This window comes from Lepidochelys kempii, chromosome 24, assembly GCF_965140265.1.
Source record: "Lepidochelys kempii isolate rLepKem1 chromosome 24, rLepKem1.hap2, whole genome shotgun sequence".
Lineage (NCBI taxonomy): Eukaryota > Metazoa > Chordata > Testudines > Cheloniidae > Lepidochelys > Lepidochelys kempii.
The window spans coordinates 18519341-18588180 of NC_133279.1; the positions used below are offsets into that span (position 1 = coordinate 18519341).

Consider the following 68840-nt stretch of genomic DNA (forward strand, 5'->3'; position numbering starts at 1 on the left):
CAGGTGAAGCTGGGTGTGCAGCTGGCATCGGTGAGCGCTGCCTCACTGACGGCTTTGTGCTGGCCGCAGCAGGGGGACAACTGCCCGTGGGGAGGGGGAGCTGGGCACAGAACGGTCAGCATGGGACACAGGGCCAGGGGATGCCGCACAGCTCAGAGACACAGATGCCAAGGGGAGCTGGGCCTAGTGGTTAGAGCGGGAGGGTTGGGAGCCAGGACTCCTGGGTTCTCTCCCTGGCTATATGAGTGGGGAGGAAGCCCAGCCCAGGTGGCGCTGGCTGGCTGTCAACTGATCTGGGCCCTGCATGTAGCTGCGGAGCTTTCCATAGCATGGGCTCCCCAAGGACAGGGGTGGGGGAGGAAATGCCTTTTCCAGCCCCTCTGCCAGGAAAACAGGGACTTGTGCATGACAAAATCCCAGAGACACCTCTTAGCCAACCTCCTTCCATGATGTCCTGGAGCCAGATTGGAGCCAGTGCGCCCACCCGTGAGGTGGAAAGCCTCCAGCCCACTCCACACTCCTCGCCCAGATTAGCGGGCGTCTCCTTGGCTTTGGCCACAGCCCAACCTGCAGCCTTGTGTCCTGGCTCTATCGGCAACGCTCAGCCCTCAGGGGCCCCAATTACCAGGGTGGGGTGGGGGGTGGCAAACCTGCCCAGCAGGGCTCCAAGAAGGGGCCACGTCCCCTCTGCCTACAGCCATCGACACCCCACTCAGAGGCTCATGCTGGTTGGCGCTGGTGAAAACGATGGGCGAAAGTCTACATGCACCCTGCACCGGGGCAGAAGTTAGCACAAGGTGTCTACTGGTCTGTGTATTGGCCTTTCCTTGCGCCCCCCTCGCCCCGCTCCTGCTCCCCTGGCGCCCTCCTCGCCCTGTTCCCGTGGCGCCCCCCTCGCCCCGTTCCCGCTCTCACTTCCCTGGCGCCCCCCTCTCCCTGTTCCCACACCCGGTCCCCTGACGCCCGCCTCGCCCTGTTCCCGTTCCTGTTCCCCGGCGCCCGCCTCGCCCCGTTCCCACTCCCCTGGCGCCCGCCTCGCCTCGTCCCGTTCCCGCTCCCCTGGCGCCCCCCACGCCTCTCCTCGCCCGGTTCCCGTTCCCGCTCCCCTGGCGCCCGCCCCGCCCCGCTCCCCCTCCCCTGGCGCCCGCCCCGCCTCGCCCCGTTCCCGCTCCCCTGGCGCCCGCCCCGCCTCGCCCCGTTCCCGCTCCCCTGGCGCCCCCCTTGCCTCTCCTCGCCCGGTTCCCGTTCCCGCTCCCCTGGCGCCCGCCCCACCCCGCTCCCCCTCCCCTGGCGCCCGCCCCGCCTCGCGCCGTTCCCGCTCCCCTGGCACCCGCCTTGCCTCGCCCCATTCCCGCTCCCCTGGCGCCCCCCTTGCCTCGCCCCGTTCCCGCTCCCCTGGCACCCCCCTTGCCTCATCCCGTTCCCGCTCCCCTGGTGCCCCCCTCGCCCGGTTCCCGTTCCCGCTCCCCTGGCGCCCGCCTCGCCTCGCCCCGTTCCCGCTCCCCTGGCACCCCCCTCACCTCTCCTCGCCCGGTTCCTGTTCCCGCTCCCCTGGCGCCTGCCTCGCCTCGCCCCGTTCCCGCTCCCCTGGCGCCCGCCTTGCCTGGTCCCGTTCCCGCTCCCCTGGCGCCCCCCTCGCCCGGTTCCCGTTCCCGCTCCCCTGGCGCCCGCCTCGCCCCATTCCCGCTCCCCTGGCACCCCCCTCACCTCTCCTCGCCCGGTTCCCGTTCCCGCTCCCCTGGCGCCTGCCTCGCCTCGCCCCGTTCCCGCTCCCCTGGCGCCCCCCTCGCCTCTCCTTGCCCGGTTCCCATTCCCGCTCCCCTGGTGCCCGCCTCACCTCGCCCCGTTCCCGCTCCCCTGGTGCCCGCCTCGCCTCGTCCCGTTCCCCTGGTGCCCCCCTCGCCTCTCCTCGCCCGGTTCCCGTTCCCGCTCCCCTGGCGCCCGCCCCACCCTGCTCCCCCTCCCCTGGCGCCCGCCCCGCCTCGCGCCGTTCCCGCTCCCCTGGCGCCCCCCTCTCCCCGTTCCCGCTCCCCTGGCGCCCGCCTCGCCTCGTCCCGTTCCCGCTCCCCTGGCGCCCCCCACGCCTCTCCTCGCCCGGTTCCCGTTCCCGCTCCCCTGGCGCCCGCCCCGCCCCGCTCCCCCTCCCCTGGCGCCCGCCCCGCCTCGCCCCGTTCCCGCTCCCCTGGCGCCCGCCCCGCCTCGCCCCGTTCCCACTCCCCTGGTGCCCCCCTTGCCTCTCCTCGCCCGGTTCCCGTTCCCGCTCCCCTGGCGCCCGCCCCACCCCGCTCCCCCTCCCCTGGCGCCCGCCCCGCCTCGCGCCGTTCCCGCTCCCCTGGCACCCGCCTTGCCTCGCCCCGTTCCCGCTCCCCTGGCACCCCCCTTGCCTCATCCCGTTCCCGCTCCCCTGGTGCCCCCCTCGCCCGGTTCCCGTTCCCGCTCCCCTGGCGCCCGCCTCGCCTCGCCCCGTTCCCGCTCCCCTGGCACCCCCCTCACCTCTCCTCGCCCGGTTCCCGTTCCCGCTCCCCTGGCGCCTGCCTCGCCTCGCCCCGTTCCCGCTCCCCTGGCGCCCCCCTCGCCTCGCCCCGTTCCCGCTCCCCTGGCGCCCGCCTTGCCTGGTCCCGTTCCCGCTCCCCTGGTGCCCCCCTCGCCCGGTTCCCGTTCCCGCTCCCCTGGCGCCCGCCTCGCCCCATTCCCGCTCCCCTGGCACCCCCCTCACCTCTCCTCGCCCGGTTCCCGTTCCCGCTCCCCTGGCGCCTGCCTCGCCTCGCCCCGTTCCCGCTCCCCTGGCGCCCCCCTCGCCTCTCCTTGCCCGGTTCCCGTTCCCGCTCCCCTGGTGCCCGCCTCACCTCGCCCCGTTCCCGCTCCCCTGGTGCCCGCCTCGCCTCGTCCCGTTCCCCTGGTGCCCCCCTCGCCTCTCCTCGCCCGGTTCCCATTCCCGCTCCCCTGGCGCCTGCCCCACCCTGCTCCCCCTCCCCTGGCGCCCGCCCCGCCTCGCGCCGTTCCCACTCCCCTGGCGCCCCCCTCGCCTCTCCTCGCCCGGTTCCCGTTCCCGCTCCCCTGGCGCCCGCCCTGCCTCGTGCCGTTCCCGCTCCCCTGGCGCCCCCCTCTCCCCGTTCCCACTCCCGCTCCCCTGGTGCCTGCTTTGCCTCTCCCTGTTCCCGCTCCCCTGGCGCCCACCTCTCCCTGTTCCCGCTCCCCTGGCGCCCGCCTCGCCTCGTGCCTTTCCCACTCCCCTGGCGCCCGCCTCGCCCCGTTCCCACTCCCCTGGCGCTGGTTTTAAGGGCCTTGCTTTTCACCATCTCTGCAACTGCAAACAAACCCCCAGCGCCAATGAGGCCCAGAGCCTAAAATCCCCCACCCCATTTGCCCTCCCTGAGAAATCCCCAAGGGACTTGCCCCACCCAGGAGCAGCTTCCCAGCAGGAGCTGGGCGAAGGGGGAGGGGGGCAGAGGCATCCTCTGTTTACACAACCCCCCCAGCATCCCGCCCTGCAGGCAGGGAGTTCAAAGGGGCCCAGGGCCAGGCCAGGGGGGCAGGAAATGCCTCTCGGAGCAGCAGAGGACCCGCTGTACAGACCGGGAGCCAGGTGGGGGAGACGTTACAATCTTTAATACTTAGCCTCAGTGTAAAGTAGAAGGGGGGGCAGCAGGCAACAGGCAGAATAATGGGGGGGACCCCCACTGGAGCTGAAGGGGGGGGTGACCAGATGTCCTGATATTCAGGGCTTCATCTTACCTATGACCCCCTCCCCCCAGCTAGCTGGTTCCCCTATGTGGGGGGCTTGTGGACTAGACTGACCAGCCACTGGGGATGGGGGGGAAATTCACCCCGGCTGGAGCCCCCTCCCCCAAGGCTCTTCCCAAGGGGGTGGTGGCCCATGCCGGGGGAGGGTTGCTCGGGGGTTGCTGCCCCCTGCTGGCTGGCTGGCTGGGAAAAGGGGGGCCTAGGGTCCTAGCCCCATCCCCTTCTGGTGGAGCTGGGGGATGCCAATGAGACGGGGGACAAGGGTGCTGGGAATGATGGGGCCTCATCAGGCCTGGAATGATGGTGGGGATGGATAATTCTGGTGGGGGGTGGGGACCGTGCTCCCTCCCCCCGCCCCTCCGTGGTGGCCCCTGAGCTGGGGGGCAGGAGAGAGCCATAAATAGCCCCATTTGGGCTCAAGGGGGGGAGGGGTCAGCACTTGGCGAAGGACTGCAGCTCCCCAGGGTGGGAGGATGGGGCATGGCCCCTGTGGCTGGAGCAGGGGCCCAGGTCTTTCACTGGGGGAGGGCCCCAGGCTCTTGGCACCTCGGAGCAGGAAGGTGGAGGTCTGGGGGATCCCATGGAGGGGTTAGTAGAGCTGCCAGAACAGGGCTCCTGTGGGGGGCCTGCCCCATCTCAGGGATCCCCCAGGTTCCCCCCCGCATCTCAGCTCCAGTACCCCCAACAGACATTGCAGTAAAATAAACACCCACATCCCAAGCCAGTGTCACGACTAGAGAAGGCCCCGGGGATGGGGGCACAGATAGGAATAGACCCCTTGGGGGGGCAGCAGAACCATCCCCAAAATGCTGGGAAACAAACAGGTCTCGTAAAAAAACATTCACAACGAGAGACAAATACAGTACCGGGCGGGGGGCCACCTGGTCATACAGCCCAGTGGGGGGGGGGGAACAGGCTGTAGGTGTTGGGGGACACAGGGAAGGGCAGAGGGGGGGAGGGGTGTGTGTTCTGGGGGTACCAATGCTGGAGGTGGTGGAGGGAAGGTGATGGGGGGCTGCTACCATGAGCAGTTAGACCCTGAGGGGCATGTGCTGTGGGTAAGGGGGGACCCTGGCGCTAGGGCAGGATAGATCCTGAGGTTACCAGAGCTGGGGGGCTGCTGGGGGTGTAGTGGATGTGGGTCAGGGGGGTGCTGTGGGAGGGTTGGGCATGGATGGAACATGCCCACCTGGCCCTGACCCCCATAACTGGGGACAGGTGGGGGTCTCCCCTTTCTCCAGATGCTGAGGGGAGCAGGGAATCCATGGGGATGGAACTCATAGGGGGACAGTGTGTGCTGGGGGGCTGGGGAGTCCATGGGGGGCTCAAGGGGAGCCCCCCGGGCATCTGAAAAAGTCTCTTGATATAAACGAGGCATTGACACAAAAAGAACTGGGGGTGAAGGAGTAAATGCTCCCCCAGCTCCCTGGGGGGGAAACGGAGGACAAAGCCCATCTTCTCCCGGCCGCAGTCCCAGCCTCCTCTGCCTCTGGGGGGGTTCCCGGTTCAGCCGTCCGCTGGGGGCAGGGCTCAGCACTGGGAGGGGTGTGGGGAGGGTAGAATCACACACTGACCCCATGTCCCCAATCCATCCCCCACCAGCAGCCTCCACCCCACCCCAGCGGGTGACAACCCAGGGTCCAAGCAGCAGCTGCTGCCCCACTCTCCTTCTCCCCCCTCCCGCCATGACTCCCTGGCTTAGAGGACAGTGTCCCCCCAACTCTGCCAGGGTCTCAACCCCCACCCCCCAAGGGAGGGTCTCCCCCATCCTCCCCTCCATCTCCAAAGCCACAGCCCCCTCACTTCAGGCCTCCCGTTCCCTCCTGCTGCCCACCCAGGGCCCTCCACCCGTCTCATCTCATGCTGCCCCCAGCAGCGCCCCATGGCTCACCTCGTGGCCCCCATCGCCCCCGCCCCCACTTGGGCTCAGCAGCCCCGTCTGCTCGTTCCGTTTGTCCGTCTTCATCTCCACAGCCGGGTCCTCCGCGCCGCCCTCCTTGGGTGTCCTGCGGGATGGAGGGAGGAGTGAGCGCCATGGGGAGCAGACAGACAGACGGGGGACAAGGGAAACAGAGGGGGTGGGCGTGGGGGGCTCACACAGGGATTTCTGCCACCTGGCCCAGGCAGGGAGAGGGGGAGGGGGAGGGGGAGGGGGTTCTTGACAATCTCTCCCCCGCCTCAGGGCAGGTGTCCCCGGTGCTGCATTCAGTCAAGGGGGGAGGGGTGTTCTGGTTGGGGGGGGCTGTGGGAATTGGGGGTCACTCACAGTGATCTCTTCTCCCCCGCCCCGCAGGACAGATGTCCCCGGCGCTGCATGCAGTAGAAGAAGCCGACGATGAGCAGGAGCAGCAGGACACAGACCACGACAGCCACAACCGCAGCACCGCTGCCTCCCTGGGGCTCAGAGCCCCCCACTGCGGGGAGAGAGGGGTGGTGAGCACGGACGTCTGGGTCCCCTACGTTCCCCCCCAAACCACTGCTGCTCCCTGGGGCTCAGAGCCCCCCACTGCGGGGAGAGAGGGGTGGTGAGCACGGACGTCTGGGTCCCCTACGTTCCCCCCCAAACCACTGCTGCTCCCTGGGGCTCAGAGCCCCTGACTGCGGGGAGAGAGGGGTGGTGAGCACGGACGTCTGGGTCCCCTACATTCCCCCCCAAACCACTGCTGCTCCCTGGGGCTCAGAGCCCCCCACTGCGGGGAGAGAGGGGTGGTGAGCACAGACATCTGGGTCCCCTACGTTCCCCCCCAAACCACTGCTGCTCCCTGGGGCTCAAAGCCCCCCACTGCGGGGAGAGAGGGGTGGTGAGCACGGACGTCTGGGTCCCCTACGTTCCCCCCCAAACCACTGCTGCTCCCTGGGGCTCAGAGCCCCTGACTGCGGGGAGAGAGGGGTGGTGAGCACAGACATCTGGGTCCCCTACGTTCCCCCCCAAACCACTGCTGCTCCCTGGGGCTCAGAGCCCCCCACTGCGGGGAGAGAGGGGTGGTGAGCACGGACGTCTGGGTTCCCTACGTTCCCCCCCAAACCACTGCTGCTCCCTGGGGCTCAGAGCCCCTGACTGCGGGGAGAGAGGGGTGGTGAGCACGGACGTCTGGGTCCCCTACGTTCCCCCCCAAACCACTGCTGCTCCCTGGGGCTCAGAGCCCCCCACTGCGGGGAGAGAGGGGTGGTGAGCACGGACGTCTGGGTCCCCTATGTTCCCCCCCAAACCACTGCTGCTCCCTGGGGCTCAAAGCCCCTGACTGCGGGGAGAGAGGGGTGGTGAGCACGGACGTCTGGGTCCCCTACGTTCCCCCCCAAACCACTGCTGCTCCCTGGGGCTCAGAGCCCCCCACTGCGGGGAGAGAGGGGTGGTGAGCACGGACATCTGGGTCCCCTACGTTCCCCCCCAAACCACTGCTGCTCCCTGGGGCTCAGAGCCCCCCACTGTGGGAAAGCGGGTGAGCCTGGACACCTGGGTCCCTGCGATGGGGTATCTAACTCCAAACTGGCAATGACAGGGGAGCCTAATTAGCCCATTCTGACATCAGGAAGGAGACTTGTGACTACGGATCAGACCCAGCTGGGGAGAAGCAGGCCAAGGAGGTTCCTATAGCAGGAAGGTCTGAAGGCAGTGAGCAGGGGGCTGAAGGGTCCAGGCAGCCCCATGTGCGGCTGACCCCGAGAGAGGCCAGGAGAGCGCAGGCTGCGACGGACGCTGGGACCGGGCCAAGGTAGGAGCCGCAGGGGGATCTGACAGGCTGTGGCTGGAACACAAGCGCCGAGAGGGCCTGGGGCTCCTGACCACGGGCGTGAGGACGGTGGAAGCCTCGGGAATAAAGGGACGGAAGCTGATGATCCCAGATCGGGGTCACAGACTTGGTCCTCGGGCCCCACAACTTTGGGGTTTTGTTTGGACTCTGTTCCTGGGGAAGGAGCAAGGCGCCAAGTGCCCCGGCTGGAGGGGGGTGGCGGAGACGGAACAGGACACCCAGTGCACACCATGGACTAAACCATCTAGAGCCCCCTATGCATTCTCTCCCCCCCCCCGCAGGGCTCAGAGACCCCCACGCCCACCTGGGCAGTTCTGGGCTTGGCACCCAATAGGGTTAATCCCCCACCCGCATCCCGCCAACACCCACCTGTCCGGAGCACGGGGTCCCCTGGCAGCATGAACAAGAGGGAGAAGGAGGTTAGTGGGGGCACGACCCCCAGAGCCCCCTGGGGCTCCAGCACTGGTGCCAGTCACTGCCTGGGGGGCACAGCTGCTCTAGGCATCACCCCCCCACCCAGCCCCATGGGAAAGGGGCACTCACCTGCTGGGGGGGAAGAGGAGGGGGTAGCTGCTGGGGGTTCTGCCACGGGAGGGAAAGACAGACACACAGGTCAGTGCCCAGATGGAGAGATGCCCCCCCACCTCCCAATTACCTCCTGCTCTGTTTCCCTACTACCCCTTCCCGACCCCACCCTGACCATCCCTGTCCCCCCAGCTACCTGCCCCCACTCACCTCCCCAGGTCTCCCCCTGCAGCCCCGATCCCACCCCCCACTCACCGATCTCCAGGATGAAGTGCTGCGTGGCCTCCCCAAACCGGTTCCTGGCCCGGCACCAGATCCCAGACTTGGCCAGTGCCGCCGTCACCTCCACCATCACCTCGCTCGTCACTCGGCTCCCCGTGCTGCTCACCACCGGCTGAGTGGGGACACGAGGGGTAAGGGACCCTCTCCCAGCTCTGGACGTGGCCCTGTGGGGACCCTGCAACTCTGGGGACCCTGCCACTCTGGGGGTGTCTGTGCTGCTCGCTGGCACCGGGCTTGTGGACTCGCTATTTCAACGTCCCGAGCGTCCAGCTGCCCAGCCCTTCTGCCTCGGGGCTGCAGTGTAAGCTGCGTCCACACTACAGGGTTTGGACCCTCACAGCCTGCGACGGGGGCTCTCTCCCACTCTCAGGACCTGGGTCCCAAGCACTCGCTGACCCGAGTCAGACCAGGTTGTGTGGAGAGAAGCAGGGACTTGGGCTCAAACCTGAGTCACAGCCCGGGCTGCGAGCTGTGTAGACACACCTCCTGGGGGCAGGTACACATCCCAGCACCATGGGGCCCAGATCCTCCCTGCTGCCCCCCAGCTCTATGCGCCTCCCGCAACTGCTCTGCCCCCCAAGTGCCCCTCCCCTTTGGGGCTGTTCCTGCCCTGCCGCCCTGTCTGGCTGTTCGGGGGGGGAGGTGTCAAGGGCAATCACACTGGGACGGAGCAGCAAATCGAGTCCCAGCCTCCAGCACGTATGGCCGGGGGGACTTGAACCGTGCTGCCTCCCAGCACAGGGGGTGTCACCCCACACGTGCCCTCTGCACAAGGGCTCACACTGCAAAATGTTTTCCCCCGCAGCCGCCAGGCCGAGACCCACTTCACAAGGGCTCTGCAGAGCCAGCGGGGCGTGGGGGAGCTGCCCTGCTGCAGTGAGAGCCGGGTCCTGGGGGTGCGGGGGAAGATCATGACCCCCGTGTGGCCACCCAGTGCTGCCCCCCCGGTTCCCAGGCCCAGTTCAGTCACGAATGCCTGACTCCTCTGAAGCTGCCGACCATGCAGCTGTCACTGGAGCAGCTGGGCCTTGGGGGGAGAGAGGAGCTCCCTGCCAGGGGGGGGAGCAGCCCAGGCTGGGGGCGGAAGTGCAGTGGAGGCATGCGAGAGGGGGCTTCTCTACAGGGATTTCCCCATCCTGTGCCCCCACCCCCTCCCCACCACCCTGAGACACACCTCTGCCCTCCCTAGATACCAGCCCCCCTGAACCTCCCCCCACCGCTGCACCAGGTCCCCTCCCCCTGCCCCCTCACCTTCACCCCCGGCAGACTCCAGCTGAGCTCCGGCTCAGGGTGCCCCAGAGCAGAGCAGGTCAGCTGGATGCGCTGCCCCTCGGCCAGGAGCTGGTGCCGGGTCGGGCGCTCCTCCATCTCCGGCTTCCCTGGGGGAAGGGTAAAAGTCAGAGACGTAGACACCCCCTGGGCCCCATGTCGACTCTGCCTCCTCAGCTCCCTGCACCCAGGGACCCCCAGCTGGCCCCAGAGACACGCCCCCAGCTCCCCTGCCACTGCTCCTCCCTGGGTACCAGTCCCCAGCTGCCCTGGCATGGACCCCCTCCCATGCTGCCACGAGGTGTCCCCCTACCTCAGCTCCTGACCCCAGGGAGCCCCACCCTGCATCCCCAGGTTCCCGGACACCAAGCCCCCACCCTGACCCTCTTCCTGGGCATCACTGGCCCCTGCCCCAGAAAGGGACACCCCAGGACCCTGCGCCCCCTGAGCCTGGAACACTCCCCGTCACGGCACCCGGCCACTCCGGGACTCCCCAGGCACAGCCCCCTGTGGTATGGTTCTGAGCCAGAGCCTGTCCACCACCTCTGCCCTGCCACCCCCTGTGGGGATACAGGACAACCAGCTTCGTCTGGCCCAGCAGGGCAGGCCGGAGGCAAGGAAGGGCTAGAACTGACGGGTCTGAATGGATGAGTCTGCACCCACAATGCTCCATGGCTGGACATGGAGACTCGGGGTCCACACGGAGGCAGCGGAGATGCTGGAGCGCGTGTCTGGAGGGCGGATTCTCGGTCTGACGCTCCTGCCCACACGGGCTCTGCCAACGCTCGACGGTACCAGGCGAGCCTCCATGTGTGCTCTGATGCTCTCACCCCCTGGGCCCCATCCCATCCGTCAGGGGTGTGAAAAATCCAGCTCCTTCGCGCACGGCTTTGCTGGCAAAGGCCCCCATCCTCTGGTGTAGACACAGCATCGCTAACGTCCTTGCGGGAGGTGGTGCGGCTCTGCCGTCAGCCTTACGCTGCACCCACCCTGGGGGCTCTGCCCCGAGAGAGACGCGGGGCTAGCTGCTCTGCTGGAGACGCGGCCTTGGGAATTCGACATTGATCTGCCACCCCATGCCCTGTCCCAGCTGGGGGGCACGCCCCACGTCTGTGCACCGGGAGGGAGCTCCGTACCTTCCACGGTAACCTGGATGGTCTGGTCCCGCTGCAGCCCCGGGACGCTGGGCACAGAGGCCTCGCAGGTGTAAGTGCCGGCCATGTGGTACGAGACCGAGTGCAGGGTGTGGGTGTCACCATGAGCCACTCGCTCCTTGCCCTGCAATGAGAGAGGACGCCGGGGCACTGTGCTGCAAGGAGCAGGGTGGGGGCTCAGTAGGGGGTGCTCTGCCCTGGCCGTCAGCGCTGGCCCCAATGCCCCCACGTGGTACTGGGGGGGCTATGCTGCAGGGCGTGGGATGGGGGTTCAGTAGGAGCAGGTTCCCCAGAATCAGCTATTACCCAGATGTCCTCGAAAAATCACGGTTTGTGAGATTTCTGCCTCATTTCACCCCAGAGCGGCTGCATCTTAGTGCCAAGCGAGGGATCCCTATATAAACAGCCCCTGCACCCCACCCCAGAGGTGGCTGCATCTAAGCGCTGGGGGAGGGTCCTTGTATAAACAGGCCCCCCTGCAGGGCCTGCCGATACCTAGTCAAGCCCCGGTGGATCTCACCTTCCTCCACACCAGTTTGGGGGGCTGGGAGCCCTGGCCGGAGCAGGTGAGTGTGACATCTCCACCCAGGGGTACTGTCACTCGTCTGCCTGGGTGCAGGGTCAGGGGGTCCAGGTCTGTTGTGGGGGGAGAGAGGGGCAGGGATGGGCTAAGCTGTAATGCAGAAGGTTCCTCAAAACATACCCCCTCCCTTCCCGGTGTGAGCATCCCAAGCCAGCTCCCTGAGGCATTTATGCCACCCCTCCCCTCTCCACCCTGGGGCACTCCCCCCCACCCTCCCCCAACACGTCCTGGGGCACTCATGCCACCCCTCCCCCACTTCAATTGTATCTCCCAGCAGCCCCGGGGCACTCACAGTTGATGGGGGGGAGGAGGGGGGGGAATGGCGTATCTCCCAGCAGCCCCTGGGGCACTCACAGTGGATGTGTGTGTAGGGGTGATGGCATATTTCCCAGCAGCCTCTGGGGCACACACATTTGATGGGGGGGGGGGAATGGTGTATCTCCCAGCAGCCCCGGGGCACTCACAGTTGATGGGGGGGAGAAGGGGGGGAATGGCGTATCTCCCAGCAGCCCCTGGGGCACTCACAGTGGATGTGTGTGAGGGGGGGTGATGGCATATTTCCCAGCAGCCTCTGGGGCACGCACATTTGACTGGGGGGGGGGAAATGGCGTATCTCCCAGCAGCCCCTGGGGCACTCACAGTTGACGTGGATGATCACCTCCTTCTCCAGCTGCACCTCGGGCGGGCTGTCGAAGTCCAGCACCTGGCACCGGTAGGTCCCGCTGTTGGCCCTGGAAACGCTGGGCAGGGTCAGGACCCCGTCCTGCTTGGTGGCCAGTTCCACGGCCTGGGAGGCCTGGGGGGATGGGGAGGTGTTCAGGGCAGCCCAGTATCCCTCCCCGGGCTCAGCCCCACGGCGCCCGGACACCTCCTCCACCCCCCCAGGGCTCAGGTGCCCGGGGAAACCCGGGATGTCCCACCCCTGGGGCCTGGGCTGCCCGGTATCCCCCCATCCCAAGCCGGGTATCCACACCAATACCTGCACTCGGTAGAAGATGTACTCCGGCTCAGGCTGCCCATCCCCCTGGCACCGCAGCCTCACGTCGTCCCCCTCCTTGATCACCACGGGAGACTCCAGCGTGAACTCCACGTTCTCCGTGAAATCTGGGGGTGGGGTCAAAGGTCATGAGTTAACACCCCTACCCCAGCATGGGGGGAGGTTACGGAGCAGCACCAGGAGTGCGAGTGTGTGACTGGGGGTCTCTGTGCATGCAGTTGCCTAGTTCACACACCCCAAGGCCAGAAGGGGCCACTGTGACCATCTGGTCTGGCCCCCAGCATAGTGCGGGCCAGAGACCTGCCCCAAATCATTCCTGTGACGAAGTGGGACTGTTTCTTAATGTTTTCTTTGAATACTGTGTGGGTGCCTCAGTTTCCCCATGCAGTTCTTAAGTATTTAGGTGGTGGGATAAGGGGGTGTGATTGTTGCAGAGCCTTAGTGGGCCAGTGTGATGCTTTCTGCACAGAGAATGGCCGACACCCTGTCTCCTGGCAACTGATGGCTTGGGCCCCTCCTCTGCAAAGGTGCCAAGTGAAGGGGCTGGAGAACAAAGAGATCAGGTGGCCTCCTGGCCCGGGAAAGAGACAAAGGCCAGAGGAGGGGCTGGAGAGTTTCAGTTTAGAACTGGGAGGGAAAAGGGGGGAAGCCCAGAACCAGAGTCTGGGCTCCCTGCCCCCCAAGATGGACCTGACTGAGGGGTCCTGTTTTCTGTACCTACAAGCTCTGTCAGACCATGTTCCTGTCGTCTAATAAACCTTCTGTTTTCCTGGCTGGCTGAGAGTCACGTCTGACTGCGAAGTTGGGGGGCAGGACCCTCTGGCTTCCCCAGGACCCCGCCTGGGCGGACTCGGTGTGGGAAGCGCATGGTGGGGCAGAGGATGCTGAATGCTCCAAGGTCAAACCCAGGAAGGTGGAAGCTGCGTGAGCTTCTTGTCCTGGAGACAAGCTGCTCCCAGAGAGGAGTACTTTGGAGCAGTTCCAGAGCATTGCCCAGTGACTCTGTGACAACTGGTGGCAGCGGTGGAATCGACTGCACCCCGTGGACCGAGTGTCCAGCCAGGGCCGGCTCTAGGCACCCACAAACCAAGCACGTGCTTGGGGCAGCTCTTTTCAAGGGGTGGCACTCTGGTCCCCCCCACCCCTCCCTTTTTTTTTTTGGTTTTGGCAGCACTCCGCTTGGGGAGGCAAAAAAACCTACAGCTGAAGAGCAGAGTGATGGCCTGTCACCATCTCCTTAAGAAGGACGTTGTAACCCTGTGCAGAAAGAGAGGGTCGCACATTGGATAGTTCACCAAAGCAGTTAACCATGCAGCTGGAGGAGGATGACCGCTCTAAGGAGCAGATTTCTGACCCCAAATGGGGCTATAGCAGGATCTGGGAGCAGCTGGAGTGGGAGCCAGGCATCCCCGAGAGTCCTGTCCCCAACCAGATGGGGGTCTTCACGATCGTGTTCCCCATCTGGGGATCGGAGATGGATGGGAGATGTCAATGGGGAGACATTCCTGGGGTGGCGAGACCCTGGGACACAGCGAACTGTTGTCAGGCCCCGGATGGTGCAGCCTCACCAGATGCTGAGGGGCCATGTGAGGGTCCCAGGATGAAGCCCCTCGCCCTGCCTATGGCCCAGATCCCTGTGCAGACCCAGGACGGGTGGGGCTGGCTGGTCGTTGGGGTTCTCCAGGATACCAGCTGCGAGACCCTGCTGTGGGGTGACTGTCTCTCTTTGGGACAGGATCCAGGCCCTGCTCCTGTAATGGCCGAGGGTTTGAATTTGAATCCAGGGAACCAATCGGCAGAGAGGGAAATGGTCAGTGATGCATCCGATGAAGTGAGCTGTAGCTCACGAAAGCTCAAATAAATTGGTTAGTCTCTAAGGTGCCACAAGTACTCCTTTTCTTTTTGCGAATACAGACTAACCCAGCTGTTACTCTGAAACCAGTGAAAATACAGATGACCTGGCTGGCAGGGGGGAGGAGCTGCTAGGCTCAGGTTACCTGCCTGCCTGTAACCAGACCTCTGGGGCTGGGTGGGACAGAGAGATTCATAGATACTAACGTCAGAAGGGACCATTATGATCATCTAGTCTGACCTCCTGCACAACGCAGGCCACAGAATCTCACTCACCCACTCCTGTGAAAAACCTCACCTATGTCTGAGCTATTGAAGTCCTCAAATCGTGGTTTAAAGACTTCAAGGAGCAGAGAATCCTCCAGGAAGCGACCTGTGCCCCATGCTACAGAGGAAGGCGAAAAACCCCCAGGGCCTCTTCCAATCTGCCCTGGAGGAAAATTCCTTCCCGACCCCAAATATGGCTATCAGCTAAACCCTGAGCATATGGGCAAGATGTTCCCCGCCCCCTTACACACTGGAGAGGGGGCTCCCCGCCCCCTTACACACCGGAGAGGGGGCTCCCGCTGGCTCTGATGCAGTAAGGAGAGCAGCAAGCTCGCTGTCTGCTCCCACTGGGACAGCAAGGCCAGCGCTGAGCAAGGGAGGAGCTGAGACCCCAGCTGAATGGGGGGACCCACAGGCAGGGCAGGACGGCTGCCCACCAGGTTTGCCATGTCCAGAGGCGCTGCTGGGAAGTGATCCCATGGCAAGGAGGGAGCGACCAGGGACAGGGCTCAGTGGGGCTGTGACCCCAGGCCCAGCCCGCGAGAGGGAGCAGTTCCCACTCCCACCCCCAGCAGCTCAATTCCAGACCGAGCCACAGAAGGATCCCTCCTTGGAGGGGCTGAGGGGACTTGCTGGCCACAGGCTGCAAACCCCTGTGAGGAGGGCTACAGGGACAGATTCCTGTGGGAGAAGTGATTCCTGTACCGGGAAGGGGCTCTCCCAGGGGAAGTAGAACTGCGGGGGATCAGGAGGCCGCTGGGGGTGCCCCAGAAGTGTCGCCGCCGGCTGTCGTACCTGGCCCACGATGTCCCTCTCTCGGGACGCCAGGGGATCCAGGCCCCAGGCAGCACCGTGACTGGCCTGGAGTCTGGGATGCAGCCTGGGAGCACGGCAGGTCCTGTGACCCCAGCCAGAGGGGGGGGGAAGGCTGGGACAAGGGGGAAGCCCCCTTGAGACCCCGCCCAACATAGAGGAACCTTTCCAGAGGGGGGCTCTGGACATAGTGGGGCTCCTCAGCAAGGCGACCTGGGCAGGGAAGAAATACGTCCTGGGGGTGATGGATTTCGCCACCTGCTACCCAGGGGCAGGGGCTCTGTCCTCCACCGAGGCAGGCCCCAGGGCAGAGGCGCTGCTGACCATCTTCAGCAGAGGGGGGTCCCCTGTGGGGTCCTTACGGACCAGGGGTCCAATGTCCTGTCAGCCCTGCTCCAGGGCTGGTGGGAGAAATGGGGGGGGGGTCTAGCCCACCCGGGCCTCTGCAGGTCACCCTCCATCCCACGGGCTGGTGGAGAGAGTTTATGGGGCCCTGGGGATGATGCTGAGGACTTCTATGAATCAGCATCCGCAGGATGGGGACAAGGACCTGCCCCACCCATGGTATGGGGACATGCCCCAGGAATCCACAGGGTTCTTCCCTTTCGAGCTGCTGTGTGGGAGGAGAGTGAGGGGACCCCTGGACCTGGAAAGGGACAGTCGGGAGGAGAACAGGGAAGACCCCCTGGTGGATCTCTCCCCTGAGGTGGGGGCCAATCCTCCCATCAGGTGTCCCCTGTTCAGAGTCACTGGGAAAATAGCCCAGAACCTGGAGAGAGAGGTCAAGGACATGCTGGCTTTAGAGGTGATCCAGCCATTCAACAGCCCATGGGCCTCACCCATGGGGTTGTTCCCCAAGGAAGACGGGTCAATCTGGTTTTGTGGGGACTATCAGAAGCTTAATGCCATCACGGTGTCTGATGCCTACCCTTAGGGCCGCCGGGGGGAGGGGAGGGGCAAGTGGGGCAATTTGCCCTGGGCCCCGCAGGGGCCCCCAGGAGAGTTTTCAGCTGCACTTCAGCAGCGGGTTCTTCAATGCCGCCGAACACACCCGGAGTGAAGGACCCGCCCCCGAAGACCCACTGCCACTTCTTCCACTCCGGGTCTTTGGCGGCAATTCGGTGGCAGGGGTCCTTCCGCTCCATGTCTTCGGCCAAGTGCCCTGAAGATCCAGAGTGGAAGGACCCCCACCACCGAAGATCCCAGGCACCCTGAGTCCTCTGGGTGGCCCTGCCTACCCCATGCCTAAGCCTGATGAGATTCAAGACAAGCCGGGGGGGGGGGGGGGGGGGGCTCATTACCTCTCTACTAGGGATCTCACCAAGGGCGACTGGCAGGTGCCTTTGGACCCAGATGCCAGATTGAAATCTGCCTTCATCAGCCCTTTGGGGATCTCTGAGTTCCTGGTCCTGCCTTTCGACCTCGAGGGGGCATCGGCCGCCCCCAGCGCCGGGTGGATAGGCTACTGAGGGGGATGGAGAACTTGGCCCTGGCGTCCACTGATGACATGTGTGTCTTTAGCCAGACCTGGGAAGAACACGTGTTCCAGGTGAAGAGGGGGCTGGGTCACCCCAAGGAGGCAGGACTGACGGTAACAGCTGGAAGGCGTAAGGTGGGGATGGCAGAGGTGTTGTACCTGGGCCACAAGGTGGGGAGCGGCTGCCCAAGCCCAGAGCCGGCCAAAGCCAAGGTCAAGATGGGGGCTCTTAACCAAGAGAGGCACGGGCCGCATAAACTTTCCCACATGCAGCCTGCGAGTGCCATCAAGCACATCCGACCTAAGGGAGAGCGTGAAACTGGAAGGCCCTGGTGTAACTCCCACCAAGGAATGGGAGAGATGCTGGGGCATCCATGGGAACGTTGGTGGGTTCGACTTCCCCACGTCAACGGCTAAAGTGACCTCGCTCAGTTTGGTCTTGAAGTGGGGAGAGATGTCACGAAGTGGGAATGTTCATAATGTTTTCTCTGAATACTGTGTGGGTGCCTCAGTTTCCCCTATGCATTTAAGTATCTAGGTGGTGGGATAAGGGTGTGTGATTGTTGCAGAGCCCTAGAGGGCCAGTGTGATGCTGTCTGCACAGAGAATGACCCACACCCTGTCTCCTGGCAACTGATGGCTTGGGCCCCTCCTCTGCAAGGTGCCAACTGAAGGTGTTGGAGAACAAAGATCAGGTGGCCTCCTGGCCCAGGAAAGAGACAAAGGCCAGAGGAGGGGCTGGAGAGTTTCAGTTTGGAGCTGGCTGGGGAAATGGAGGGGGGCCCCAGATGGGGCTCTGGCCTCCTTGGCCCCAAGATGGACTTGACTGAAGTGTCCTGTTCTCTGTATCTACAAGCTCTGTGCCAGACCATGTTCCTGTCGTCTAATAAACCTTCTATTTTATGCTGGCTGAGAGACACATCTGACTGCAAAGTTGGGGTGCAGGACCCTCTGTCTTCCCCAGGACCCCGCCTTGGCGGACTCGCTGTGGGAAGAGCACAGTGTGGAAGGGGATGTTGAATGCTCCGAGGTCAGACCCAGGAAGGTCAAAGCCGTGTGAGCTTCTTGCCCTGCAGACAGGCTGCTCCCAGAAAGGAGGCTCCCCCAGAGTCTTGCCTGGCTTTGTAGGGAGTAGTTCCAGTCCAGGGGACTCTGTGAGAGTTCCTGTGGCTTATCTCCCTGGAAACAGCCTGTCTTGGTTTAAAAATCAGCTCTGACAGAGAATCCACCACGGCCCCTGGTAGGGTGTTCAATCCTGAACTCTGCAAATTTCTGTCTGCATTTGTCCAGCCGCTGGGGCATGTCAGACCTTCCCCTGCCCAACTAAGGAGCCTGCTAGCAAATATTTGTTCCCCAGGTAGAGACTTGGACTGGGATCACGTCACCCCTTCACCTTCTCTCTGTGAGACTAAATAGCCCTGAGTTCTGAGGCAATCACTACAAGGCAGGTTTTCTGACGCTTTCATCATTCTCTGGCTCTTCTCTGACCCCCTCCAATCGACCAGCATCCTCCTGGACCCAGGATTCCAGCAGCAGTCATGCCCATGCTAAATCCAGATGGAAAATAGCCTGTCTGCTCCTACTGGCAGTTCCCCCATTTACACCTCCAGGATCGCAGGAGCTCTTTCGGCCTCAGCTTCACGCCAGGAGCTCGCATTCAGTTGCTTATCTGCCCGCCCCCCAAATCTTTTCCAGAGTCGTTGCTTCCCAGCACCCTCCCGTAAGGGTGGCCGAGATTCCCAGATGTGTGATTGACATTTTGCCATAGTTAAATGCATATTGTGTGTTGATGCCCAGCTTACCGAGTGAGCCAGATTTCTCTAACTCAGTGGCCCGTCCTCTTCAGTATTTACCACTCCCCCAATTTTTGTGTTATCAGCAAACTTTATCTGGCAGGATTTTGTTTTCTTCCAGGTCACGGATAAAACTGTGAAAAGCGCATGGCCAAGAACAGACCTCTGCAGGCCTCACTGGAAAACCACCAGCTCGAGGACAATTCCCTGTTTAGTTACGTTTTGAGATCAATCAGTTAGTCAGTTTTTAATCCAGCTACTGTGCGCTATGTTCATTTTCTATCTTTCTAGATTTTTAATCAGAACGTCCTGTGGTACCAAGCCAAAACCTTACAGAAGTCTGTCGGTCATGTCAATACTGTTATCTTGAGCAATCAAACTTGTCATCTCATCAAAAACAGCTACCAAGTTAGCTTGACAGGATCTATATTCCTTAGACCCCTGATGATTCATATTAACTACATCACCCTTCTTTAATTCCTTCTTAGTTGAGGCCTCTATCGGCCACTCTGTTACCTTGCCCAGGCCCAGCTCAGGCTGACCTGCCTATAATTACCTGGATCACCCTGTTTTACCCCCTTAAAAACTGGCATCACCTTTTTTTCCTTCCAGTCTTTTGGAACTTCCCCAGGGCTCCAGACTTCCTGAAAATCAACATTAACAGCCAGCTCCATTAACCTCTGGGATAAGACTTATCTGGTTCTGCTGACTTAAAAGGTCTAACCTTAGTAGCTTTTGTTTAACATCCTTCAGAGATACTAGTGGAATGGAAAGAATGTTATTACCATGTGATAAGATATAATCAGTTTTATCCCCAAATACAGAGCAGAAATATCTACTGAGCACTTCTGCGTTTTCTGCCTTATTAGTGATAATTCTACCATAGCTGTATAATAATAGACCAATACCATTATCAGGATTAGTTTTGTTCCTAATACATTTTTTAAAGCTCATAATTGTCCTTAACTCTGCCGGCCATAGATGGCTCCTAGCATCCTTTTGCTTCCCTTATCAATTTTCTACAATTCCTAACTTCTGATTTATATTCATTCCTATCAACTTCCCCTTTCTTCCATATATATATACACACACACACACACACAAACACACTTTGTAGTTGCCTTTCACTTCCCTTCTAAACAAGGTTGGTTTTTTAACCAGCACAGTTTTCTTCCTCAGTTGTGGAATTGTGGTTTTTGGGCATCACGAAAGGTGTTCTTAAATTATTCCCCTGTTTCTGTGCAGCAGTTGCAAGATGCTTTTGCACAAGAGCCCCATCATGCACATACACCAGTAAGAACCAATGGCATGCCTGTGAGGGGAGAGACTGCAGGCCAGGGCAGAATTCACAGCACTGTATCAGGCTGAATGTCTCACAGACAGTACTGGCTGAACTGGTGCTACTGCGCACAAGCGTGTGCAAGCTCAGTCCCCCTGCACGTGTCTGTGCAAGGCAGGGGGAGGTTTCCAGTCTTGGTGCGTGTGTCAGGCTCAGTGCCGATGCAAGCCTAGTGTCCCGCGCATGCACACACACACACACTTGTGCAAGGCTCGCATCCTCGTGCATATGCCATACCTGTGCCGGCACACTCGTACTGCCAGTGTCCCGGGGGTTCGAGGTTACTCACAGTGCAGCATGAGGCTGAAGCGCTCTGAGGTGGTGTTGCCCACCTGCCCCCGGGGCAGTGGATACTGGACCAGGCACTGGAACTGGGCATCCTTATCGGCCTTGCTGGGGCGCAGATAGAGGGTGCTGGACACAGACTGCAGCCCTGAGGCCTCCTTCACAGAGCGAGACACCACGTAAAGGTCTGGGGGAAGAGCAGGAGGGTCAGCACCCGGGGGGGACGAGGACACAGGGGTCCGCGCAGGGGGAGGGGACGACGAGGACACAGGGGTCAGCGCGGGGGGAGGAGACGACGAGGACACAGGGGTCAGCGCGGGGGAGGGCACAGAGGTCAGGGCAGGGGGGCAGCGGGGAGTGCAGGGGGCACCACCAGTAGGAGGTCGGGGAACACGCTGTTGGGGAGGTGGGCGAGGGGCAGGCCGGGGGGTCCTGGCAGTCAGGCAGGGGAACTGGAGGGGCCCAGCAGCAGCACAGGTGTGGGGAGGGGGCGTTGTCTCTGTTACCGTCATTGCGTTCAGTGGGGGCTTCCAGGCGGGCCCCATCCTTGAACCAGCTGATGGTGGGGGCGGGATTGGCATTCCGGCTGCTGCAGGTGGCAATCTGGGCACAGGCACACGACATCACTCCCAGCACAGCCCCCCCTTACCCATCCCCCAACCCCCGACATAGATGTCCCCTCCCCCCTCACGCAGTGCAGGGACCCCTTGGTCAGAGGGAGGTGCCAGGGGCTGGGGACCCCAGTTCCAGAGTGCTGGGTCTGAGTGACCCTAATGAACTATGGGACCCGACCCCCACCCAGGGAAGGGCCCCCACTCCCGCAGCTTAGTGCCTCCCTGCCCCTGGGTCACCTCACCTCTGATGCCGACTGCTCCATCACGGACAGGATCCCGGGGTTAGCGGTGAGTGCCGGGGGCTCGGGCGGTTCTGCAGGGAGGAGAGCAAGCAAGCGTGAAAACCGAACCGAACCAGGCCAGGCCCGGCCCGGCTAGGCCCAGAGTGCCGGGGTTGGGGGGGGCAGTGACAGAGAACCCCGCCGGGGAGGGGTCTGCAGGACAAGGGTCAGTCAACTCCTGCCTCACAGAGGCACGAGCAGATGGGGCTGCAGGAGGTCACAAGCGCAAGAGGCCAGCGTGCGAGCGGCCAGCGTGCGAGGCCCATTCCCTGTAGCATCTGTGTCCCTGCACCCGGATATAAGTGAGTGGGATCCCTGGGCCTGCTTCAGCGAGCTTGGCCAGGGGCAGCTCCACCCATGGAGCCAGCCTCAACCTAGCAAGCAGGGGCCTCACGCAAGGGGAGGGCTCAGGGCTGGCTGGGCTGGAGTGGGGGGGGGGGGCTGAGGGAAGGGGGCACAGTCCCAAGGAAGGGGTAAGATTAGGGACATGGGGGCAGCGAAGGAGGTGCAGTGCCAGCTGCCGGAGGGTGTCTACCGCCAGCCTGGGAAGGGAAGCTGGGGGGTGCCAGGGCACCTGGGGGGTGTCTCTCACCGTACACCCGGAGCTGGGCCACCCCCTCGGCGCTGCCTGCGGTGCCCGCTGTCACCTGGCAGGAGAAGGCCCGCTCATCGCTCACGTCGGCCTTCGGCAGGACCAGGCTGAGATCGGGGTCCATGTGGACACGGCCTGAGTACTCGGTGCCCTGGTCCACCCCCCCACGGCCCCCCTCGCTGTAAGCCACACGGCGCCGCTCCCCATCCCGGTCCGTCTGGGGGGAGGGGAACAGAGTTAGTGACTGCCCCCTTGCACAAGCGGGATTCACCCACCAACACCCTTTTGCATACGCAAGTGTTGGATTCACCCCAGACACAGGATACAAGTGTTGCAGATACAAGAGAACTGGATAAATTCCAGGTTAGGTCCATGAATGGCTCTTAGCCAGGCTGGGTAAGGAATGGTGTCCCTAGCCTCTGTTCGTCAGAGGATGGAGATGGATGGCAGGAGAGAGATCACTCGATCATTACCTGGTGGGTTCTCCCCCTCTAGGGTACCTGGCCCTGGCCACTGTCTGCAGACAGGACACTGGGCTGGATGGACCTTTGGTCTGGCCATTCTTATGAGTGTGGGATTCACCCCAATGCCCCCTCCTTGCATACATGTGTGAGAGAGTTACCCTCAATGCTCTCCCTCGCACACACATGTGTGGGGTTCACCCTCAACACCTCCCTCGCACATGCATGTGTGGGGACACCCCCTTCACAGCCCCCTCTCTCACACAAACACAGGATGTCACATCCAGCTCCACCCATGGGATTCTGACACCCCCTTTGAGTACAATTGGATTCACACCCACAGCACCCCCAGGCAGTAACACAACCCCCACCATGTACAGTGAGACACATGCACCCCTCCCCCCACAGCCCCCAGGGACAGGATTCACACCAGCCCCCCCATGACACCCTCTCCCCGAGTCACACTCCCCAGCCGCTCGCACACACGTGCCAGGATACTCACGATGAACCATTCCACCAGGCGGGCGTCAGGCGACCCGGTGATACTGTGCGTACAGGGGATGGTGACCGGGGATCCCAGCAGCACCTCAACCTGCGCTGGTACTGAGATCTGCACCACGGCCAGGCAGCCTGGGGGGCAGGATGGGGGGGGGTGAGACAGGGCCCCATAGTTCCCACAGGGCCAAGAGCACCCCTGGATGCTCCCTATGGCCCACTATTGTCCCTCCGACCCAACACCCCCCCATGGCTCCATATCCTCCTCCTCCAGCCCCAGAGAACCAACAACCCCCCTATGGCTTGGTGTCTCCACGTCTCCCTCCATCCCTCACAGTCCTGCCCCCAGAGCTCTGCAGATCTCAGGAGCTGGGGGAAGGGTGAGGGGTAGGGGGAATGGGGTGAGAGGAAGGGCAGAGGAAGTGGGGGGTTGAGGCGAGAGAAGGGAGGTGTGTAGGGAGTGGGGGGGTAAAGAGGGGAAAAGCGAGGGGGCGAAGGGAGGTGTGTAGGGGAGTTAGGGGGAGAAGGGAGGTGTGTAGGGAGTGGGGAGGTTGAAGGGGGAGAAGGGAGGTGTGTAGGGTGGAGTTGGGGGAGAAGGGAGGTATGAAGGGAGTGGGGGGTGTGACGCATGGCCAAAAAGGGTTAAACATCCTGCAGAATAAACAACCCACAGAAGAATAACCCGCAGAATAAATAACCCACCTGTGGGGAGATACACAAACAATATTTACATATGTCTGAGTGGGGTCGACAATGTCATCAACAGTCCCTGTCTGTGCTGTATTCTGATATTCAGAGGTTAAAAGAAGATCCTAGCATTTAAATGAATTGTAAACATGGGATATCTCGGTGTTCATCTCTCTTTGAACTGTGCTGGGAATGGTGGAGGAAAAAGCAAATCATAGAATCATAGAACTGGAAGGGACCAGTCGAGAGGTCTCTAGTCCAGTCCCCTGCACTCATGGCAGGACTAAGTATTATCCAGACCATCCCTAACAAGGGTTTGTCCAACCTGCTCTGAAAAATCCCCAATGATGGAGATTCCACAACTGCCCTGGGCAATTTATTCCAGTGCTTAACCACCCTGACAGGTAGGAAGTTTTTCCTCATATCCAACCTAAACTACTCTCGCTGCAATTTAAGCCCATTGCTTCTTGTCCTGTCCTCAGAGGTTAAGGGGAACAATTTTTCTCCCTCCTCCTTGTAACAACCTTTTATGTACTTGAAAACTGTTATCGTGTCCCATCTAAGTCTTCTCTTTTCCAGACTAAACAAACCCAGTTTTTTCAATCTTCCCTCATTGGTCATGTTTTCTAGACCTTTAATCATTTTTGTTCCTCTTCTCTGGATTTTCTCCAATTTGTCCACATCTTTCCTGAAATGTGGTGCCCAGAACTGGACACAATACTCCAGTTGAGGCCTAATCAGTGCAGAGTAGAATGGAAGAATTACTGCTCGTGTCTTGCTTACAACACTCCTGCTAACACATCCCAGAATGTCTGCTTTTTTTGCAACAGTGTTACACTGTTGACTCATATTTAGCTTCTGATCCACTATGACCCCCAGCTCCCTTTCTGCAGTACTCCTTCCTAGGCTGTCATTTCCCATTTTGTATGCGTGCAACTGATTGATCCTTCCTAAGTGGAGTACTTTGCATTTGTTCTTATTGAATTTCATCCTATTTATTCAGACCATTTCTCCAGTTTGTCCAGATCATTTTGAATTTTAATCCTATCCTCAAAAGCACTTGCAACCCCTCCCAGCTTGGTATTGTCCGCAAACTTTATAAGTGTACTCTCTGTGTCATTGATGAAGATATTGAACAGAACCAGCCCCAGAACCAATCCCTGTGGGACCCCACTCGCTATGTCCTTCCAGCATGACTGCGAACCACTGATAACTACTCTCTGGGAACGATTTTCCAACCTGTTATGCACCCACCATATAGTAGCTCCATCTAGGTTGTATTTCCCTAGTTTGTTTATGAGAAGGTCATGCAAGACAGTATCAAAAGTCTTACTAAATTCAAGATATACCACATCTACCGCTTCCCCGTCCCTCGACAAGGCTTGTTACCCTGTCAAAGAAAGCTCTCGGGTTGGTTTGAAACGATTTGTTCTTGATAACTCTATGCTGACTGGTTTCAGAGTAACAGCCGTGTTAGTCTGTATTCGCAAAAAGAAAAGGAGTACGTGTGGCACCTTAGAGACATGCTAACCAATTTATTTGAGCATCGGCTATGCTGACTGTTATTTATCAACTTATTATCTTCTAGATGTTTGCAAATTGATTGCTTATTTGCTCCATTATCTTTCCGGGTACAGAAGTAAAGCTGACTGGTCTGTAATTCCCCGGGTTGTCCTTATGTCCCTTTTCATAGATGGGCACTAGATTTGCCCTTTTCCAGTCATCTGGAATGTCTCCCATCTTCCATGACTTCTCAAAGATAATCGCTGATGGCTCAGATATCTCCTCAGTCAGCTCCTTGAATATTCTAGGATGCATTTCATCAGGCCCTGGTGATTTGAAGACATCTAACTTGTCTAAGTAATTTTTGACTTGTTCTTTCTCTATTTTAGACTCTTTTGATCCTACCTCATTTTCACTGGCATTTGCTATGTTAGACGTCCAATCACCACCAACCTTCTTGGTGAAAACCGAAACAAAGTCATTAAGCACCTCTGCCATTTCCACATTTTCTGTTATGGTCTTTCCCCCCTCATTGAGTATCTGGCCTACTCTGTCCTTGGTCTTCCTCTTGCTTCTAATGTATTTGTAGAATGTTTTCTTGTTTCCTTTTATGTCTCTAGCTAGTTTGATCTCATTTTGTGCCTTGGCTTTTCTAATTTTGCCCCTGCATACTTGTGTTATTTGTTTATATTCATCCTTTGTAATTTGACCGAGTTTCCACTTTTTATAGAACTCTTTTTTTGAGTTTTAGATAATTGAAGATCTCCTGGTTAAGCCAGAGTGGTCTCTTGCCAGACTTCCCGTCTTTCCTATGCAGTGGGATAGTTTGCTCTTGTGCCCTTTATAATGTCTCTTTGAAAAACTGCCAACTGTTTTCAATGGTTTTTCCCCTTGGACTTGCTTCCCATAGGATCTGACCTACCAACACCCTGAGTTTGCTAAAGTCTGCCTTCTTGAAATCCATTGTCTTTATTGTGCTGTTCTCCCTCCTACCATTCCTTAGGATCATGAACTCTGCCATTTCATGATCACTTTCACCCCAGTTGCCTTCTACTTTCAAACTCTCAACCACTTCCTCCCTATTTGTCAAAATCAAATCTAGAACAGCCTCCCCCCCAGTAGCTTTCTCCACCTTCTGAAATATAGCCTTATGTGAACCCGTATAGCTAAGTACCGGTGATGGACCTCCTTCAAAGTCATCCTGATTACCTTTTGTTCTGCAAGGAAATCCCAGCTTGTCAAAGAGGACATGAAATTGTATAAAAGAGCCTTGGGTCCTGATTCTGTCATCTCAGATCTGCTTAAGCTTCATCAGGGGGAAGTTTGAATCGCAAGACTGAGGTCCCAGTTATGCTGGTATGCTCTGAATATGAGCTTTGGACATTGGACTATGAACTGAATTCTAAAGGAACTCTTTGCAACTACAAAGTTCACCATCTCTGCTATGAATCTGAACCTCAAGAATTGAGCTCATGTCTGTATGTATAATGAACTTTTAACCATTCTCTCTTGTTTTTTAATAAATTTTAGTTTGGTTAATAAGAATTGGCTGTAGGGTGTATTTGGGTAAGATGTGAAACGTTCATTAACCTGGGAGGTGATGTGCCCGATCCTTTGGGATTGGTAGAACCTTTTCCTTTATATGATGAAATAAGATTTATGGAAATTTTCATCATATTTGACGTGGGTACCTGGATGGAAGCCTGAGGCTGGATCACTTTAAGGGAACTGTGGTGTTAGGACTTCTGAGTGACCAGTAAGGTAATAAAAGGTGGTGTTTTATGCTGGCTTGGTGACTCTAAGTATTGGAATATCCACCAGCTTTTTGGGGTTTGTCTGCCCCATTCTTTGCAGTTCACCCTAATTGAGTGACCATAGCTGGCTCCCCACTAGGACCCTGGTCACAGAGGTGTAGTCATGCCTGCATACACATTACCACAGGTTAATTGGGTTTTTTTTATCAGAACCACACACTTGTCAACATTTAATTTTAATACTGGAGAGTTTAAGGGTTAAAAATCAGTTACAGTGAGTGACCCCTGATCAAGATCCTGACAGAAAAAGCCTGGAAGAATTGTGCTCACAGAGAGGGTTGTCTTTGAAGCAAAAAGCCCCAGAGCAGGAACTGAAAAATCTATTAATTGCCAGTGATAAGGAAGCAGACCCCGTGAAAATGCTTGCAGTGAGAAACCAGCACCTAGAACTTGAACAAAAGCAAAAAATAGCTGTTATTGAAGGAGAAGCTGCTGAAAGAGAATGCCTGTGTTTTGAACATGAACAAAGAATAGCATATATTCGATTGCAGGAACTAGAAGCTAAGGCAAAAGTGGACAGACTTACACTCCAACTCAAGAGAATAAAGGAACAGGAACTGTATCATACTGAAAAACCAGCTCCTCTCAACAGCAAAGATGGGGATAGAATCTATCCATTTTGTAACAATGTTGGTATGTTGTTTGACTCTAAGCAGTTGTTTTTGTGTAACCAAATTTACCCCAACACTGCCACCTTTTATGTAAATGCTTTTACTGTGAGCTCGGATGAAGGTAACCCCATAACTTGTGCAGAGAATGTAAAAGTCAATAGTAAAAGCTGTTCAGGGCAAATTACAGCTTCTAACATAACTCTTGTTAAAGCAGATCTTGTCAAAGAGGAAGATTACTTACCAAATAAGAGTGTGAATGTTGTAATCCTCTATGAATTTACTGTAAGTGTGCCTTTAGCCAGAACCCATCTTGAATGGAAAGGTGTTAAACATGAAGTTATAGCTGGTGTAAGGAAGCTATTGCCTAAGGATCTTTAGATTGGGGATAATATTAAAACTTTGTTCAGTCAAGTTGATGACATAAACCTGTCACAGGAAAGAAATAATTCTGAATCTGTGTCTACTAGGGGCAAGGATTTGCCTATGGAGGTTTCTCCAAATGTTTGTATGAGAAAGATAGCTGTTTATCTGTGAAGAGAAGCAGTGCATATGTGGAAGAAATTTCAGAATGTCTGTCTGGTATCTCAGAAGTGAATCTGGCATTAGATAGGGCTCAGGGAAATGTTTCTCTAGAGCAAATTAATGTTGGTGATCAGGTTAAAGCCCTAACTGAGGAAGGAAGGGGGACAGTCTTGGTGAGTGATACATTGGTGGCTGGTAAAGCTTGGGAAAGTTAAGCCTGACCCAGGTAAAAGGGATGTGCTTAAAGTAGCTCCGTGTAATAAGACACTATTTGTGGGGAACAGCAGTTTATCCGTTAAGGGAGGGGAAGGCAAAGAGAGCTTAGATGAGCCTAGGCAGCCTTCAAGGTTAGTGGAACATGAGTATCCCTATCCCTTACCTATTACCAGTGCGGAGAATTGTGTCAGTGAAGGAAATGTTCCTGTGTCTGTTAGGGGTATTATGAAGGGAGCTACCCCGGTCTCCAAGCAGTTGTCTGTGAACAGCCCTGTGTGCTGGGACAAGGGGAATGAGATCCCAAGCTGTCTGTCTGTTAAAAGGGAATGTTTCTCCATCTCTTTTCTGTTTGTAGACCATACAGAAGAAGCCTGTCAGCCTATGATGGTTGAAAATGCATCAGTTAACCCAGAGCTAATTCTGGATATAACTAAAGCCCAGGAAGGAAGTGGTCCTGAATTTGTGTCTGCTAGGGATGATGACATTGCAACTAGGTTGCATCCAGTTGATGTCATAAAAAGCTCTGAGAGACCAAGTGATTCTGGTGCTTCTATTTTGCCTGTTGCTAGTGTGTTGCTGGGTAAAGATATGACAACCTTGTCTGATCAGGGTGATGATATAGCATGGGCACAAGGAAAGCATGAAGGTGATTGGACTAGGTTACCCACTGACAGTGTGGAAACTTGTAACAAGGAAGAGGATGCTTCTAATCTTGTGACTATGAAGTCTAGCAATTTACCCAAAAGGGAGTTTTGTGAAAATCCTCCTGAGGGGCCAGAGGTGATTCTGAATCTCTGTGAAACTCAGAAGGAGTTTGGTGATCTGTCTGTTGTGCCAAAGTTGGGTCTGGACATAAATAAAGCTCAGAAAGAACCTGTTGCAGTGCAGGATATTGCAGAAGGAAGATTTCTGGGTGAAGTCTTTGATGTCTGTGAAAAGGAATTGTTTCCACTGACTCTTCATGGGCCATGGTGGATAGTAAACAGATTCTCTTCTGAGGAAAGTGTGTTGGTGCCTAGTGGACAAAGTCTTTCAAATGAAAATGAATCCACTGAATTTGCTTTGAAAAAAATCCATTGTGGATAGCTTTGAGGAGATTTCAGATGGAATAAAAATTGTTAGAGAGTTTAAACAGCCCTATAAGCTTAACCAGCTTGTCGGGGAGACAATGGTGTTGGGACATGACTGTCTCCATGTTGATTCTTTTGAGTAAAGAGTCTGTATCTCAGGTTCAGAGGGATGACTGGACAGCTGAATCTGTAGAGCAGGAGGACAGTGGTGCAGTTAATCTCCAAAGAACACAGGGGAGGGCAGGTAAACTCTCATCTCTACATATTTTGGATATGTCTTGTAATCTCTTAGTGGACTTGACATCTGACTCCATGTGGAAGCAGAGGTTGGTAAGGGAAGGACAAAATGAACCTTGAGTCTAACATGCTAGAGAAAATGGATGGTCTCTCTTTAAGAGTCCAGCTTTGGAACTGGTAACGGTTGAGGATCTGAAAACTGGTAAACAGGTTAGTGTCTGCATTGATGCAAATTACCTGAGTGGGGGGGAGAAAAACTTGCCTGTAGCTGTTAGAAAAAGGACGCACCCAGCTGGCCAATGGATTCTGTGAAGCAAAAGAGTTCCGATTTTGACCCTCCGGAACAGGGAGAAAGGGAAAAAGTTTATTATGCTAATGAAAGCCACAGGTTAACCCTAAAATGCTAAAACCCCAATGGTATTGAGCCAAAGGCGTGGCCTGACAGAAACGATTGGGACTGTACACCTGTAATACATTGGATGTTAATGCTGATGTTAACTTCTGTGACTGTGGTGCGGATACCAAGAACTGTAAAAATGTGCAATGTCCCTGGTCTCTTGAAAAACCCCTTGAACATGTTAAGAGTGGTGCATAATAGAAACCCTTGTGATTACGCTGTTTGGTTCAACAAGAACACACTTTGTACTAAAAAGCCTAATAAAGGTAAGGTTTCACAGCTAATGCATAGACACATTTATAAAACTTTCCACAGCAGAAAAACCACTACAAGCTTGAACTGCTGTGCACAAAGGGAAACTGAGGTACAACACCTCACAGCCGTCATGGCTGAATGTCAGAGTAAGTGCTCTTTGAAAAACATTAATGGCTATGTTAAATTAACACATCGACCAAATCCTGGAATCACTAAAATGTTTCACAAAGTACGGACTAAGTTTTTGGCTAGGGCCAAAGCATACATCAACAATTTGGCCTTACAAATAATTCAACGTAAACGCAGCTTATATCAATGTTGGAAGGTCCTTAAGGTGTATCTAGGAGCTGTAATTTTGCCCTTCCACACCAGTCTCACATTCGGGGTGTGATGCATGGCTAGAAAGGGTTAAACATCCTGCAAAATAAATAACCCACAGAAGACGTGGGGAGATTGTAGATAAATCTCTGCATTAAGCATCTTCGCATAACTGTGTATCATTTTCATAGGACTTTGTATTATGCCTCTTCATATAACCTTGTATTAAGTCTTTCCATATATACCTCTATCTTCATGCAACTTTGTATCAAATCCTTATATAGAAACTTTGTATTGAGCCTTGGTATAATGTGATAGCCCCTAAGGATAGTTAAGGTGGAAGAAAAATGTCTTTTCGCTAAGAGTAGAACAAGATTTCCCCCCTCTTAATCAATTGCCCTGTTGAATGAATGAGGTGTAAATGAGTGAGGCGTGGAAGGCAGCATCTCCCGATGGTTGCAACAGTTGGGGAGGGGATGGATGCCAGATTTAAGAACAATAAAACTTGTCAAGTGGGCTCATTAAAGAAGATCAGACATATTGATGGCCTTGGGGGTTAGAAGCTAGCACCTTCTTTTGAAAACACCCTCTTTGAAAATAAATGTGGCAGCATGAAGACAACACCCAGATGACCAACTGATACAAAAGACACAGATTTTGCATTTGCATGAGAGGGAAGCTGCTATAAATGTGAGGTGTCTTGCAGAGGGCCCTGGGTCTCGTCTTGTCAACATCGGAGCATCGATCCGGATCGACAGAAGCCCAGCTCCACCCCTCCCACATCTAACTCACCTGGCCAGTGAAGTTAAGGGGAGCAACTATTTGGTAACAACAACAAGCCGGAGTGTGAAGATGTGAGTGCAGGAGTGTAATATCTCTCATGTGCATATGAGACAGTGTTGAGGATACATGGATTACCAATAAACGTGGCACTTTGCCTTATCCCCCCGTAAAGATCCCGTGCAATACTTTAAGTACAAGATAATGTTTTGTGTTTTTGTATATTTATATATGTCTGAGTGGGGTCAACAATGTACTCATCAGTCCCTGTCTGTGCTGTATTCTGATAGATCAGAGGTCAAAAGAAGATCCTAACATTTAAATGAATTGTAAACACGGGATATCTCGGTATTCATCTCTCTTTGAACTGTGCTGGGAATGATGGAGGAAAAAGCAAATGGCCCTACGTTAATTCGTATAGCTAAGTACCGGTGACAGGATGACTTTGAAGGAGGTCCAATTACCTTTTGTTCTACAAGGAAATCCTACCTTGTCAACGAGGATATGAAATTGTAGAAAAGATCCTTGGGTCCTGATTTGTCATCTCAGGTCTGCTTAAGCTTCATCAGGGGAAGTTTGAGTCGCAAGACTGAGGTCCCAGTAGTTTGGTTAATAAGAATTGGCTGTAGGGTGTATTTGGGTAAGATGTGAAACGTTCATTAACCTGGGAGGTGATGTGCCCGATCCTTTGGGATTGGTAGAACCTTTTCCTTTATATGATGAAATAAGATTTATGGAAATTTTCATCATATTTGATGTGGGTACCTGGATGGAGGCCTGAGGCTGGATCACTTTAAGGGAACTGTGGTGTTAGGACTTCTGAGTGACCAGTAAGGTAATAAAGGTGGTGTTTTATGCTGGCTTGGTGACTCTAAGTATTGGAATATCCACCAGCTTTTTGGGGTTTGGCTGCCCCATTCTTTGCAGTTCACCCTAATTGAGTGACCACAGCTGGCTCCCCACTAGGACCCCGATCACAGGGTGGGTAAAGGGGGGAGAAGGGAGGCATGTAGGGAGTGGGGGGGAAGTGGGGAGAAGAGAGGCGTGTAGGGAGTGGGGGGGAAGTGGGGTGCAAAGGGAGTGGGGGGAATTGGGGGAGAAGGGAGGCGTGTATGGATTTGGGGGAGTAAAAGGGGAAGAAGGGCTGGTGCAAAGGGTGGGGGATGGGGGAGAAGCGAGGCATGTAGAGAGTGGAGGTGGTAAAGGGGGGAGAAGAGAGGCGTGTAGGGAGTGGGGGGGTAAAGGGGGAGAAGGAAGGCATGTAGGGAGTGGGGGTAAAGAGGGGAAAAGTGCGGGTGCAAAAGGAGTAGGGAGGGTTAGGAGGAGAAGCAAGGGGGTGAAGGGGGCAGTAGGAGGAGCTGGAGGAGGTGGGGAAGCAGCGTCAGCCAGCAGCAGCTGTTTGAGATTCCAGGCGGGTCCTGCTAAGCTGGGTCTTTGTTCCAGGATAAAACCCCTTGGTGGGAGCAGAGGGGACCCGGCACAGACAAGTGCCAGAAACACTCAGCGCCAGGGACATGCTGGGAGAGACAGACCCTGAGGGGTGGGAGGAGACAGAAAGACAGACCAGGAGAGATTATGGGCTAGAGAGGCAGGAAGCCCCCTTCTCCCCCCGGCACTGAGGTAGGGGGGGCATGGGCAGGCACTTGGCACAGACAGAGGGGGGGCCCTTGACTTGTTTTCCTGCCTGGAAGTGGCTGGGTGATGAGAGGCTTGCCTGGGGTAAAGGCCACATGACAATGGCCTCACATTGGTAGAGCGTGTAACACACATACAGAGGAACACTAACACACTTGGTTTGCAGACAGACACGCACGCTGGCCTGCACACCCCGTGCCCTCCTAACCCCGTCAGCCCCACTTTGCTGGCAGGACACACTAGCCAAGCGCCAGAGGACCAGCCCCCTGCATACCAGCCATTGCACACTCAAGCACTCACATGCCCACTCAAAGATTTGCACACACACACACACTTCCTTGCACACCCCTCCGGCTGTAGACTCCCAGGTGTGTTTGCATGCTCAGGCTTGCACAGGGAAACGCACCTGCAAGCACGCATTAAAACCACCCCTGCTCGGATACAATTGCATGCACTCTCCCCAACTCCTTCTAAGAGCCCCACTCTGCACCCCCATCTCCAGGGACTGCCCAGCTGGGACCCAGGCTCCCGGATCGGTGCTCGGACCCTGCCCCCAACGTACAGCTAGAACAGTGGTAAGAGCGAATCCCAGGGCATGGATCTATGGGGGGCACAGACCCCACGGCACTCGGGGCAGGGGGACAAGTCCTGGTTCTAGTGGCTAGGGGTATGAACCCATAGTACTTGGAGGAGGGGTGGGGGGCTGGGATGTAATTTTTGCTGTGCTTACAATAAATCTGCAGGGAAGCTGAGCTGAGCAGGGCAGGGCTGGGACTTCAGTGGTGTTGGTGAGAAATGGGGGTGGGTGTTTTCCAGACACTTTAGTCCTCTCCCCTTTGTTCCCCTCCCCTGTCTGTCTCCCCTTTATTCCTCTCCCCTTTGTTCCCCCCTCTCCCGCCAGCTGAGACCCTACCTCCATCCATCTGGGCTCAGGCCGGGCGACTGCTGGCGATGGGGGGCCAGTGACAGATTAGCCTCATTAGCAGAGCCCCCACTGGGGGACAGGGCGGTGGCAGCTGGTGCCACGGAGGCCATGAAGCAAAGGCCTTGGTCAAAGCCAGACCCGAGCCATGGGGTCAGAGGAGGGCTATGAGGTGGTGGCAGGGACACACACACACACCCCGCCCCTGCCCCTGCCCCACACAGTGAGGGGAGTCTGAATAAATCCCAAACTCTGCCTTCCCTATAACAAAAGGGATCAGGGATGGGAACCCAGGAGTCCTGGTTCCCAGCCTCTCCCCTCCCCTCCCCTCCCCCTCTAACCCACTAGACATCCCCCCCCCCCCAGCCCAGAAAGAACCCAAGAGTCCTGACTCCACCTCCCCAGCTCTCACCCACTAGGCCTCTGCTCTTATAGACACTTTCCCCAGCTGGTTTCAGAGCCCACCCCGGGGTGGGGTTCTTCCCTTTAATTCCCAGAGAAAGTGCTCCCCGTGTTCCATCTGGGCTCCAGACACTGGTGGATTAGGCCCCCTCCAAGGGGGACCACCCTGGGGCCCTGGTTGGGCTGAGGTGTTGGAGGGTCTATGGGCCCAGAGGAAGGGACTCCAGACAGCCCTGCCCGTGGGGGCTCCCGCGTCTCCAGAGCACTGGGGAGGAAGGGGTTACAGGCCGGGCAGGAAGGAGCTGGGAGCAGATTAAACAGTAACAGGTGCTGCTGACCCAGGGAGCAGCTGTCACTGCCTGAACCCGAGCTGGGCAGCAGGAGGTGAGGGTGGGGTGGGCAGCAGGAACTGGGACCCTCCTGCCCAGCGTGGGGCACATTCCCTCCACCACACACAGACAGGGGGCTGGGATGGGCGTCTGCTTCCACACATGCGCAAGGGGCTCAGCCAGCCTATCTGTGCACATGCAAAGGGGCACATTGGTGCATGTGTGTGCAAAGGGCCCAGCCAGCCTATGTGTGTGCAAAGGGGCGTGTGGCACATTGGTGCATGTGTGTGCAAGGGGCCCAGCCAGCCCTATCCAGACATGTGCCAAGGGGCACAGGACACGCCCAGTGGTGCATGCGTGTGCACAGGACCCAGGGTGCACTCGACCCATCCATGTGCGAGGTGAAGGCTCGGGACACACTCCTGTGCGTACATCCAGCCAAGGGCACAGCCTGCCCATCGGTGCGGCCTGCCCAGTGGCGCTGGCATCCTGGGAAGGATTCTCCGCTCCTTACTCTCCATGTTTGTTCATTGCACCCGCTCCACTCCCAGCCCAGGGTCTCCCCACTACCCTGACTCCCCCCCCCCCCACCCCCAGCCTGTGCCGTGAGAAAGTCCAGGTCCAAGGCCTGGCTATGAATAGCATCGCCCAGCCCCGAAGTCCCAGAGCAGCTAGAAATAACCCTGGCAAAGGACTTTCCTACTGTCTGTCAGGCGGCGGGGTGCAGAGCGGCCCTGTTAATCTGCTGCTCCCAGGACTACGGACTGCATGGCATGGCACACAGCCCTGCAGTCCCGCTGAGCTACCTTGGCTAGCTAACAGGGGGAGCCCCAGGCAGGCGCCTCTGCCAGACAGAGCCACAGACATCCAGACCCAGGGGGACAGAGGGAGGGGCTGGGGGCCAGGACTCCTGGGTTCTCTCCCCAGCTCAGGGAGGGGATTCAGGTCTGGTGGCTTAGTGAGGGGGGCAGGGCTGGGACTCCTGGGTTCTCTCCCCCACTGTTCTGAGGAGGGGCTATGCCCTGCACTGCAAGACAACAAGGGAAAGATGAGAGCTGGAGAGAGGGAGCCAGGCGGGTAGGGAGGCAGGTGCTGAGCAGCGAAGGGTATCCCTTGTACAACGGGACCATGCTGGCAGGCACCTGAAACCCTGTTGCCTACCCTCGCTCTCAGGGCACAGAGCAGGGCAGGGAGGATGACCCTGCGGGGCCTGCAGCTGTCCCTGGGCAGTGCAGAGGCAGGGGCGTGGAGGAGACCGGCCGGCTCCACTCAGACACACCTGGGCGATGTTATCAGGGCGCAGGCTGGAATGTGCCCGGCTGGGGGTGGGGAAGCCCCAGCAGAGACCGTCGTCGAGTGGAGCCGGTCTGCCCCCAGGCCAGGCTGATCTCGGTGCAGCCCCCCTGCGGACCCCAGTGCAACACTGGGCCATGCAGTGTCCCCCCTTCCCGGGCCAATCTCCAAGTGCACAGGCCCCCTCGCCCCACCGTGCTGCGCCATGCAGCCACCCTCCAACGCTTCCCCAGGCTTGGCCTGGCCAATCTCAGCATGCTTCCCGCCCGGCCCTGCCAAGGCAGCCTTCTCTCTCCCCCGCTCCCCACCCGAGAGGCCAGGTTGGGCTCCCTAGGCCACACTAAGTGTCCTTCTCCAGGGAGTGTCTCCCATTTGCTCAGCCCTGGGGCTGGGCTGGGACCCAGGTGCTCTGTGCTGGAGCCAGGCTGGGGGAGAGGGGACCCCGTTTGCGCTGCACCAGGGTGGGTGGGGTGGGGCTGCCAGATGCACAGAGCCCAGGAGGCTGGGAAAAGCTATGCAGAGGCCAGGAATGCAGGCAGCGGGAGCAGAGCAAACAACGGGCTGGGGCATGTTTGGGTAGAGGTGGGCGGGGGAGGCAGCTCCTGAACCCACCCCCCTCCAGGCATCCCTGCCTCATTCCAGCTCTCCCTCCCAGCATCCCACCCATCCACCTCCCTGACAGCTGCCAACGCTCAATTCTGCCCACCCGTGCCAGCCCCCAGCACTGCCAGCATCCACAGAGTGCTGAGCCAGGGCGCGCGACCTCCGGCATTCCAGAAACCAGGGGGAGCCGGGATCGCTGGGTTCAACCCCCTGCTCAGGGAGGGGAGTGGGGTCTCGGGGGTTAGAGGAGGCAGGGCTGGGAGCCAGGACTGCTGGGTTTTCTCCCCACTCTGGGACAGGAGTCATGGTGTACATGTAGAGGGGAGAGCAGTACCCCCGCCCTCCCCCCCCCACACACACACTAATCATTGTGGTAACTTTTCTCATATTGTCACCTTGCTGGTGAGTCACTAAACACAAAGTCATTGCCCCCCAGAAATGTGCCAGGGCAGGTGCTGGAGGGCAAATGTTAAAAGGCCAGCTGGGGAGAGGAGCGGGGAGGGGATGAGGAAGGTTTGCAGTGGGAGAGGGGATGGGGGGGATTTGTGAGGGGAAGGGGACGCAGGCTGAAGGGACACAAGGAGTGGGTGTGGGGGGGAAATCACACTAAATTCCCTTTCACCCTCCCAGACCCCTTTAAATTCCCCATGGCTTTCAAACCATTAATTAAAGCGGGGGGTCTCTCTAACAAAGGGCTCTGCCCCCCATCCAGAGCCAGCTCCAAAGATAATGGAGCGGGGAGGCTGAGCCATCAGCCCCCTAAACCCAGCCCCTCACCCTATACAGCTGTCACACACACAGCTCCCACCCACCCCTCCCCTGCCCTCCCCACCCCCCAGCCCCTCACCCTACACACCTACCCCTTCCCTGCCCTCCCCACCCCCCACTCCATACACCTACCACTACCCTCCCCACCCCCCAGACCTACCCCTCCCCCTGCCCTCCCCACCCCTCAGCCCCCCCTCACCCTACACACCTACCCCTCCCCCTGCCCTCCCCACCCCCCAGCCCCTCACCCTACACACCTACCCCTTCCCTGCCCTCCCCACCCCCACTCCATACACCTACCACTACCCTCCCCACCCCCCAGCCCCCCACACCTACCCCTCCCCCTGCCCTCCCCACCCCTCAGCCCCCCCGCACCCTACACACCTACCCCTCCCCCTGCCCTCCCCACCCCCCCACACCCTACACACCTACCCCTCCCCCTGCCCTCCCCACCCCTCAGCCCCCCCGCACCCTACACACCTACCCCTCCCCCTGCCCTCCCCACACCCCCGCACCCTACACACCTACCCCTCCCCCTGCCCTCCCCACACCCTACACACCTACCCCTCCCCCTGCCCTCCCCACACCCCCGCACCCTACACACCTACCCCTCCCCCTGCCCTCCCCACACCCTACACACCTACCCCTCCCCCGCCCTCCCCACACCCTACACACCTACCCCTCCCCCGCCCTCCCCACACCCCCGCACCCTACACACCTACCCCTCCCCCGCCCTCCCCACACCCCCGCACCCTACACACCTACCCCTCCCCCGCCCTCCCCACACCCTAAATAGCTACCTCTCCTCCTGCCCTCCCTACGACACCGGCCCCCCACCCCACTCAGCCACCCCCCCTGCGCCCCCCAACTCTGCAGCCAGCTGGAGAGACTGGAGGACCCCCGCTCCTCTTACCCGGCTAGGGGGAGAAGGGTCCTGCCAAGGGGGCTCAGCCTGGCCGGCGACTGTTACAGCAGGGATGGGGATGGGGCCCCCTGGCCCAGGCAGGGAGGGGCAGAGACGAGCCCCGGGGAGCCCCTGCCGGGTGAGGCGGGGGCAGCCCAGGGCCGGGGGGGGGCAGGCAGAGGGCCTCGCAGATGTCGCCCCCCCCAGTAATGCGAGACTAAAGTTCACACTGCGGGGGGGAGCGCTGGGCAGCGCCTGCCCTGGGGCTTAGGAGGGCTCCGGGGCGCACGGGCTGGACGGTGGGACGCAGGGCGAGAGCCCGGGCAGCGAAGGGGCCTGAGGGTCGGGCGGCCGGGGCGCACGGTGAGGGGCGCCCGGTGTCCAGGTCCGGTGCCTACCTGGGCGACCGATCAGAGCCAGAAGCAGGAGGCCCCGCAGCGGGCAGCCGGACTGGCCCATGGTGTCCGCGGCCGGGAGAAACTGTAACTAACTCCCGGAGCCCGGCTCGGACTCCAGCCCCCGAGCCCGGCTCGCCCCGCCCCCGAGCCCGGCTCGCTCCGCCCCCGACCCCCGGAGCGCGGCTCGCCCGGCCCCCAAACAGCCACCTGCTCCAGAGCGGGCGGGGCTCCTGGCTAGAGACATCCCCGGGACCCCCCCACCCAGGACCCCCCTCCCGAGCCCACAGCCAGCGCTGCCCCCTGCAGCCCTCGCCACAGCAGGGACCCCCTAAAGCACATTGGATCCCCTTCTCCCCAGCCAGCCCCACTCCCCGCCTTAGCCTGCCTCCCCCCTCGCCGCTGCAAGGCCCTGCCAGGCCTCCCCACCTCACCCTCCAGCACCTCCTGCTGAATCCCAGAGCCAAGGGTCCCTCCCGCTGTCACGGCCATAGCCTCGCGTCAGGGTCTGCACCAGGGCAATCGGAGCTGGCCCTGGAGCCAGGACTCCTGGGTTCATCTCAGGCCGGTTGGGATCCGTTTACCAGTCAGACAGGTCAAAGAGACTCTAAGAGGTCTGCTAGACCAATCCTGACAGGCCTGGGTAGAACCCAGGAGTCCTGGCTCCCAGGTCCCAGCTCCCCCCGTCCTCTAACCCAGTGAACCCCACTCCCCTCCCAGAGCCAGGGACAGAACCTAGGAGTCCTGGCTCCCAGCTCCCCCCTCCTCTAACCCACTGAACCCCACTCCCCTCCCAGAGCCAGGGACAGACCCAGGAGTCCTGGCTCCCAGGGCCCAGCTCCCCCCCCCGTCCTCTAACCCACTGAACCCCACTCCCCTCCCAGAGCCAGGGACAGACCCAGGAGTCCTGGCTCCCAGCTCCCCCCTCCTCTAACCCACTGAACCCCACTCCCCTCCCAGAGCCAGGGACAGAACCTAGGAGTCCTGGCTCCCAGCTCCCCCCTCCTCTAACCCACTGAACCCCACTCCCCTCCCAGAGCCAGGGACAGAACCTAGGAGTCCTGGCTCCCAGCTCCCCCCTCCTCTAACCCACTGAACCCCACTCCCCTCCCAGAGCCAGGGACAGAACCTAGGAGTCCTGGCTCCCAGCTCCCCCCTCCTCTAACCCACTGAACCCCACTCCCCTCCCAGAGCCAGGGACAGAACCTAGGAGTCCTGGCTCCCAGCTCCCCCCTCCTCTAACCCACTGAACCCCACTCCCCTCCCAGAGCCAGGGACAGAACCTAGGAGTCCTGGCTCCCAGCTCCCCCCTCCTCTAACCCACTGAACCCACTCCCCTCCCAGAGCCAGGGACAGACCCAGGAGTCCTGGCTCCCAGGGCCCAGCTCCCCCCCCCCGTCCTCTAACCCACTGAACCCCACTCCCCTCCCAGAGCCAGGGACAGACCCAGGAGTCCTGGCTCCCAGGGCCCAGCTCCCCCCCCCCCCGTCCTCTAACCCAGTGAACCCCACTCCCCTCCCAGAGCCAGAACCTAGGAGTCCTGGCTCCCAGCTCCCCCCTCCTCTAACCCACTGAACCCCACTCCCCTCCCAGAGCCAGGGACAGAACCTAGGAGTCCTGGCTCCCAGCTCCCCCCTCCTCTAACCCACTGAACCCACTCCCCTCCCAGAGCCAGGGACAGACCCAGGAGTCCTGGCTCCCAGGGCCCAGCTCCCCCCCCCCCTGTCCTCTAACCCACTGAACCCCACTCCCCTCCCAGAGCCAGGGACAGAACCTAGGAGTCCTGGCTCCCAGCTCCCCCCTCCTCTAACCCACTGAACCCCACTCCCCTCCCAGAGCCAGGGACAGAACCTAGGAGTCCTGGCTCCCAGCTCCCCCCTCCTCTAACCCACTGAACCCACTCCCCTCCCAGAGCCAGGGACAGACCCAGGAGTCCTGGCTCCCAGGGCCCAGCTCCCCCCCCGTCCTCTAACCCACTGAACCCCACTCCCCTCCCAGAGCCAGGGACAGACCCAGGAGTCCTGGCTCCCAGGGCCCAGATCCCCCCCCCCCCCGTCCTCTAACCCACTGAACCCCACTCCCCTCCCAGAGCCAGGGACAGACCCAGGAGTCCTGGCTCCCAGGGCCCAGCTCCCCCCCCCCGTCCTCTAACCCACTGAACCCCACTCCCCTCCCAGAGCCAGGGACAGAACCTAGGAGTCCTGGCTCCCAGCTCCCCCCTCCTCTAACCCACTGAACCCACTCCCCTCCCAGAGCCAGGGACAGACCCAGGAGTCCTGGCTCCCAGGGCCCAGCTCCCCCCCCGTCCTCTAACCCACTGAACCCCACTCCCCTCCCAGAGCCAGGGACAGAACCTAGGAGTCCTGGCTCCCAGCTCCCCCCTCCTCTAACCCACTGAACCCCACTCCCCTCCCAGAGCCAGGGACAGAACCTAGGAGTCCTGGCTCCCAGCTCCCCCCTCCTCTAACCCACTGAACCCCACTCCCCTCCCAGAGCCAGGGACAGACCCAGGAGTCCTGGCTCCCAGGGCCCAGCTCCCCCCCCCGTCCTCTAACCCACTGAACCCCACTCCCCTCCCAGAGCCAGGGACAGAACCCAGGAGTCCTGGCTCCCAGGTCCCAGCTCCCCCCGTCCTCTAACCCAGTGAACCCCACTCCCCTCCCACCGCCAGGGACAGAACCCTGGAGTCCTGGCTCCCCACTCCCATCCATCCAAGACCACTTCCATCCCAGGGCCTGACCTCTCTGCTCTCAACCTGCTACCACCTGTCCCTCACCTTCCCGTTTCAGAGGCTGCACATTCCACGTTCCTGTCTCAGGATCTGGGGGCAATCCCCAGACCTGGATCAAAGGTCACACCTGACTGGGGGGAAGGCCCTGCAGGATTGGTGGCAGTGAGTGTGTCATGCGTGCGCAAAAGGAGGGGACGGAGAATGGGATATGGGGCCTTGCTCATAGGGGTACCAGCGTCGATTTGGCCCCAGGATGCTGGGAGGATGGGGGCACTGGCTGGGCTGGGGAGCTGATGCCCTGGCTGGGCCCGGATGTGCGTTTCCACCTCTCTGCCTGCTCTCTGCAGTCCTGGGCCGGAGCCAGGGGGTGGGGGGGCTGGGCTGGGCTGCCAGCCCGGAGCTGGGAATTCATGTCAGCCTGGGCTGGCAGCAGCCCCAAGCTCACTGCAAATCACGAGTCTGCTGCATTAGAGACATCCCACCAGGCCCCCCAACCTGGAGCGGGGTGCTGAGCATCATGGGAGCAGCCCCCTAGGGTGCCCCAGCCCACCCTGCCCCCCTTCCCTGGATCCACTCCCTCTGGTCTGGGAGCCCTTTGTTTCAGGGAGGCTGTAATCTGAGCCGGCTGAACCTGGCGGTGAGTGCTTTGGCTTGTAGGCGTGTGCGCGTGTGTGATGGAGTGAGAGAGACACCAGGCAGGTAAACATGAGGGGTGGGTGAGTGTCTGTGCATTCACAAATCCATGTGTGCAGGATGCACACTCGTGTGTGTCCACAAACAAGTGTTCACAAGTGTGAATGAGTGTGTGAAAGTGTAGGGGCTAGTGTGAGTGCGTACATAAGCTGTTCTGCATGGGAGTGTTGTGGGTAGTTGTGTGTCCAGGAGGCTGTGGCCCTTGTGCAGCAGAGGGTGTGTTGTGTTGTGTAGCTGCGTGTCAGGACGTAGGCTGCAGGTCCAATGGTTAGGCTGGGCCTGAGGGATCGAGCCAGAGTTGGTCGGCAGGAACTGGTGGCCGGGGCCAGGACACAGGAATCAGGAACAAAGCGAGGAAACAGGAGCCAGGCACAGATGGGCCTCAGGCTCTCAGCAGGCTGAAAGGGGAAATGCTGACCCAGGGCCAACCAGCACTGGTGTGCCCATTAACACACACACACACACGTGTTAGATCCAGGGGCCCAGCAGCACCCGCTGCTCTTGCAGGGCCGAGCTGGGATGCTGCCCCTCCGTCCTTTCATCACAGGCGGCAGCGTCACCACGTGGCCAGTCCAAGAATTGCGCAGGGATGGAGCTGCCGGGAAAGTCCCCTTCGGGTCGTTTTCCCAAAGGGGTTGGTGGGGTCAGCAGGAGCCCAGCACCTCTGCAAGTTGCGCCCAGTATTGGGGTGAAGGCTCAGGACTAGGAGCCTCTAATCCTGAATTTTATCCCTGGTTCTGCCACTAAATCCGTGTGCATCCTGGTCGAGCTGCCTCTGTTAACCCAGTGGCAGCGTGTCTATGTTGCATTTGCTTTGAGACAGTGGCGGGTTCTGTGAGCGCTGATCCCAACATGGAAGCCGACCGGAGCAGCGGGTGCCAGGGATAATTACCCTGATGATGCAGGGGAAGACACTTGCCTGCAGCAGGAGCCCTTCTCTAACTGGTCCCAAAGCCCCAGCGTCTCCAGCACACCTGCTTCGTCTCTCCGCCAGCACTGGGCACTCTTGGTCTAGTGAGCTGGGGAGAGGCTCCTGGGTCTACCTATAAGGACCAACATGGGAGAGGTTTTGCAAACAGATGCTCTTGAATGTCACAGGGCAAGACAGAACTGGGAGCTGCAGCCAGAGAGTCTGGCTGGGAATAAGGGGCCACATCTCGGTGAGATGGGCAGAGCTTCCCTACGGAGCAGCTGCCCCCCCGGGAACCCCACTCCCTGTGGAGAAGGGTCCCCCAGTCTGCCTCTGTCTGCCTCTGTGTTGGCCTGTGATGCTAAAGAGACCCCAGCCCCTGTGACGAAGCGGGACTCTTCTTAATGTTTCCTCTGAATATTGTGGGGGTGCCTCAGTTTCCCCTAGGCAGTTCTTAAGTATCTAGGGGGTGGGGTAAGGGTGTGTGATCATTGCAGAACCCTAGAGGGCAGGTGTGTGCAGGGGTCTGGACACAGAGAATGGCCGACACCCTGTTTCCTGGCAACTGATGGCCTGGGCCCTTCCCCCCTGCAAGGTGAGAGCCAAAGGGTTGGAGAACAAAGGAATCAGGTGACCTCCTGGCTCCGGAAAGGGACAAAGCCCAGAGGAGGAGGGGCTGAAGAGAGTTTCAGTTTGGGGCTGGCTGGGGACGTGAAGTGCAGACGTGGTTGTCCGGCTCACTTCCCCCAAAATGGACCCAGCTGAGGGGTCCTGTTCTCTGCACCTACAAGCTCTGTGTTAGACCATGTTCCTAATAAACCTTCTGTTTTACTGTCTGGCTGAGAGTCACGTGTGACTTGCAAAAAGAAAAGGATTACTTGTGGCACCTTAGAGACTAACCAATTTATTTGAGCATAAGCTTTCGTGAGCTACAGCTCACTTCATTGGATGGATCTAAGTCTCTAAGGTGCCCTTCGTTTTGCGAATACAGACTAACACGATTGCTACTCTGAAACACGTCTGACTTGGTAAAGAAAGTTTGGATGAGCCTAGGCAGCCTTGTGAGGTGATGGCTTTGTCTCATCAGCAGGGTGGGAAGGCGAGGAGAGTGGAAGATGAGTGTCCCTGGACCTTACGTGTTACCTGTGTGGAGAAGTGTGACAGTGAAGGAAACGTGCCTGTGTCTGTCAGGGGTATTGACTTGCCTATGGAGGGAGCTACCCTGATCTCCAAGCAGTTGTCTGTGACCAGCCTTGTGTGCTGGGACCAGGGGAATGAGATCCCAAGCTGTGCGTCTGGGAAAGGAGAAAGTGTGTCCGGCTCTTCTTTGTCTGTGGAGCAGACAGAAGGGGCCTTTCAGCCTGTGATGGTTGAGGGTTGTGTAGTTGTCTCAGAGTTTGTTCTGGATTCAGCTAAAGCCCAGAAAGGGAAGGGTCCTAAGTTTGTGTCTGTTCGGGAGAATGGCCCTGTAACTAGGTTGCATCCAGTTAGGGTCTATGTAAAATCCCAGAGACCAGACAATTCTGGTGTTTGTATTTTGCCTGTTGCTAGTGTGTGGCTGGGAAAGGGTGCAGCAACTCTGACTAATCAGGGTGAGATCCTAGCCAGGGCACAAGGAGAACATGAAGGTGTGTGATTGTGTTACCTACTGAGGGTGTGGAAACCTGTAGCAAGAAGGAAAAGATTCCTGAACTTGTGTGTGGCAAAGGAAAGGAGAATGCTTCTAACCTTTTATCTAGGAAGTCTGTGAGTTTGCCTGAAAGGGGATTGTGTAGGAATCCACCGGATGGGCCAGAGGTAATTCTGGATGTAAGGGAGACCCAGAAAGAGTCTGTTGTTGCTCAGGAAAGTGTTCCTCTAGAGCAAGCCCTAGGTGAAGAGGCTAAGGGCAGAATTTCTGGGAGGGGTGAATTGTTGCATAGAAAAGCCCTAGGGAAAGGAATCCTCATGGAGTCTTTGCAAGCAGTTTACTGCAACTGAAGGGTGTGAAAGTGATTTAATCAAGAAAAAAGAAAAGGAGGACTTGTGGCACCTTAGAGACTAACCAATTTATTTGAGTATAAGCTTTCGTGAGGAACTTTCACCAAGGAACTAGCTGTAGCTCATGAAAGCTCATGCTCAAATAAATTGGTTAGTCTCTAAGGTGCCACAAGTACTCCTTTTCTTTTTGCGAATACAGACTAACACGGCTGTTCCTCTGAAACCTGCTCACAGAAAGGAGACTTCTCCAGTGTCCTGACTGGCTTCATAGGGAGCAGTTCCAGAGCAACACCCAGGGACTCCGTGACACCTGCCCCCTTTAAGGAGGAGGGAGGCCGGGGCCAGCCATCCCTTTAAGGAGCAGCTGTTCAAGGGAGCAGCTGCCCAGCTGGGGAATGGTGCCAGGTGTCAGTTAGGAGCTACCCCGGACAAAGTGAAAACCGTGCTTTAGGCCCCGCCTAGGGGATGAGCGCAGGCAGATAGCTGTGGAGGGACCCCAGCTGCATCATACCAAGCCCCATGGAGGAGGGCTGCGGTGCCCTGAACTGCAGGGTGGGGGTGCAAGTCCAAGGACGAGGCAGGAGGTTGGTAGGAAAATCTCTCCAGCGAGGTTGGGGGCTGTTTTGGGCTGGCTGAGCTCCCTGGAGCAGAGGGACCCAGGAGCTGGAAACCAGGGTGAAGTAGCAGCCCAAGAGGGTTGGGGCCTGACAGGCCGTGCTGGGCTGTACTGAGACAGAATAAATCCGCCCCCAAGAAGGGGGGATATTGTCCCAAGTGCTTCTGGCTGTCAGCGAGTTAGCGGGACAATCGGGAGGGAACTGACGGCAGGAGCCCTGCAGGGTCACCTTGTGCCACAAGGGGGCACGCCTAGGACAGTGCTGCCACCCCCCCACGGAGATGGGGGCCTGTGTTGTGCTGATCATTGCACAGACCCCCCCTGAGTTTGGGCCCCCCCTTGTGCTGGGGGTGGCACCTACCCCCTGAGAGGGGGGTCCCCAGGGTGCTCGGTGCTGCACAGACCCCAGCCGAGATCCGGTCCCCTGTCGCCCAGGGGCTGCAGACACACAGGGAGATGAGATGGGCTCACAGTCTAAAAGCCAAAGGCAGGATCGCTCTCCAGCTGGGAGCAGAGGCCCGGAGAGCAGCAGGGACTGGCCTACGGGCACCCAGGGAGTCACCAGCAGAGCTGGGAATCGAACCCAGAGGTCCAGGGTGCCAGCTTGGGGCCTGACCCATCAGGGCAGCCTTTCTGCTGAGGAGGTACAAAGCCCTGGCCCTGCCTCAGATCCAGCCCCAGGTGGGGCCTTTTCCCCAGGCGGCACTGACTCTGATCTGGCCTCAGGGCAGGACTGTTGGCTGGTTCAGGGGTGTGGGGAAGGGATGTGGGGCTTTTCTCTATCACCACCCTGTTCCCTAACAGCGGAGCAGGAATCGGGGATTGGGCAAGTTACCCTGAGACAGCTGCTGACTCAGCGGGCACCTGATCAAGGGGCAGGTGGGGGTCTGGGATATTGGGATGTAGGTCTCCCAAGAAAGGTAACCAATTGCATTCAGTGGGATGTGCAAGGAGAAGCCACGCTTCTCCAGTCTCTGCTAGGGTGGGCATCACTCCCCTGACCCCAGGACTCCTGGGTTCTTTCCCTGACTCTGGGAGGGGAGTGGGTATGGTGGGGGTGTCCGGGAGCCAGGACTCCTAGGCTCTATCCCCAGCTCTGGGAGGGACAGGGGGGGTCTAGTGGTTAGAGTGGGAGGGGTCTGGGAGCCAGGGCTCCTGGGTTCTTTCCTTTAGCCTGATAGAGCCCCTTCCTGCTCAGGCCAGGTGTGGGGTGCTGGGGCCTTGAGGAACCAGCCCCCCCTCTATAAACCCATCACCGCTGATCATTATCCCGGCCGCCGGGGGGCTCCTGGCCCTGCCGGACTTGCGGGGTCCACAGGGGGTGCAGGCAGGACATGGCTGCACCCCAGACCCTGTGGGGGGTCCGTTCTCGGCCCCTGCCGGGGGTCTGGGGTGCGGACACCCTGCTGTGCCCTGGACTGCGACTCCGCCGCGGCGGGCTTGGGTCCAGGTCTGACCGTGGAGGGGGCTTTAGGGGCCGGGAGGCGCCTGAGCCCCGAGGTGCCCCCGCCTGGGGATCCCCACCTGAGGGCTGGGGGGAGGGTCCGTGCCCGGGGGGGCTGAGGCGCTGAGTGCCGGGCTGGGGCAGGGGGGACTGAGCCCCGGTTGCTAAGGGCTGGGGGCGCGCGCGGGCCGGAGCCCCCCGAGTCCGCAGGCTGGGTGGGGGGAGCCGGCCCGGGGGCGGGGTGCCGGGTGGGGACGGGGCGGGGCGGGGCGGGGCTAGCGCTGGGGCCGGGCCGGGCCGGGCCGGGCGCATGACTGGGCTGGGCTGGGCTCTGGCAGGCGGGCGCCGAGGAGACCGGGGCAGCGGTGCGGGGCAGGACGGACACAGCGGCGCCGGCCGGACAGAGGGACGCGGCCGGACACCGAGCCGGGGTCGAGCCCAGCGGGGCCCCCTGCGTCCCATGGGCGCGCCCCGCAGCCTCGTCTTCTGGTGCCTGCTGAGCGGTAAGGGAGGCGTCCCCCCGATCCCTCCTGCGTCCCCCATCCCGCGTCAGACCCCTTCTGCGCCCTCCGGTCCCTCCAGACCCCCCGATCCTCCCCTGCGCCCCATCCCCCTCCAGACCTCGCCAGTCCCCCTGCGCCCCCCATCCTGTGTCCCCCCCCGATCCCCCCATAGCCCCCCGATCCCTCCAGACCCCCGATCTCCCCTGCGCCCCATCCCCCTCCAGACCTCCCCAATCCCCCCTGCGCCCCCAGTTCCCCTGGTCCCTCCTGCGTCCCCCCTCCCGATCCCTCCTAACCCCTTGCATCCCCATCCCGCCTTCGCCCCCCTCACTCGCCCCCGATGCCCCCCCAGTTCTGCCACCTCCCCCCTGTCCCGCGCCCCCTCGGTCTTGCCCCCACCCCCGAACTCCGGCCCTTGGCATCTGCCCTCTCCCTGGATAAACTTTCTCTGTTCCCAAGATGGCGAGGTTCAGGGAACCTGTTTCTCTGGCTGGGCGCCGGGAGGCGGGGGCGTAGCCTTCGGACTCTGCTCAGCTGAAGGGGGGGGTCAGTGCCTATTGCCCCCCCTCTGCCCGAAGGAATGTGGGGAATTTCAGCCCGCGGGGGGAACCTCTTTTACCCCGGCGGCTCCCCACACTGGAGCGAGCGGGTGGGGTCCCTGGCCCCCCATTGTCCCGGCGTGGGGCTGTTGGGACATCGCGTCCCGCCCCACGACCCTTGGGAGCTGTGAAAAGGGCTCGCAGCCCCGGGGCAGGACAGCGGCTGATGGCGCAGGGGGCCGGCTCTGCCTTGCGTCCGGAGCGTGGGGCCCGTGGGAACAGCTGTGTGAAGTCACCGGATCCCAGGAGAGCCTGGGGCGTTGGCGCAGGAGAAAGGTATCGCAGAAACTGTGGATCTCGGGGGAAAGTGAACTCCTACTCCGAGGTCTCTGAAACCGAGACTGGGAGCGACTCCGCTAAACTCACTCTGCTTTCAGCTCCGTGTAAACACTAGGCTAACTAGGCTAGCGGAAGGCCCCTAACCCTGACGCCGGCCCCTCCCCCATGCTCCAGCTGGTGCTCGGACACCTGGGTTCTGTTGTTCTGCCCCCTGTGACACAGGCCTTGTCCATACTAGAAGGTTTCGCCTCTGTCGCTAACATGGCACCAGGATCGGCGACTCCTTGGCCCAGTCCTGCTCTGGGTGGGCCCCACGTTCTGGGTAGAGCTTGGTCCCTGTCCCGCTGAGCAATGGGACCCTGCAGTCCAGCTGGCTAGGACCCCAGAACCAGTGCCCCACCCCTCTGGAGCCTGCAGCGCGAATGGGAGTTCAGTTATAGCGGGTATCACCACTTCCTGTTGTGCGAAGCAAAGTGAGCTCTGTGGGTGCCACCTTTATCCTGGTCTCACTGTCCTTGGTAGGCCTCACCCCCGTGTAACGATTCAGACTGGAAATAAGGTGAACCTGTTCATCTGGGGCAGGCAGAGAAGGAAACTAACCCTTGGCTGGAGCAATTCACCAAGAGGTATGGCGGGTTTTTAAATCAAGGTGGCAATTCTTAAATCTAGATGGGTTAAAAAATGCCTGGACTCCAATAGGAACGATTGTGGGGCAGGTCTCTGACCTGTGTCATCCAGGAGGTCAGGCCAGATGATCCCAAGGGCCCTTCTGGCCTTGGGATCTATCGCACTACTGGCTTCTAGCGGAGACCAGGTGTGCGTGTGTGTGTTTGCGAACACCACAGACATCTGCCAGCACAGCCGTGCCGCTCAGGGATGTGAAGGGGTCCCTGTCCTGGGTGTGATTGTACGCGGGGGTTTAGTCCGGGCTGCCGCTAGCTCAGGGCAAGCTATGCTGGTGTGTGCGGCAGTCACACCCAGTTGCTGTGTCGATGCACCCCACGCCCGGGTCTTGGTTCCCAACCTGCAACATGAGGAGGTGCTCTTGCCCCTAGCTCATAGGAGTGGGGGGTAGATGTTGTGGGAAGCTCTGCTAAGACAGCAAAGGAGGCCATATAATGGCCGAGCACAGCCCTGTCCTTATTTCCTATGGGCTGCTCTGCCATTTTAGCTACAAACAAATCTTGCCTCTGAAGTCTTTTTTTCTTAGTCTAATCAGCCCCCTGGCTTTTCAAGGGAAACGGGAACTCCTGGGAAAACTTCATTTTCTTTGTGGGTTTTTGACAAAATGGATTGAAAATTTTCATGTTTTGGATTTTTCTGGGTTGACCTGGAGGGAAAACAGCAAAACAACCCCCCCCCCCCAAAACCATACACCCCAGGAAACTGGAATTTTAGCTTGGTTGGAAAATGCTTTAGAACATAAGAACTGCTATAGTGGGTCAGATCAAAGGTCCATCCCATCCAGTATCCTGTCTTCAGACAGTGGCCAGTGCCAGGTGCCCCAGAGGGAATGAACAGAACAGGGAATCATCAAGTGATCCATCCCCCGTTGCCCATTCCTAGCTGCTGACAAACTGAGGCTAGGGACACCATCCTGGCTTTGTGGAATGAAAACTCCTGACTGTTCTCCAGCACCTCCAGTTCCAGCATCTGTGCATTGGTCTGACCCCGCTTGGCTGCTCTGAGCATCCCAGCTATTCTTGCGGGAGACATGCAGTGCAGCCGGTCCTGGCGTCAGTGTGACCTCTGCTCCCTCACTGCTGATGGAAATGACTTCAATCGTTGAAAGGGAGGGGAAGCCAAATTTGATGGACTCTGGGGCTGAAATGTGTGATGTCCCCATCACATGCACTGCCCCTGTGTATACAGGGGATGTTAAAATGGACCCTACACGCACGCGGCTCCTTTCTGCTGCACCTGCATGCGCTTGGCTTCAGCCCAGTGCGACTATTGCCCTAGGCGGGTATAGCGGAGAGAGGGCCCCCAGCTGGCTGCCTGTCTCCCTGGTCTGGTGGCAGGCTGCTGGGTTGGGGGCCTGTACGGGCCCTGTCTAGGGACATTAGGCATACCCTCTGTGAGGGGCGGTTCTGCAGGAGGGTGGGGGCCTTTCGCGGTACACCCAGGTGCTCTAGATGTAAAATATCCTGCTGAGAAAGGCAGAGTGCGTGCGGTGTGCTTAGGGAACATTCTGCGGGCACAGGTCCTACTGGCAACTTGCAGTCACTGCGTGTACAGCTTTGCTGTAGGGATACAGGTTGTGTCAGGAGGAGGGTGTGTAGGAATGTAGGGTGTGTATTGGGCACCCTGTGCTTAGGGAGTGCAGGTCTGCCTGCTTCAGGGGGGCCAAGTGCGCTCTAGCCCACAGGTTCCCAAACTGCTTTTGCTGCACTCTCCTTTGGAGTTTGGTGTCCCATGAAGGCCCCATCCCGTTGGGGAGGGAAACACGGCCCTTGTGTGGAGGGGAGAGCTGGAAAAGGAGGCCAGCCAGGTGGGATGGGGGGGGGTGCAAGAAAGAGTTCCCCCCACCCCTCCGCACCCACCAGGCAGCAGCTGCTCCAATGGCTCAGAGGGCTGGGCCCCACTGCCAGTCTGGGCTTTTGACCTGCTGGGCCTGGTTGCAGCACGGCACGGGTTTGGCACCATGATGGGGGCAGCTGGGCCAAACCTGAGCCACGCTGAGCCCTGTGTGCCAGCTTGTCATTGGGTGCCTCGGTCATTGAGAACCCCAGCAGCCCCACTCCCCTCCCCTGTCCACTCCCCTTGAGCCCAGCACACCCTGGCTGAGCCAGACACACAGAAAGGCAGGCTCAGGGCCCAGCCTGGGAGCATTAACCCCTTCCTCTCCTGCTGGCCACGTGGCCCTGGGAAACCCCCGGATGCTCCGATTCATCCTGCTCCATGAATCACACCCGTCCACCCCCTCTGTTCTGGGTGCGTGTGTCTGTCTGTCTGTCTGCACTGGTGCCAACACTAGAGCTCATCCCAAAAGTAGCTCTTTTCCTTGGGAAAGGCTTTGCGGGAGGGTTAAAGAGAATGGGGCTTTTTGAAAATCAGGTTTTTTAAATCTATTTTCACCAAAAGTCGAGAGGAATTGGTCAAACCCAGACATCGCACTGGGCAGCTTCTGGGTTTCGACAAAGTTGGGTTTGCAAAAATCCCATTTCAATGGGAGAAAACTTGCAGCTGGCCCTAGAGCTGCAGGAATGGCATGGCGACACCCCCGCTCCCAGTGCAGGCTGGGTCAGAGTCCCCATCAGGCCGAGGTCCCGGTTTCCCCCAGCACTGCACCTTTGCCTCCTCCTGCCTTGGTGACGGGGCAAACGTCTGTGGCATGTTCTGGCTGTACAGCAGCTCACCCCCATTTTGAGCTGGAGTGAATCCCGGGGTCCTGTCCACTGGGTGGGATTTGAGCCTTAAGCATCCAGGAGCTTGCAAAGATCAGTGGACTTGGCTGGCCTCCCTGCGCCTCTGTGAGGTTGGGAACTGCCCCAATCCACAGATGGGGAAACAGAGGCACAGGGAGATTCAGTGACATGTACAAGGAGCTGAGACTAGAACCCAGGCGTCCTGAGCCCCAGGTTAGCACCTCGCCTACGGGAGCCTGTCCTTGGGCAGAGCCGGTGAGCCTGGCGTCATTTGTATTGTGACGGCACCTGTCCACCCCCATCGTGCCGGGAGCTGCAGGGGTCCCGGGGGATGGTCCCTACCCAAAGAGCTCAGTCTGAATAGCCAGAGGGGATCGCCCTCCCCTCGCTACCGCTGGGATCGGAGGCCCAGGAAAAGGCAGCGGCTGGCTGGTACAGAGCTGGTATTTCACGGCCCAGACTGTACCAATAGTTAGAAGCCAGACACCAAAGAGACCACTGTTGCCAGGGACGGTGCTGGAGGCTGGGGGGCCATGGCAGAGACGTTGCCTGCACTGACCCCTTTGCACTGGGGCCCTGCTGCATTGGGACAAGCAGCCAATGCAAAGCCCATTGACTTTGTTTGCACTGGCCGAAGGGAGTGGGAGAGGCTGCAGGGAGCAGCTGCATCCCAGTACTGTCTGTCCCTGGGTACAACCCACTCCGTAGTCCCCGCTGTGCTGTGCTGTGCCCTGTCTCTGCACCCCCCTCCCACTCCCGCCTCTCTGTTCCAGCCTTACTCCCAGCTCCGCCCTGCCTTTGTCTCCAATGCCCAACATTCCTGAGATACCCTGGCCAGGGGACTGCGTGGCCACCTCCTGCATTAGTGGGGAATGGGGGCTGGGAGCCCGGACTCCTGGGTTCTCTCAATGGGTTGGTGTTTAGAGCAGGGGCTGTGTTGTAGCCCTGTTTGCTGTGTCTGGCAGTGGGGGAAGGGAGGAGGAAGGGGCTTCTCAGTAATGAACTGAAGAGATGAGCTGTGAAGCGCTGTCTCTGCTCGTAGAGATCTCCCTGAACTGGGGTGTCCCCCCGGGCCCTGCGGGACAGGGAGCGTAATCCTGGCAGACGTGCAACCCCCACCCTGCGCCGCAGCTGTGATGCTGCCTTCCTGGAAGTGACTCTTGGGCTGAGATGGGGGCTCATTGCAGCTGCACGGCGAGGGATGTGGCGGCATAATGTGAGGAGAGACTGCTCTGTCCTCTGCAGCTACAGTGCTGAGCCAGGACTCCCGGATTCTAACCCAAGCTCAGGGGGAGTGCGGTCTTGTGGTTAGAGCAGGGGGGCTGGGAGCCAGGACTCCTGGGTTCTGTCCCCGGCTCTGGCATTGTAAGATTAGCCAAGTGTCCTTCCTGCTTGTCCCTCGGTTTCCTGTCTGTAAAACGGGGATACCCGCCCTCCCCTTGTCGTTGGACACCTGCCTCTCTGAAGTGCAGAGTTGCGTCTCGTTGATCCTCCAGTGCTGGCCTTGGGGTGGCAGGGCTGTGACTGGCTTCCCAGGGAAGGGACTCAGGGAGCAGGGACAGGTCTGCCAGGTGGGGGGTGCAGTCGTGGGGAGATTGCAGGGAGCCCCCCCTTCAGTTACTCTCTCAGGGGCTCCTGTGTCCCCCTGCTGACCTGCAGGCAGCTGTGCCTTCTCCCAGCCTATCACCTGCCCCCGCCCCGCACCCTCTGGCCTGCCTTCCAGGGGTTAGTTCTCTCCCCCACCCTGTCCGCAGTCTGGCACCAGGCAGATAGGGGAGTGGATGTCTGCTGCCAGGCCCCTTCCACTGAAACCGCTTTGTCTGCCTGCTGTGACTACATCAAACAGCACTGCCCCGCCCTCACCATGCAGGGCAGCCTCCTGGTGGGTGACCTACTTCTCCCCTCCCCCATCATTTGCATGTGTTTAAAAAACGAGGGAGAATCTAAATTACCCCCGCCCCAGGGGCTGCTTGCTGCATCTTGTGGGTTATATTTATTAAACCATATTGATTGGCCTGGCACACACCCCCCATCGTCCCCTTCCCGGATTCCCCAGGGCTGCAGACTCTTCTCCTGCCCGTTGTGCTCCGGATTGGATGGCCTTTATGGTTCAGACCCTGGGTTCAGCTGGGTTCTCTCCCAGCTCTGGGAGGGGAGTGGGGTCCAGTTAGGGTGAGCAGATAGCGTGAAAAATTGGGACGGGGTGGTGGGTAATAGGTGCCTATATAAGACAAAGCCCAGAATATCGGGACTGTCCCTATAAAATCGGGACATCTGATCACCCTAGGTCTAGTGGTTAGGGGTGGGGGAGTTGGGAGCCAGGACTCCTGGGTTCTCTCCCAGCTCTGGGAGGGGAGTGGGGTCTCGTGGTTTAGAGTTGGGAGCCAAAACTCCTGGGTTCTCTCCCAGCTTTGGGCCACTGGGTGGCCATGGGCAAGTCACAGTCCTCAGGTGTATGAGCAGGGAGGTGATTTTACCTCTGTCTTGGTGAGACGGATCCTGGAATTCTGCGTCCCGTTCTGGGGGCGCCTGTGGAAAAGCTGAAGAGGGGGCAGAGACGAGCCCCAGAAACGATCTAAGGCTGGAGAAAAAGGTCTGATGGGGAGAGATGGACGCAGTGCAATCTGGTTGAGAGCTGACTTGGTTATGGGGTTTGAGCGCCATCCCGGGGAGATATCCTGCGAGCTGCAGCCACGGAGCTAGCAAAGGAAGGCAGAGGAGCCAGGGGCTGGCAGCTGCCACCAGACAAATCCCAGCTGCGACAGGAGGCAGCAGTCTGACATTGAGGGGGTCACTAGGGGAACAAACTCCCGAGGGCCGTGGCTCCATCTCGGACCCAGAGCGGGGGCCTTTCTGGAAGGGGCTTTTGCCAAATGCAGGTGATTGGGCTCAGTGCAGGGTCACTGGGTGAAACTTGCTGGCCTGCGATGTCCCCTCTGGGGATGGGGAATGGCCCCTCTGGCCTTAACATCTAGAAAAATGACCGTTGCTGTCTCGCATGGTTTCCCTACCTGTTGGATGTAAAGAATCTGGCTTACGCTGGTGGCTTGTATCCTGGAAAGGTTTCGAGGGTCATCTGGGCATGAGCTGGCAGCCGATGCTGTCGCTAAGGGGGAGTGAATGGGTCCCTGGGGTGTCTGGGCAGGAGAATAGCAAGCCAGAGCAGGGTGGAGGTGTTATCTCTATGTACAACATGGGTGAGGCCGTCACTGGATACTGCGTCCGGTTCTGGTGCTGTAAACAAAGTGGGAAGGGCTCGGAGAAGAGAAGATTGATTCGGGGGCTGGGAAAGCGGCCTTTGCCCGTGCCCCTCCCTGCATTCAGCGTCTCCAGGGGAAGGTTAAGAAGTGGTCGGTCATAATCAGTGTGGGTTGCTTTGATCCGCTGCCTCTCCCTTCCCCAGACAGCAAACATGCACCAGGATCAGCTGGCTCCTCAGGCCCTGATCGGAGCCTGGGCAGAGTGGCCTTGTTAAAGAGCTGGGATGAGACGTGTCACACCTGGGTTCTCTTCCCAGCGCTGCCAGACTCGCTGGATGACCTTGGGAGAGTCACTGCAGCCCTCCGTTCCCATCGGTAATGCAGGATAATGATCCTGCCTTGGTCTGTTGAGACTGGACGTTCTGGGAGTCTCTTCCCGTGTCTGCAGCACCCAGTATGATGGGGACTTCTGACCTCGGTCTCGGGGGGCAGGAGTCCTGATTTCTGTTGGGGCCTCTAGCAATCAGAATCATAGGACTGGAAGGGACCTCAAGAAGGTCCTCTAGTCCAGCCCCCTGCATTCAAGGCAGGATGAGGTATTCTCTAGATCATCCCTGAGAGGTGTCTGTCTAACCTGATCTTAAAAATCTCCAATGATGGAGATCCCACAACCGCCCTGGGCAATTTATTCCAGTGCTTAACCATTCTGACACTTAGGAAGTTTTTCCTAATATCCAACCTCAACCTCCCTTGCTTCAATTTAAGCCCATTGCTTCTTGTCCTAGCCTCAGAGGTTATGGAGAATATTTTTTCTCCCTCCTCCTTGTAACAACCTTTTATGTACTTGAAAACTGTTACCGTGTCCCCTCTGAGTCGTCTCGTCTCTTCAGACTAAACAAATCCAATTTTTTCAGTCTTCCCTCATAGGTCATGTTTTCCAGACCTTTAATCATTTTTGTTGCTCTTCTCTGGACTTTCTCCAATTTGTCCAGATCTTTCCTGAAATGTGGCGCCCAGAACTGGACACAATGCTCCAGTTGAGGCCTAATCAGTAGAGCGGAAGAATTACTTCTTGTCTTGTTTACAACACTCCTGCTAAGACATCTCAGAATGATGTTTGCTTTTTATGCAACAGTTACACAATTTACTCATATTTAGCTTGTGATCCACTATGACCCCCAGATCCCTTTCTGCAATACTCCTTCCTGGGCAGTCATTTCCCATTTAGTGTGTGTGCAACTAGTTGTTCCTTCCTAAATGGAGTACTTTACATTTGTCCTTATTTAATTTTAACCTATTTACTTCAGACCATTTCTCCGGTTTGTCCATATCATTTTGAATTTTAATCCTATCCTCGAAAGCACTTGCAACCCCTCCCAGTTTGATATCGTCAGCAAATGTTATAAGTGTACTCGCTATGCCATTATCTAAATGATTGAGGAAGATATTGAACAGAACTGGACCCAGGGCCGATCCCTGAGGATAACTGGCATTAAATCTGTATTCATTAAGGATTAGTGTGTCCTTTGTATAGCCATGGCTACGAGGCGCATGCAGACCAGGCTAAATGTGCAGACCAGGCTAAATGTTGTCTGAGCACAGTTGAGGCCGGGGAATGTGCTCAGCTCCCCCAGAGCCCTTTGGGGTGACGCCTTGCCCCCATCCCGGATCAGAAATCACTCCCTTGATATGGCTGCTGACCAGGGAACTGGAACCTGCCTCCTGCCAGCCCATGGATGCTGCAAGTCTCGTGTTTGGTTCCCTGCATCGCAGCAGAGCTGGGAATGTGAAAGGCTCCTGTGTCTGGGCCCCTCTCGCTGCTGTTTCCTGTGCGGGCTGCTCACCCTTTGCAGTAGTGCCGAGAGGCTGTATTTGGGGGGGAGAAACACATGATGAGACAGTCCCTGCCCCGCAGTCCTGAGGGCCTCAGTGCACGTTAGTGTCATCCCTGTGTTAACGCTCAGCTGCAAAGGGTGAATTGCCGAGTGTCGTTCCCTGGCCTGGGTTATTCATAGATTGTCCAAGCCAAAAGGGACTGTTGTGAATATCTTGTCTGACCTGCTGTGTGACGCCAGCCAAGAGGGCAAACTAGGTTAACTGGGCCCCCATCCATTCTTGTAGCTAGAGCTATTGGAATGGTGCTCCTCCCAAAGCTGGGATAGAACCCAGGAGTCCTGGCTTCCAACCACACCTGCTCTAACCCACTAAACCCCATTCCCCTCCCAGAGTCAGGGATAGAACCCAGGAGTCCTGGCTCCGAGCCCCTAACAATGGCCGGAGCGTCTCCTCCCCTATCTATGCATTGGGGTGTCTTGTCATCCTCTCTTCCCAATGCGTGTTTCCATCTGGCTGCTGTCCCACCCCATGCCCCTGCCTCACACTGGAGCACCCAGCACTTCAGGGCCTTGTCTCCTCCCCCCGGCCAAGACTGGCACCTGGCACCTGAACTGCCCAGTGGGAAGGTGATTTTACATGTAACTTGCTTCTTACCGCTGCTGGAGCCTGTAGATCGCCCCGCCCCACCCCGTTGCGACGCGGAGCCAGCATTGTCCACAGAGCTGACTGAAGCAACATGGGGGGGGATGGCGGGGGGCCGCTAGCCCCCTCCCTGGCTCACCCGCAGTGGTGGGAATCTTATCTGGGTGCGTGAAGCTGGTGCGGGAATCGTGGTGGCTGCCAGGCTGGTCCAGCTGGAGACGCTTGTGCATTTGCAGCCCCGCTGCTGCTGTCTGGTCCTGTTGACTCAGCTGGAGGCAGGGAGAGGGAGAGTCAGACACAATCCTGGTCCCCCTTCTCTGTTTGCTGCCCCCTCCCAAAATGTTCCTGATGAGGAACAGGTGCCTCTTAGCACCACAGCTTGGGGGTGTGGTCCAGGCTGGCAATACCAGCTGCTTGTGTTTACCTTGTACCTGCTGTGCTGAGATGTGGCTGCTTCTGGGGTGGGGTGGCGCACGGGGGCTGTTTTTACAGGGCTCTCTTACCTGGCTCTGAGATGCACCTCTGGGCTGTGGGGCCCATTTAACAGCAACACAACAGTGCTAGTTAGCAATGTAGATTTGAGAAGGGAAAAGAGGGGGATTTGGGTTAGAGACTGTAATTATAAAGCTAGGAAAAAGGGGATAACCAAGCCCCCTACTAAGTCCAGGTTGATCTCAGCTCAGTCGGGTCTCTGGGAGCTTCCCCGAGCAATGGAGGATATAATGCAGCTCTGCAATTACCCTCCGCCTCCTCCTTTTCGGTTTCAGGTTTTTGTTTTTCCCCTCATGTAAAACTGAATTTTTAATGCTCCCGCCTCACGCTCGATCTGGTTTCTTATTAAATTAGGGGCCGCTTCATTCACGCTCTTAGAATTAGACTGACTGTGGCGCACAGCTCGAGAGGGCTCTGTCGCTTCCCATTACGGGTAGGGGGTCTGCGTGCCTGGCTCGCTGGGATAATGGTCCTCGCTGCGGGACAAATCCTAAGAGAGGGCTCTGAAAGCCGGAGTGGAGAGGGGTTTGGGGATGGGTGCATTTGCCAGGCTAGTCCCTCAGCAGCTATGGCTATTTTTAAAAAGTGAAACAGTCTGTGTGTCTGTCCCATTGGCGGTCTGTCCTTTGTGTGTCTCGGCCCTGTGGCCGTCTGTCCTTTGTGTGTGTCTTTCTCTCTCGCAAAGATCCCTTAGCTGGCTGGGAACAAAAAAACCCTTTTCTTCTGCAGCAAAATCATCAGGCAAAAAATCTGCCTGGAGCCTTTTCCTCTCTCGTTTATCAAACTGATCTAAGTGGAGCGCAGGGATGGTGCAATTAGGGTTTGTTTGTTACACAGGGCTGAGGGGCCCCACTCCCCCCTCATGCTGGGTGCTGCACAGACCTCGCCCTCCCAGCCAAAATGCAGTGGAGGGGCTGGGCGTGATTGGGGGCGGGGGGGCAGTCCTGTTGGGCGCTGTATAGGCTCCCACTAGCCGAGATCAAAACGAGTCCCCCCACATTGTGCCGGATGCCTGCAGCTGCCCCCAGCCATATCAGGGGCTCCCCCATTGTGCTGGGTGCTGGCCCGCAGGCTGAGATTGCAAGGGCCCCCCCAGTCAGGCGTGGTGCTGTGCAGACACAGAGCTGGGCGCAATCCTTGGCCCAAAATGTTAGCCGTCTAAGTGGCCAAAGGCAGGATCATCTCCCCACGTTGCAGCTGGGGAGTTTGGTTCTGGGCGACGCAGGAACTGGCCCTGGTCACACAGGGAGCCAGCAGCAGGGCTGGGAAGTGAACCCAGGTGTCCTGAGTCACAGTTTACAACCCGGGTTTTCTTTGGAGGGGCTGAAGAGGGGAAATTGCAGCTCAAAAGGTTCTGGTTCGGCAGAGCTAGCGGAGGAGGGAGCCACAAGGGAAAGTAGTGTATCCCACAGCCAGCCTGAGACAGGGGCCCTGGGAGAAGAGTGGGGTCTAGTGGTTAGCCGGAGGGTGGGTGGCTGGGAGCCAGGACTCCTGGGTTCTATCTCAGCTCTGGGAGGGGAGTGAGGCCTATTGGACTGGGGGGGTGACTGGGAGCAGGACTCCTGGGTTCAGAGGGACCTAGACAAATTGGAGGATTGGGCCAAAAGAAATCTGATGAGGTTCAACAAGGACAAGTGCAGAGTCCTGCACTTAGGACGGAAGAATCCAATGCACCACTACAGACTAGGAACCAAATGACTCGGCAGCAGTTCTGCAGAAAAGGACCTAGGGGTTATAGTGGACGAGAAGCTGGATATGAGTCAACAGTGTGCCCTTGTTGCCAAGAAGGCCAATGGCATTTTGGGATGTATAAGTAGGGGCATTGCCAGCAGATCGAGGGACGTGATCGTTCCCCTCTATTCGACGTTGGTGAGGCCTCATCTGGAGGACTGTGTCCAGTTTTGGGCCCCACACTACAAGAAGGATGTGGAAAAATTGGAAAGAGTCCAGCGGAGGGAAACAAAAATTATTAGGGGACTGGAACACATGACTTATGAGGAGAGGCTGAGGGAACTGGGGATGTTTAGCCTGCAGAAGAGAAGAATGAGGGGGGATTTGATAGCTGCTTTCAACTACCTGAAAGGGGGTTCCAAAGAGGATGGCTCTAGACTGTTCTCAGTGGTAGCAGATGACAGAACAAGGAGTAATGGTCTCAAGTTGCAGTGGGGGAGATTTAGGTTGGATATTAGGAAAAGCTTTTTCACTAGGAGGGTGGTGAAACACTGGAATGCGTTACCTAGGGAGGTGGTGGAATCTCCTTCCCTAGAAGGTTTTTAAGGTCAGGCATGACAAAGCCCTGGCTGGGATGATTTAGTCGGGAATCGGTCCTGCTTTGAGCAGGGGGTTGGACTGGATGACCTCCTGAGGTCCCTCCTAACCCTGATATTCTATGATTCTATGTTCTATCCAGGCTGTAGTGTGCTGAGCCAGGCCAGCCACAGTGATTAAAGTATGACCAATTCTCTCCCCGTCCCTGTTCAGTGCGTGGAAGCCTCCCCAGCTCCAATCCCTCTGTCCTTTACTCTCTGCTGACCCAGGCATGTTGCTTTCCCTTTTCTGCATTGTCTGGGTGTATCTCTGGGTGTGTGTGCAGGAAACAGTGTCGCATGTCCTCCCAGCCAGACAGGAAGGCAGCTGTGGTAGGGACAGTAGGTTACTGTCTGTGAAGCAGAGGAGGTGGCATCTTACCCAGCAGCCTGGAAATGCGGGGAGAACTGGGCTGCATTGCTCTGAGCCGTCTGCTATCCTCATCTCTGTAGCAGGGGACATGGGGCCTTTGTGTGCGTGGGCTGGATTTGCATCCATGTCCCCCAAATCTCTGCCCAGATACCATGCTTTGTGTGCCCCCAGCCTGGATGGACACAGGCTTGCAGCTCTGCTGGAGGAGGAGAATGGGCCAGTTCTTAAGGGGGCTGGACTGGGAGCCAGGACTCCTGGGTTCTATCCCAGCTCTGGGAGTGGAGCAGTGTCTAGTGGTTAGAGCAGGGGGCTGGGAGCCAGGACTCCTATGTTCCATTGGTAGCTTTGCTGCCAACTCACTATGTGATGGTGGTGAGTCATTTACCAGCTGTGTCTGGTGAGTAACAGGTGTTTTCTGAGATACGAAGCATTTATTAGCGACAGTGTTTGGTTTCCCCCCCCGGGGCCAACGGGGAGCTGCTGCCATTGACGGCACCAGGCCTGGGACTGGCGCAGGGCTGTAGTACATGATGTTGGCCAGTTCCTGTGGAGCTGTGGGCCAGGTTGGGGTGGTGGCCGTGATCTCTCAGATGCAGGCCCAGCTATGGGATAGGTGGGGCTGTGTGTATGAGAGTCATACTAAGGGGGAATTCCCATCTGGGAGCAGCAGCCAGGGGGTGGGCTGGCTCAGAGTGGGGTGGGGAATGGGATTCAGGGCCTTTCCCGGGGTGGGGGACTGGCTGGCTCAGGGAGTGAGGCACGGGGCTGTTCTTATCCGTGGGGTATTCTAAGTCTTGCAGTGGTCTGGGATGGGGTGTGTGTGAGGGAGGTGGTGGCTGGCAGGCCCTGTACCGCTGTCTGCATTTGGAACAGGAGTCAGGACTGGTGCGAGGAGATAAGCTGCAGCTTTGGGGCAAATCCAAACCACCAGGACACCCGCAGAGGTGCACGTCTTCAGCTGAAGGGAGGCGGCTGTGAGTGGTCCTGGGCCCCGGGGGACTGGTACTGCTGCAGCTGGGGGCCTTTGGGGCTAATCTTTGTCGGGGCCCTCTGACCTCAGACCCAAGGCTCTTACCTGCTTAACTGGAAGCAGGCAGCTCCCGATTTGCAGCGCGTGTCCCCCTGGCTGGGGGTTCATGAAATCGGGTAAATGTCTTGGGCACGGGAGGGTGAAGCCGAATCAATGGAAGTGGCTCAGATAGCGAAGTCCGAGCCGGACCGGCTTCAGCAGCCTGAAAATGCACTGTGCCTTCAGCCTGCATCCCTGTATGTGTAAACACGCCGTCTGTATGGATACAGCCATGCAGGTAAGGGGGGGAGCAGGGATGTCCGCATGGAGACACGGTGTGGAGATGCACACTGGGGGCGGGGCTGGGGAGATCCAGCGCTCTGCCTGACTTGTGCTGCTGTTGTCATGACTCTTGTGCTGTCTGATGTTTCCTCATAAAGACCCAGCTCCCAGGATCATGTGATTTATTTGAGACTTGCCGCTTTTGTTTGGAAAAAGTCCATTCTGGCTCTCCTGGCTGGCAGGGTGGGGTGTCAGGAGACAAGAAAACAGCTCAAAAAGCAGAAGGCAAAACCAGCCAAATCGGGGTGGGGGGAGGAAGAGTTTAAGAAACAAAAACAATGGGTCTTATGTGGCCCTGAGTCACGAAAATTTCAGATTAGTGACTGTACAGGGAGAGGTGGAAGCCTTTGTGTGAGAGAGTTGGATGGGCGTGTATCTGTGCATGCCGGTCTGGGGCTGTGGATAGAACGAGTCAGTCTGTCTGTGCTGGAATACAATGGCACATTGGACAGACAGATGGCCGGGGGAGGCTCCCAGACCCTGCATGGTTCTCCTTGGGAGAGCAGCGCTGTCTCCGGTTAGCGGGATGAACAAATCGGGTGCAAGGGGGCCTGTTAAATGGAGTGCGTTTGATCAGCACCTGTAGCAGCATTCAGCTGGCTGGGCTAGAAACCTTCCCATGTCCCACGGCTGGCAGCCTCTGCCCGATTCTCCCTCGCTCTGGATTGGGGCGCGGGAGGGTGACAGTGCTTTAAACTGCACGCTTGCTCTTTTACGAATTCATGGCAGCACGGCGGAAGAGATCTTCATCTGGTGCATCCCTGATGGGATGGGGCGTGGGGCTATTTATACAGGGACCCCTTGCCCAATGTTGGGGCTCCCAGCTCTTCCTTTGGGGAGACAATTCTCCAGCCTGATCCATCTCTCTGTTGTGATATTTTTCCATGGTATGCAGCCTAGCTTTTCCCTTTTCTGAACCGGCCCCAGTTGTCCCTTGGCCTTGTCTATATGCAGAGCTGCACCTCTTTAAGGTCTGGGTTTAAAGGGATTCAGGTAACTGGTGTAAATGGACACACTGGGTTGGCTGGAGGTGGGCTTAGGTCTAAGCATGCAGTTGGACCGGTTACAAAGCTGCAGCATTCAGTTCTATCGGAGCAATTCACTGTGCAGCCCTTGCCCAGGCGTTGTTACTTGGGCAAACGACCCAGGAACAGGCGCGTTCGTACAGGGCTCTGCGTGCCCCAAACCCATAGAGTTAAACCCGTGGGCAGAGAAGAGCTGCAGAAATGATCTGAGGGCTGGAGAAAATGCCTTGGAGCGAGACTGAGCGTGCTCGGTCTGGCTAGTGTCTCACAAGGGTCACGAGGTGCAGGGGTCGGGGGCTCGAAGTGGTTTCCATCACATGCAGAGTTTACAGTTTGGTTCAGTGGTTCTTGGCACGCCCCTCTACACACTGCTCCAACGCCCCTGAGGAGGTGACTGTCCCAGGCGCTGAAAGGCTCTCTGAACCGAGCAGAGAAGCAGAACAGGAGCCAGTGATGGGACAGTAAAGCCAGACATGGTACAACTGGAAACAAGGCATCAGTTCTGAGTGGATTGGGAGGGACTCCCATGGGAAGTGGTGGGCTCTCGCTGAGAGGCGGGTTTGTGCAGGGGGACTGCGTTGAATTCCCTGGCCTGTGCTATACAGCAGGTCAGACTGCAAGCACGAACAGTCCCTTCTGACCTGAATCGCCCTGGATCTGTGGGTACAAGGGTCCCGGGCAGGCAGGAAAAGCAGGTCCATAGGTGGAGAGACCATTAGATCATCTAGTCAGACCCCCAGAATAACACCTGCAACTTAAATGGCTCCTATCGGAATTATCCCCCCAAACCCATCTGTAACTCTCTGGGGTTCAGGCTCCCAGCCTTCCACGTTTCCCTGTCAGAGGGGCATCCCTAGTGAGGAGCTGGCCATCTCTGGGCTGCAGGGGCTTGGAGCTCAGTGTGGGATACTCATGGGGGTGTGTCTCTCTTGTTCTCCCCCTACAATCACTAATCAGCTCAGTCTCTCTCTAGGCTGTGAATCACGACATTTGGATCTGTCTTGGATCTCTCCTGGCTCTGGGAAGGACGTGGGGTCTAGTGGTTAGAGCTGGAGGGCTGGGTTCTCTTCCTGGCTCTGTGAGGGGAGTGGGGTTTAGTGGTCAGAGCAGAGGGGCGGGGAACCAGGACTCCTGGGTTCTGTTCTGGCTCTGAGAGGGGAGTGGCGTTTAGTGGTCAGAACAGGGGGGCTGGGAGCCAGGAGTCCTCGTTTCTAGCTCTGGGAGGGGAGTGGGGTCCAGCGGGTCAAAGCAGGAGGGTCTGGGAGAGCAGACTCCTGGGTTCCATCCCAACTCTGTGAGTGGCATTGGGTCTAGTGGCTGTCCCTGTCCCACTAACTGGCTCTGTCTCTTCCCCCCACAGTGGTGCTGACCCAGCGGGTGAAGGTCCGGAATGAGGTCACGGGCTATGTGGGCGATGAGGCCACGCTGCAATGCCTCTTCCCCACAACCAGCTCCGACGTCAAGGTCAGCCAGGTTACCTGGATGAAGGAGATGGGGGGCAAGAAGCAGAACGTGGCTGTCTACCTCCCGGACCACAAGCCCAACTTCCCCTTGGACAACAGCGGCAGAATCCGGTTTCTGAACGTCTCCCTGCAGGACGCCACGCTGATCATCCAGCCCCTGCGCATGGGCGACGAGGGCACCTACATCTGCGAATTCGCCACCTACCCTCATGGCAACGAGGATGGGGTCACCACACTCAGCATCCTGGGTGAGGGGGGCGCCCCAGGCAGGGAACTGGTTGGGGGGGAATGTCACATGGGGCCTTCCCTTCTAGGGTGTGCCAATCCCACCCAAGGGCATGGGACTGGCTGGGGTGGGGGTGGGGGAATGAGATACAGGCCTTCCCTTCTAGGGGGGGTGTGGGGCTGATGGTTTGGCCTGCAGGTCCCATCTTCTTAGGGAATGGTCTGTGGGATGCCCCTGGGATCAGATGCAGCCTGCGCCACTCCCAGGGCAGGGGAAGTGGTGAAATCGGTGCCTTGGGGTTCCTCGTTCCTGTGTCTGACATGGGCAGAACTGCCTGTGCTAATTGGTTTAATTAACGATGGGGAAAGCATAGTTAGGCACGGCTACCAGGTCGCCCTGGGAGAAGATCTCGTTGGGCAGCTGCTGGGAACGGGACTTTCAGCGACAGGATCTTGGCGAGATGAGTCCGGGGAGCTGGGACTCGGGACTCCTGGGTCAGCTCCCACGGAGCTTGGCCAAGTCCAATCTCTGCACAGTGCCTGGCGCGACGGCGCCCCCGATCTTGGCTGGAGGAGCCTGGGGAACGCCACTGGCTAACCCTGCCCTCTGGTCCCCCCAGCCAGGCCCACCAACACGGCGGAGTCGCGGAAGGTGGTGGCGGGTAACGCCATGATCCCGGTGGCCGTCTGCACCTCAGCCAATGGCAAACCCCCTGCCCGCATCACCTGGATCGCCACCCTTCCCGGCAATTTCAATGCCTCCGAGGTGGCCAACGGAGACGGCACCGTCACTGTCACCAGCCAGTTCAACATGGTGCCCACGGCGGTGGCAGACCAGGAGCAAATCACCTGCGTCATCAGCCAGAGGACACTGACGGAGCCAGAGAACATACCTGTCACGCTGTCCGTGCTGTGTGAGTGCGGGGCCCGGGGCTCCTGGGTCCCATCCGTGGCTCTGGGAGGGGAGTGGGGGCTAGAGCAGAGGGCCTGGGAGCCAGGACTCCTGGGTTCTTTCCTGTCCCTGGTGGGGGAGTGGGATCTAGTGGGTTAGAAGGTGGGGAGGGGCTGGGGGCCAGGACTCCTGGGTTCTCTGTCTCTGGGACAAGGATAGCTTGGGCCCCAAAGGCAGGCGGTAGGGTCTGACTGGCCCCTCTGCTTTCTCCACAGACCCCCCGCAAGTCACCATCGAGGGCTATGATGACAACTGGTATGTGAGCCGGAATGAGGCCGTGCTGAGATGTGTGGCCAAAGGGAACCCCAAACCCACCCATTACTCCTGGAGCACGTGAGTCCCTGCACAGGCCCATGGGGGAGGAGATGCTGCTGTTAGGCCCCCCCTCCCCACCCCCGAAACACACTGGCTGACTCCTAGATTGGGATCTAGTGCGTTAGAGCTGTGGGGCTGGGAGCCAGGACTCCTGGGTTGTATCCCTGGCTCTGGGAGGCAAGTGGGGCCTAGTGGGTTAGAGCAGGGGGGGCTGGGAGGCAGTGTTCCCTCTCATTTTTCCCACCCATGTGCACATGCACAAAACAAAATTCATGTGGTGGGAGTGGGGCCGAGGGGTTTGGAGTGTGGGAGGGGACTCTGTGGTTGGGCCAGGGATGAGGGTTCAGGGCTGGGGCTCCGGCTGGGAGTGCAGGCTCTGGGATGGGGCCGGGGATGAGGGGTTTGGGGTGCAGGCTGCCCTGGGGTTACGGCAGGGAGAGAGGGTCCTTGGCTCTGGGAGGGGAGTGAGGTCTAGAGGGTTAAAGCTGCAGGGCTGGGAGCCAGGACTCCTGGGTTCTGTGCCCCTCATGGGAGAAGGGGTGTTCCAGGGGACAAAGGGATTACATTTACAGGAGGGGTGGCAGGTCCTGGCTCATGGTGCTGCTCCCATGGGGAGGAGGAAATGAAAACATAAACCAGCTCCCAAACCTGTTTTTCTAGGTTGTGAAGGGCCTCAGGTCCTGTTCTGCTGGTTAGCAGGGCCCCAAACTCCCCAGAGCCAGGCTAGTGAGGGGCCCCGGGCACTCTCTGTAGGCGGGCTCCTCACCTCAGGGTGGCCTGTCCCTGTGGGAGACTCGGTTGGCTGGGAGGGGGCTGTCTCATTCTGTCCCCGCTTCTGCAAGGCCCGGGAGGCTGATGGTCTGAACCAGTTCATCTTTCCCACCCGGGAGGAACAGCTGCACCCCCGCACCCCCAGACCCTGCTAGGAGCAGGGCAGCCAGCTGTTGGTCACTCGGCAGCCGGGCTGAAAGGAGAGCCCTGTGCCGGGGAGGACTGCGGCTGGGGGGTGGGGGTCAGTGTGCTTTGGGCAGTGTGGCAGCCATGCTTACTTTGAGCATCGGAGGGGTTACCTGGGGGGCCCCACCCAGCCCCTGGCACAGAGCTCGGAACCGTTGTCCCAGTGGCTGCCCACTGCTGCCTGGGTCTCCCTCTGCCCCCCACTCCCCATAGTGTGTCAGCAGCAAGTGTGTTGGGGGTTGTCCTGCTTTAAATGCTGGGTGGGGCCTGGGAGCCAGGAGTCCTGGGTTCTGTCCCAGCTCTGGGAGGGACATGGGGTCTAGTGTGTAGATCATGGGATGGGGCTGGGAGCCAGGTCAAACCCCAGGTCTGAGAAGGGCGTGGGGTGGGTATGCTGGGAGTCGGGTCCCCCTGCCCTGGTCTCTAACCAGCCTCTCCCCTCCCTTCCCCCAGCCCCAGCGGGCCGCTGCCCCCCACGGTGCAGGTACAGGGCGACCGGCTGCTGGTGCAGTCGGTGGACGTGGCGGTGAACACGACCTTCATCTGCCAGGTCACTAATAGCGTGGGGACGACACGGGTCGAGCAGATCATCCTGGTGCGAGGTGAGTGCGCGGGGGTCCTTCCCTGGTGGCTGAGAATGGGGGGTGTCCCGTGTGTGATCTGGGTCCAGGGTCTGTTCAAAGGGCTGGAGGAGCGCAGGGTGGGGGTGGGAGGCTCATCCAGGGCTGGGGGGTCTGTGTGCTGGGGGGGCTCCCAGGGGAAGGTGGCGCGATCTCATGCGGGGATATTGGAAGTTCCAGGGGGTGGGGCTCTCAGGAGTGGGGGAGGGGTGTCTGTGTCATCCCCTGGGAGGCGAAGGGGCCTCTCCTGGGACGAGAGGGGGTCCTTGCAAATGTTGTTGGCTCCTACCCCTTCCCCCCTCATCCCCCCCCCCCCCCCCGGCTGCTTCATTGCCTCTCCCCAAGGCATTGCTCTGGATCCTTCTGGAGCCTGTGCCCTCTGAGTGAGGGACGGGGGGCAGAGGCCCTGCCTAGCTGGTGGAAGCTGCTCCGGGAATGTGTTACATCTCATTGCCTTTTCTGGAGGTGTGGTGGGCTCTCCCACACCCCTGCTGGAAGCTGCAGGCTCTTCCCCGCCCATTCCCCCACCTCCCCAGGGGTCCTGCAGTCCGGGAGCTGGGGTAATGTCCCGCAGCTTCAGCTTTTCCTAGTCAATCGGGGCTGGTCTGGTCTCAGGACTCCTGGGTTCTCTCCCTGGTTCTTAGGAGTAGGAGGGGGGGTCTGGTGGGTTAAGGAGGGGGCTGGGCTGGGCTGGCGTCAGGACTCCCACTGTTACTGCTCTGGTGGTGACTGGGCAGCATTGCGGGGATGGGGATGCCTGTGACTGTCATGTGCCAATAATTCTCTGCTCTCAGGATCTGCACACAGGTGCGAGGCTCCTGCAGCAGCCAGGCTTTGTAGGCCTTGCAGCATGTGTGAACATTAATATGGGGGTCAGGGTGGGGGGGTCAGTTAATACCCAAGTGCATTGTGGGAGGGCAGGGCAAACCAGCTGCGTTGTGGGGGAGTGTGTGGGGCATATACCAATAACCAGGTGCATTGTGGGGCAGGCGATGTGCCGTTAGCCGGATGCACGGGGGGCAGGCGGCTTGGTGTGTGCCAACTGCCGGGTGCATTGTGGAGAGGGAGACAGGGGGCTTGGTGTGTGCGACTAGCCCGGTGCATTATGGGGGTGAGGCATGTGTCCACAGCCAGGTGCATTATGTGGCAGGGGGCTTGGTGTGTGCCAACAGCCCGGTGGGGTGGGGGTGGGGCATGTGCCAACAGCCAGATGTGTTGAGGGGGATGGGCATGCGGGGCCCAGGTGCATTGGAGGGGTAGGGCAGGGGGTGAGGCATGTGCCCACAGCTGGGTGCCTTGTTGGAATGGGCATGCAGGGGCCCAGGTGCATTGTGGGTCCAGGCGGGGTGTGAGATTTGGGGGCACTGGGCAGAGCGGGGAAGGGAGGGGAGACCCCGTCTCGGCCCCAGGAGGACCCGGCTCTGCATGGAAGCGTGCGTCAGATGACCAAGGGGTCGCCACGACCCCGGCCCTCCCCCCACGGCTCCATCCCCCGAAGCTTGGAGAGTGACCCCCTGCCCCGTCTTTTCTCTACTCCAGAGCACCCCACGAGGCTGCAGAGCAGCGCCGGAGCCGTGGCTGGGGGCCTCGTCGGGGGCATCCTGGCGCTCGCCCTGCTGGGGGCTCTGGTATTCTTCCTGCTCCGCCGGCGCCGTGCCCGCCCCCCTGTCAAGGGTGCCTATGACCCCACCACCCGCGTCTACGGCAATGGGGCGCCCCACAACT

The 68840-nt window shown here is 58.7% G+C and overlaps 2 protein-coding genes across 12 annotated transcripts in view; one reads left to right on the forward strand and one right to left on the reverse strand.

Annotated features, from left to right (window-relative positions):
* Positions 1-3594: 3594 nt before the first annotated feature.
* BCAM (basal cell adhesion molecule (Lutheran blood group)) lies at positions 3595-38383 on the reverse strand. Of its 6 annotated transcripts, XM_073322466.1 has the most exons (17): positions 38239-38383; positions 22582-22709; positions 21619-21835; positions 20988-21058; positions 20638-20734; positions 20136-20318; positions 12289-12413; positions 11949-12105; positions 11247-11362; positions 10709-10850; positions 9555-9682; positions 8277-8415; positions 8040-8078; positions 7866-7886; positions 6011-6158; positions 5636-5750; positions 3595-5280 (listed from the first exon to the last, which is right to left on the reverse strand). In XM_073322466.1, exons 1-17 carry the CDS (start codon positions 38297-38299, stop codon positions 5275-5277), a joined length of 1893 nt encoding a protein of 630 aa, XP_073178567.1. In that variant the 5' UTR covers positions 38300-38383; the 3' UTR covers positions 3595-5274. The 6 variants fall into 6 exon arrangements, with proteins under 6 accessions (XP_073178567.1, XP_073178569.1, XP_073178568.1 ...); XM_073322468.1 differs by lacking the exon at positions 8040-8078; XM_073322467.1 differs by lacking the exon at positions 7866-7886.
* An 8516-nt stretch (positions 38384-46899) lies between these two features.
* Positions 46900-68840, forward strand: part of NECTIN2 (nectin cell adhesion molecule 2) — a 40727-nt gene continuing 18786 nt past the window's right edge. For 2 of the 6 annotated variants that reach the window (XM_073323250.1, XM_073323252.1), the window contains exons 1-5: positions 46900-47112; positions 63944-64294; positions 64892-65185; positions 65439-65556; positions 66949-67097. In XM_073323250.1, coding sequence (XP_073179351.1) covers positions 46920-47112; positions 63944-64294; positions 64892-65185; positions 65439-65556; positions 66949-67097 — 1105 coding nt within the window. In that variant the 5' untranslated portion in view covers positions 46900-46919. The other 4 variants (XM_073323251.1, XM_073323256.1, XM_073323253.1 and 1 more) reach the window with 4 other exon arrangements.

Coding starts and splice junctions, on each gene's coding strand:
- BCAM (XM_073322466.1), bottom strand. CDS start 38,299: ATGGGCCAGTCCGGCTGCCCGCTGCGGGGCCTCCTGCTTCTGGCTCTG. Junction 21,059..21,618: donor GGCCCAGCTCCGGGTGTACG/GTGAGAGACACC, acceptor TCCTCCCTGCAG/AACCGCCCGAGCCCCCGGCA. Junction 8,416..9,554: donor GGAGTCTGCCGGGGGTGAAG/GTGAGGGGGCAG, acceptor GTCCCCACTCAG/CCGGTGGTGAGCAGCACGGG.